Here is a 72,089-nt window from a genome sequence, read left to right on the forward strand (position 1 = left end):
AATGAAGAACTCCTCAGTGAGGAACACGCGAGCTAGGACGCTTCCCAGTCAGAATGCCTGTAGGGTTAAGGCAGATGGCATGAGTCCAAGTTATCGACGAAGATTTCCGCTGCAATGTTATACTCAAGACTTGACCATAATGGTCCTACTTGTGTGAAACAGTATGTATGGATGTAAGACTCTTGGTATTCAGCTTCTGTGTGTTCGGTGAGCATTGATCTCTGGGATCACTGTACACGTGCATTCGGTGATCATGACTTATGAGTCGGGGTCCCCACATTATAGAGCAAAGAGTCGGTTCGGGAGGCACCCGAGGTGGGCCCAACCCACCAGCGCGCGCCAGGGCCTCCAGGCGCGCCCTAGTGGGTTGTGCTCCCCTCGGAGCACCCCCGAGGCTCTTGTCCGGCCCATTGGATGTCTTGTGGTCCCAAAAAATCCACAAAAGATTTGCTGCATTTGGACTCTGTTTGATATTGATTTCCTGCGATGTAAAAAACATGCAGAAAACAACAACTGGCACTTGGCACTATGTCAATAGGTTAGTACCAAAAAATGATATAAAATGACTATAAAATGATTATAAAACATCGAAGAATGATAATATAACAGCATGGAACAATCAAAAATTATAGATACATTGGAGGCGTATCAGTGAACATCACATGGCGCTGCTCTGGCTCGCCGCCCGAGGCCAAAGTCCGACTATTTAAGCCGGACGGTGTCCCCCATCCCTAGCCACATCCTCTTCCCCCCTCTTCCCACCGCCAGCCCGATAGCCATCCATATCTCTCTGTCTCCCTCTCCCCTCGCCGTCCGCCTCTTCCATGGCTCGACAAATGAATACCATGTATGCTATGCTAACCCTAGAGTGTTTGTTCCAAATTTAGGAGGAGATCCGGGCGAGGTAATGAAGGAAATATGCCCTAGAGGAAATAATAAAGTTATTATTTATTTCCTTATTTCATGATAAATGTTTATTATTCATGCTAGAATTGTATTAACCGTAAACATAATACATGTCTGAATACATAGACAAACATAGTGTCACTAGTATGCCTCTACTTGACCAGCTCATTGATCAAAGATGGTTAAGTTTCCTAGCCATAGACATCAGTTGTTATTTGATCAATGGGATCACATCATTAGGAGAATGATGTGATTGAATTGACCCATTTCGTTAGCTTAGCACTTGATCGTTTAAGTTTACTGCTATTGCTTTCTTCATGACTTATATATGTTCCTATGACTATGAGATTATGCAACTCCCGAATAACAGAGCAACACATTGTGTGCTACCAAACTGTGTGATTATAAAGGTGCTCTACAGGTGTCTCCGATGGTGTTCGTGGAGTTAGCATAGATCAAGAATAGGATTTGTCACTCCGATTGTTGAAGAGGTATCTCTGGGCCCTCTCGGTAATGCACATAACTACAAGCCTTGCAAGCAATGTGACTAATGAGTTAGTTGCGGGATGTTGCATTACGGAACGAGTAAAGAGACTTACTGGTAACGAGATTGAGCTAGGTATTAGGATACCGACATCGAATCCCGGGCAAGTAACATACTGATGACAAAGGGAACAACGTATATTATTATGCATTTTGACCAATAAAGGTCTTCACAGAATATGTAGGAACCAATATGAGCATCCATGTTCCGCTATTGGTTATTGACTGGAGACATGTCTCAGTCATGTCTACATAGTTATCGAACCCATAGGGTCAGCACGCTTAAAGTTATGTGACGATCGGTATTATGATTTATATGTTTTGATGTACCTAAGGTAGTTCAGAGTCCTAGATATGATCATGGACATGACGAGGAGTCTCGAAATGGTCGAGACATAAAGATTGAAATATTGGAAGCCTACATTTGGACATCGGAAGAGTTCCGGGTGAAATCGGGATTTTACCGGAGTGCCGGAGGGGTTACCGGAACCCCCCGGGGGTTAATGGGCCTTGTTGGGCCCTAGTGGACAGAGAGGGGCTGGCCAGGGCAAGCCGCGCGCCCCCTCCCCCTCTGGTCCGAATTGGACTAGGAGAGGGGGGCAGCGCCCCCCCTTTCCTTCTCCTTCTCCCCTTCCTTTCCCCCTCCTAGTAGGAGTAGGAAAGAGGGGAATCCTACTCCCACTAGGAGGAGGATTCCTCCTCCTGACGTGCCCTCTAGGGCCGGCAGGCCTCCCCCCTTGCTCCTTTATATACGGGGGCAGGGGGCACCTCTAGACACAAGTTGATCATTGATCTCTCCCAGCTGTGTGCGGTGCCCCCCCTCCACCATAATCCACCTCAGTCATACTATAGCGGTGCTTAGGCGAAGCCCTGCAACGGCAGCTTCATCAACATCGTCACCATGCCATCATGCTCCCGAAACTCTTCCCCGAGCTCTACTGGATCGTGAGTTCGTGGGACGTCACCGAGCTGAACATGTGCTGAACGCGGAGGTGACATACGTTTGGTACTGAGGATCGGTCGATCATGAAGTCGTACGACTACATCAACCGCGTTTTCATAATGCTTCCGCTTAATGGTCTACGAGGGTACATGGACGACACTCTCCCCTCTCGTTGCTATGCATCACCATGATCTTGCGTGTGCATAGGATTTTTTTTTGAAATTACTGCGTTCCCCTACAGTGGCATCCGAGCAAGGTTATTGCGTAGATGTTATATGCACGAGCAGAACACAAGTGAGTTGTGGGCGATACAAGTCATATTGCTTACCATCATGTCATACTTTGGTTTGGCGGTATTGTTGGATGAAGCGGCCCAGACCGACATTACGCGTACACTTACGCGAGACTGGTTCTACCGATGTGCTTTGCACATAGGTGGCTAGCGGGTGTCAGTTTCTCCAACTTTAGTTGAACCGAATGTGGCTACGCCCGGTCCTTGAGAAGGTTAAAACAACACTAACTTGACGAACTATCATTGTGGTTTTGATGTGTAGGTAAGAATGGTTCTTGCTCAGCCCGTAGCAGCCACATAAAACTTGCAACAACAAAGTAGAGGACATCTAACTTGTTTTTGTAGGGCATGTTGTGATGTGATATGGTCAATACATGATGCTATATTTATTGTATGTGATGATCATATTTTGTAACAGAGTTATCAGCAACTGGCTAGAGCCATATGGTTGTTGCTTTATTGTATGCAATGCAATCGCCCTGTAATTGCTTTACTTTATCACTAAGCGGTAGCGATAGTCGTAGAAGCAATAGTTGGCGAGATGACAACGGTGCTACGATGGATATCAAGGTGTCACGCCGGTGATGATGGTGATCATGACGGTGCTTTGGAGATGGAGATCAAAGGCACAAGATGATGATGGCCATATCATATCACTTATATTGATTGCATGTGATGTTTATCCTTTATGCATCTTATTCTGCTTTGTTTGACGGTAGCATTATAAGATGATCTCTCACTAAATTTCAAGGTAAAAGTGTTCTCCCTGAGTATGCACCGTTACCAAAGTTCATCGTGCCAAGACACCACGTGATGATCGGGTGTGATAAGCTCAACGTTCATCTACAACGGGTGTAAGACAGTTTTACACACGCAGAATACTCGGGTTAAACTAGACGAGCCTAGCATATGCAGATATGGCCTCGGAACACTGAGACCGAAAGGTCGAGCGTGAATCATATAGTAGATATGATCAACATAGTGATGTTCACCATTGAAAACTACTCCATTTCACGTGATGATCAGTTATGGTTAGTTGATATGGATCACGTGATCACTTAGATGATTAGAGGGATGTCTATCTAAGTGGGATTTCTTAAGTAATATGATTAAGTGAACTTAAATTTATCATGAACTTAGTACCTGATAGTATTTTGCTTGTCTATGTTATTATAGATAGATGGACCGTGTTGTTGTTCCGTTGAATTTTAATGCGTTCCTTGAGAAAGCAAAGTTGAAAGATGATGGTAGCAATTACACGGACCGGGTCCGTAACTTGAGGATTATCCTCATTGCTATAGAGCAGCGCTGGGTGCCAAACCCGCTGCAGAGCAATGCCAGATGTTATGAACGTCTGGCAGAGTAAAGCTGATGACTACTCAATAGTTCAGTGTGCCATGCTTTATGGCTTAGAACCGGGACTTCAACGACGTTTTGAACGTCATGGAGCATATGAGATGTTCCAGGAGTTGAAGTTAATATTTCAAGCAAATGCCCAGATTGAGAGATATGAAGTCTCCAATAAGTTCTACAGCTGCAAGATGGAGGAGAATAGTTCTGTCTGTGAACATATACTCAGAATGTGTGGGTACCATAATCACTTGACTCAGCTGGGAGTTAATCTTCCGGTTGATAGTGTCATTGACAGAGTTCTTCAATCACTGCCACCAAGCTACAAGAGCTTCGTGATGAACTATAATATGCAAGGGATGGATAAGAAGATTCTCGAGCTCGTCGCAATGCTAAAGGTTGCGGAGGTAGAAATCAAGAAGGAGCATCAAGTGTTGATGGTCAACAAGACCACCAGTTTCAAGAAAAAGGGTAAAGGGAAGAAGAAAGGGAACTTCAAGAAGAAGAACAAACAAGTTGTTGCTCAAGAGAAGAAACCCAAGTCTGGACCTAAGCGTGAGACTGAGTGCTTCTACTACAACGGGAACGGTCACTGGAAGCGGAACTGCCCCAAGTATTTGGCAGATAAGAAGGATGGCAAGGTGAACAAAGGTATATGTGATATACATGTTATTGATGTGTACCTTACTAGAGCTTGCAGTAGCACCTGGGTATTTGATACTGGTTCTGTTGCTAATATTTGCAACTCGAAACAAGGGACTACGGATTAAGCGAAGACTAGCTAAGGACGAGGTGACGATGCACGTGGGAAATGGTTCCAAAGTCGATGTGATTGCCGTCGGCGCGCTACCTCTACATCTACCTTCGGGGTTAGTTTTAGACCTGAATAATTGTTATTTGGTGCCAGCGTTAAGCATGAACATTATATCTGGATCTTGTTTGATGCGAGACGGTTATTCATTTAAATCTGAGAATAATGGTTGTTCTATTTATATGAGTAATATCTTTTATGGTCATGCACCCTTGAAGAGTGGTCTATTTGTGTTGAATCTCGATAGTAGTGATACACATATTCATAATGTTGAAGTCAAAAGATGCAGAGTTGATAATGATAGTGCAACTTATTTGTGGCACTGTTGTTTGGGTCATATTGGTGTAAAGCGCATGAAGAAACTCCATACTGATGGACTTTTGGAATCACTTGATTATGAATCACTTGGTACTTGCGAACCATGCCTCATGGGCAAGATGACTAAAACGCCGTTCTCCGGAACAATGGAGCGAGCAACAGATTTGTTCGAAATCATACATACTGATGTAGGTGGTCCGATGAATGTTGAGGCTCGCGGCGGGTATCGTTATTTTCTCACCTTCACAGATGATTTGAGCAGATATGGGTATATCTACTTAATGAAACATAAGTCTGAAACATTTGAAAAGTTCAAAGAATTTCAGAGTGAAGTGGAAAATCATCGTAACAACAAAATAAAGTTTCTACGATCCGATCGTGGAGGAGAATATTTGAGTTACGATTTTGGTTTACATTTGAAACAATGTGGAATATTTTCGCAACTCGCGCCACCCGGAACACCATAGCGTAATGGTGTGTCCGAATGTCCTAATCGTACTTTACTAGATATGGTGCGATCTAAGATGTCTCTTACTGATTTACCGCTATCGTTTTGGGTTTATGCTTTAGAGACAGCTGCATTCACGTTAAATAGGGCAACCTCGAAATCCGTTGAGACGACGCCTTATGAACTGTGGTTTGGCAAGAAACCAAAGTTGTCGTTTCTTAAAGTTTGGGGTTGCGATGCTTATGTGAAAAAGCTTCAACCTGGTAAGCTCAAACTCAAATCGGAGAAATGTGTCTTCATAGGATACCCAAAGGAAACTGTTGGGTACACCTTCTATCACAGATCCGAAGGCAAGACATTATTTGTTGCTAAGAATGGATCCTTTCTAGAGAAGGAGTTTCTCTCGAAAGAAGTGAGTGGGAGGAAAGTAGAACTTGATGAGGTAACTGTACCTGCTCCCTTATTGGAGAGTAGTTCATCACAGGAACTGATACGTCTCCAACGTATCTATAATTTTTGATTGCTCCATGCTATATTATCTACTGTTTTCGACATTATTGGGCTTTATTATCCACTTTTATAATATTTTTGGGACTAACCTATTAACCGGAGGCCCAGCCCAGAATTGTTGTTTTTTGCCTATTTTAGGGTTTCGAAGAAAAGGAATATCAAACGGAGTCCAATCGGAATGAAACCTTCGGGAACGTGATTTTTGGAACGAACAAGACCCACGAGACTTGGACCCTACGTCAAGCAACCAATAGGGAGGCCACGAGGTAGGGGGCGCGCCTACCCCCCCCCCCAGGCGCGCCCCCCCACCGTCGTGGGCCCCCTATTGCTCCACCAACGTACTCCTTCCTCCTATATATACCTACGTACCCCCAAATGATCAGATACGGAGCCAAAAACCTAATTCCACTGCCGCAACCTTCTCTATCCACGAGATCCCATCTTGGGGCCTGTTCTGGAGCTCCACCGTAGGGGGAATCCATCACGGAGGGCTTCTACATCAACACCATAGCCTCTCTGATGAAGTGTGAGTAGTCTACCTCAGACCTTCGGGTCCATATAGTTATTAGCTAGATGGCTTCTTCTCTATTTTTGGATCTCAATACAATGTTCTCCCCCTCTCTTGTGGAGATCTATTCGATGTAATCTTCTTTTTGCGGTGTGTTTGTTGAGACCGATGAATTGTGGGTTTATGGTCAAGATTATCTATGAACAATATTTGAATCTTCTCTGAATTCTTTTATGTATAATTGGTTATCTTTGCAAGTATCTTCGAATTATCAGTTTGGTTGGCCTACTAGATTGATCTTTCTTGCAATGGGAGAAGTGCTTAGCTTTGGGTTCAATCTTGCGGTGTCCTTTCCTAGTGACAGTAGGGGCAGCAAGGCACGTATTGTATTGTTGCCATCGAGGATAACAAGATAGGGTTTTTATCATATTGCATGAATTTATCCCTTTACATCATGTCATCTTGCTTAAGGAGTTACTCTGTTTTCATGAACTTTATACTCTAGATGCATGCTGGATAGCGGTCGATGAGTGGAGTAATAGTAGTAGATGCTGGCAGGAGTCGGTCTACTTGTCTCGGACGTGATGCCTATACACATGATCATACCTAGATATTCTCATAACTATGCTCAATTCTGAAAATTGCTCAACAATAATTCATTCACCCATCGTAAAATACTTATGCTCTTGAGAGAAGCCACTAGTGAAACCTATGGCCCCCGGGTCTATCTTCATCATATTAATCTTCCAATACTTAGTTATTTCCTTTGATTTTTACTTTTCTTTTATTTTACTTTGCATCTTTATCACAAAAATACCAAAAATATTATCTTATCATATCTATCAGATCTCACTCTCGTAAGTCGCCGTGAAGGGATTGACAACCCCGTATCGCATTGGTTGCAAGGAGTTATTTGTTTTGTGCAGGTACGAGGGACTCGTGTGTAGCCTCCTACTGGATTGATACCTTGGTTCTCAAAAACTGAGGGAAATACTTACACTACTTTGCTGCATCATCCTTTCCTCTTCAAGGAAATCCAACGCAGTGCTCAAGAGGTAGCAAGAAGATTTCTGGCGCCGTTGCCGGGGAGGTCTACGCAAAAGTCAACATACCAAGTACCCATCACAAACCCTTATCTCCCGCATTACATTATTTGCCATTTGCCTCTTGTTTTCCTCTCCCCCACTTCACCCTTGCCGTTTTATTCGCCCTCCCTCTCTCTATCCTGCCTCTTTTTGCCCGTTCCTCGTTTTCTTGTGTGTTGGATTGCTTGCTTGTCACGATGGCTCTTCCCCGATTCGGTGATCTTAACCTTAAAAAGTTAGAAGCAATCAAGAGCAACGTCAGAAGTTTTATGGTTTTGCAATTTGAGCATAATAATTTCTTCAGAAATGAGATTAAGGAACAAAAAAGTTTTATGAGTTATATGAATAAAGAGCCCGATGATATGTCTAAAGAATTTGATGGTTTAAGATCCCAAATTGCTCGTCTTGAGAAGTTGACAGCTGAAATATCGGATAAGCAGGCTACCTTAGTTAATAAGATGGCCGCTAAACCGGAGAACTTTGAAAATAAAGATGAAGATGTAAAAGTTATTGATGTGTCCCCTATTAAATCTTTGTTTTGCAATATGAATCTTGATAATGATGGGACTGAATATGATCCACCTTTACCTAGACGGCATTCCAAAAATTCAGAGTCTTTAGATCTCGATGTTAAAATTGTTAAAAGTGAGATTGAAGAAGTCAAAACTTTAAATAGTAATGAACCAACTATTTTGTATTTCAAGGAATTTAATTATGATAATTGCTCTTTGGTAGATTGTATTTCCTTGTTGCAATCTGTGCTAAATTCTCCTCATGCTTATAGTCAAAATAAAGCTTTTACCAAACATATCGTTGATTCTTTGATGCAATCTTATGAAGAAAAACTTGAGTTGGAAGTTTCTATCCCTGGAAAACTTTATGATGAGTGGGAATGTACTATTAAAATTAAAATTAAAGATCATGAATGCTATGCTTTATGTGATTTGGGTGCTAGTGTTTCCACTATTCCCAAAACTTTGTGCGATTTGCTAGGTTTCCGTGATTTTGATGATTGCTCTCTAAACTTGCACCTTGCGGATTCCACTATTAAGAAACCTATGGGAAGAATTAATGATGTTCTTATTGTTGCAAATAGGAATTATGTGCCCGTAGATTTTATCGTTCTTGATATAGATTGCAATCCTTCATGCCCTATTTTTCTTGGTAGACCTTTCCTTAGAACGATTGGTGCAATTGTTGATATGAAGGAAGGAAATATTAGATTCCAATTTCCGTTAAGGAAAGGCATAGAACACTTTCCTAGAAAGAAAATAAAATTACCTTATGAATCTATTATGAGAGCAACTTATGGATTGCCTACCAAAGATGGCAATACCTAGATCTATCCTTGCTTTTTATGCCTAGCTAGGGGCGTTAAACAATAGCGCTTGTTGGGAGGCAACCCAATTTTATTTTTATTCCTTGCTTTTTGCTCCTTTTTAGTAATAAATAATTTATTTAGCCTCTGTTTTTGTTGTGTTTTTTGTGTTTAATTAGTGTTTGTGCCAAGTAGAACCGTTGGGAAGACTTGGGGAAAGTCTTGTTAATCTTGCTGTAAAAAACATAAACTTTAGCACTCACGAGAACTGCTGCCATTTTTATTTGGAAAGTGCTATGTAGTTAATTCTTTTTGAAGATGATTAATAGATAAATTCCTCACGTCCAGCAATTTATTTTAGAATTTTTGGGGTTGCAGATCTTGCGCTAGCTACAGATTGCTACAGACTATTCTGTTTTTGACAGATTCTATTTTTCGTGTGTTGTTTGCTTATTTTGATGAATCTATGGCTAGTAAAATAGTTTATAAACCATAGAGAAGTTGGAATGCATTAGGTTTAACACCAATATAAATAAAGAATGAGTTCATTACAGTACCTTGAAGTGGTGTTTTGTTTTCTTTCGCTAACGGAGCTCACGAGATTTTCTACTTTAAGTTTTGTGTTGTGAAGTTTTCAAGTTTTGGGTAAAGTTTGATGGATTATGGAACAAGGATTGGCAAGAGCCTAAGATTGGGGATCCACATGGCACCCCCAAGATAATCTAAGGACACCTAAAAGCCAAAGCTTGGGGATGCCCCGGAAGGCATCCCCTCTTTCGTCTACTTCTATCGGTAACTTTACTTGGAGCTATATTTTTATTTACAACACGATATGTGTTTTGCTTGGAGCGTCTTGTATGATTTGAGTCTTTGCGTTTTAGTTTAACACAATCATCTTTGCTGTAAACACCTTTTGAGAGAGACACACATGATTCAGAAATTATTAGAATATTCTATGTGCTTCACTTATATCTTTTGAGGTATATAGTTTTGCTCTAGTACTTCACTTATATCTTTTAGAGCGTGGTGGTGGATTTATTTTATAGAAACTATTGATCTCTCATGCTTCACTTAGATTATTTTGAGAGTCTTAAATAGCATGGCAATTTGCTTAAATAATCCTAATATGCTTGGTATTCAAAAATAGTAAAAACTTTCTTATGAGTGTGTTGAATGCTATGAGAAGTTTGATGCTTGATGATTGTTTTGAGATATAAAGATGGTGATATTAGAGTCATGCTAGTTGAGTAGTTGTGAATTTGAGAGATACTTGTGTTAAAGTTTGTGATTCCCGTAGCATGCACATATGGTTAACCGTTATGTGATGAAGTCGGAGCATAATTTATTTATTGATTGTCTTCCTTATGAGTGGCGGTCGGGGACGAGCGATGGTCTTTTCCTACCAATCTATCCCCCTAGGAGCATGCGCGTAATACTTTGCTTTTATAACTTGTAGATTTTTGCAATAAGTATATGAGTTCTTTATGACTAATGTTGAGTCCATGGATTATACGCACTTTTCTTCCTTCCACCATCGCTAGCCTCTCTAATACCGCGCACTTTTCGCCGGTATCATACACCCACCATATACCTTCCTCAAAACAGCCACCATACCTACCTATCATGGCATTCCCATAGCCATTCCAAGATATATTGCCATGCAACTTACCACCGTTCCGATTATTATGACACGCTCCATCATTGTCATATTGCTTTGCATGATCATGTAGTTGACGTCGTATTTGTGGCAAAGCCACCGTTCATAATTATTTCATACATGTCACTCTTGATTCATTGCATATCCCGGTACACCGCCGGAAGCATTCACATAGAATCATATTTTGTTCTAAGTATTGAGTTGTAATTGTTGAGTTGTAAGTAAATAAAAGTGTGATGATCATCATTATTAGAGCATTGTCCCAAGTGAGGAAAGGATGATGGAGACTATGATTCCCCCACAAGTCGGGATGAGACTCCGGACTAAAAAGGGAAAGAAAAGAGGCCATAAAAAAGAGAAAAGGCCCAAATAAAAAATGAGAGAAAAAGAGAGAAGGGACAATGTTACTATCCTTTACCACACTTGTGCTTCAAAGTAGCACCATGATATTCATGATAGAGAGTCTCTCATTTCGTCACTTTCATATACTAGTGGGAATTTTTCATTATAAAACTTGGCTTGTATATTCCAATGATGGGCTTCCTCAAAATGCCCTAAGTCTTCATGAGCAAGCAAGTTGGATGCACACCCACTTAGTTTCTTTTGTTGAGCTTTCATATACTTATAGCTCTAGTGCATCTGTTGCATGGCAATCCCTACTCACTCACATTGATATCTATTGATGGGCATCTCCATAGCCCGTTGATACGCCTAGTTTATGTGAGACTATCTTCTCCCTTTTTGTCTTCTCCACAACTACCATTCTATTCCACATATAGTGCTATATCCATGGCTCACACTCATGTATTGCGTGAAGATTGAAAAAGTTTGAGAATGTCAAAAGTATAAAACAATTGCTTGGCTTGTCATCGGGGTTGTGCATGATTTAAATACTTTGTATGGTGAAGATAGAGCATAGCCAGACTATATGATTTTGTAGGGATAACTTTCTTTGGCCATGTTATTTTGAGAAGACATGATTGCTTTGTTAGTATGCTTGAAGTATTATTATTTTTATGTCAATATTAAGCTTTTATCTTGGATCTTCCGGATCTGAATATTCATACCACAATTAAGAAGAATTACATTAAAATTATGCCAACTAGCACTTCGCATCAAAAATTATCTTTTTTATCATTTACCTACTCGAGGACGAGCAGGAATTAAGCTTGGGGATGCTTGATACGTCTCCAACGTATATATAATTTTTGATTGCTCCATGCTATATTATCTACTGTTTTGGACATTATTGGGCTTTATTATCCAATTTTATATTATTTTTGGGACTAACCTATTAACCGGAGGCCCAGCCCAGAATTGCTATTTTTTTGCCTATTTTAGGGTTTAGAAGAAAAGGAATATCAAACGGAGTCCAAACTAAATGAAACCTTCGGGAACGTGATTTTTGGAACGAACAAGACCCAGGAGACTTGGACCCTACGACAAGCAACCAACAGGGAGGCCACGAGGTAGGGGCGCGCCTACCCCCCCCCCCAGGCGCACCCTCCACCCTCATGGGCCCCCTGTTACTCCACCAACGTACTTCTTCCTCCTATATATACCTACGTACCACCAAACGATCAGATACGGAGCCAAAAACCTAATTCCACCGCCGCAACCTTATGTATCCATGAGATCCCATCTTGGGCCCTGTTCTGGAGCTCCGTCGGAGGGGGCATCCATCACAGAGGGCTTCTACATCAACACCATAGCCTCTCCGATGAAGTGTGAGTAGTTTACCTCAGACCTTCGGGTCCATATTTATTAGCTAGATGACTTCTTCTCTCTTTTTGGATCTCAATACAATGTTCTCCCCCTCTCTTGTGGAGATCTATTCGATGTAATCTTCTTTTTCCGGTGTGTTTGTTGAGACCGATGAATTGTGGGTTTATGATCAAGATTATCTATGAACAATATTTGAATCTTCTCTGAATTCTTTTATGTATGATTGGTTATCTTTGCAAGTCTCTTCGAATTATCAGTTTGGTTTGGCCTACTAGATTGATCTTTCTTGCAATGGGAGAAGTGCTTAGCTTTGGGTTCAATCTTGCGGTGTCCTTTCCCGGTGACAGTAGGGGCAACAAGGCACGTATTGTATTGTTGCCATTGAGGATAACAAGATGTTTTTTTATCATATTGCATGAATTTATCCCTCTACATCATGTCATCTTGCTTAAGGCGTTACTCTGTTTTCATGAACTTAATACTCTAGATGCATGCTGGATAGCGGTCGATGAGTGGAGTAATAGTAGTAGATGCAGGCAGGAGTCGGTTGATACGTCTCCATTGTATCTACTTTTCCAAACACTTTTGCCCTTGTTTTAGACTCTAACTTGCATGATTTGAATGGAACTAACCCAGACTGACGCTTTTTTCAGCAGAATTACCGTGGTGTTATTTATGTGCAGAAACAAAAGTTCTCGGAATGACCTGAAACTTCACGGAACATCTATTCGGAAATAATAAAAAATCCTTGCAAAAGATGAAGGCCAGGGGGCCACCACCTGTCCACGAGGGTGGGGGCGCGCCTGCCCCCCTAGGGTGCGCCCCCCTACCTCGTGGGCCCCTGGAGCTCCTCCGACCTCAACTCCAACTCTATATATTTGGTTTCGGGGAGAAAAAAAATCAGAGAGAGGATTCATCTCGTTTTACGATACGAAGCCGCCGCCAAGCCCTAAAACCTCTCGAGAGGGCTGATCTGGAGTCCGTTCGGGGCTCCGGAGAGGGGAATCCGTCGCCATCGTCATCATCAACCATCCTCCATCACCAATTTCCTTATGCTCACCGCCGTGCGTGAGTAATTCCATCGTAGGCTTGCTGGACGGTGATGGGTTGGATGAGATTTATCATTTAATCGAGTTAGTTTTGTTAGGGTTTGATCCCTAGTATCCACTATGTTCTGAGATTGATGTTGCTATGACTTTGCTATGCTTAATGCTTGTCACTAGGGCCCGAGTGCCATGATTTCAGATCTGAACCTATTATGTTTTCATCAATATATGAGTGTTCTTGATCCTATCTTGCAAGTCTATAGTCACCTATTATGTGTTATGATCCGTTAACCCCGAAGTGACAATAATCGGGATACTTGTCGGTGATGACCATAGTTTGAGGAGTTCATGTATTCACTATGTGTTAATGCTTTGTTCCAGTACTCTATTAAAAGGAGGCCTTAATATCCCTTAGTTTCCATTAGGACCCCGCTACCACGGGAGGGTAGGACAAAAGATGTCATGCAAGTTCTTTTCCATAAGCACGTATGACTATATCCGTAATACATGCCTACATTACATTGATGAACTAGAGCTAGTTCTGTGTCGCCCTAGGTTATGACTGTTACATGATGAACCGCATCCGACATAATTCTCCATCACCGATCCATTGCCTACGAGCTTTCCATATATTGTTCTTCGCTTATTTACTTTTCCGTTGCTATTGCTATCATCACTACAAAATACCAAAAACATTACTTTTACTACTGTTACCTTTTGTTACCGTTATCACTACTATCATATTACTTTGCTACTAAACACTTTGCTACAGATATTAAGTTTCCAGGTGTGGTTGAATATACAACTCAGCTGCTAATACTTGAGAATATTCTTTGGCTCCCCTTGTGTGGAATCAATAAATTTGGGTTGAATACTCTACCCTTGAAAACTATTGTGATCCCCTATACTTGTGGGTTATCAGTATTCACTATGTGCTAATGCTTTGTTCCAGTACTCTATTAAAAGGAGGACTTAATATCCCTTAGTTTCCATTAGGACCCCGCTGCCACGGGAGGGTAGGACAAAAGATGTCATGCAAGTTCTTTTCCATAAGCATGTATGACTATATTCGGAATACATGCCTACATTACATTGATGAATTGGAGCTAGTTCTGTGTCACCCTAGGTTATGACTGTTACATGATGAACCGCATCCGGCATAATTCTCCATCGCCGATCCATTGCCTACGAGCTTTCCATATATTGTTCTTTGCCTATTTACTTTTCCGTTGCTATTGCTATCATCACTACAAAATACTAAAAACACTATGTTTACTACTGTTACCTTTTGCTACCGTTACCACTACTATCATATTACTTTGCTACTAAATACTTTGCTGCAGATATTAAGTTTCCAGGTGTGGTTGAATTGACAACTCGGCTGCTAATACTTGAGAATATTCTTTGGCTCCCCTTGTGTCGAATCAATAAATTTGGGTTGAATACTCTACCCATGAAAACTGTTGTGATCCCCTATACTTGTGGGTTATCATCGGTCTACTTGTCTCGGACATGATGCCTATACACATGATCATACCTAGATATTCTCATAACTATGCTCAATTCTGTCAATTGCTCAACAGTAATTCGTTCACCCACCGTAAAATACTTATGCTCTTGAGAAAAGCCACTAGTGAAACCTATGGCCCCCGGGTCTATCTTCATCATATTAATCTTCCAATACTTAGTTATTTCCTTTGCTTTTTACTTTGATTTTATTTTACTTTGCATCTTTATCACAAAAATACCAAAACTATTATCTTATCATATCTATCAGATCTCACTCTCGTAAGTGACCGTGAAGGGATTGACAACCCCTTATCGCGTTGGTTGCGAGGAGTTATTTGTTTTGTGCAGGTATGAGGGACTCGCGCTTAGCCTCCTACTGGATTGATACCTTGGTTCTCAAAAACTAAGGGAAATACTTACGCTACTTTGCTGCATCATCCTTTCCTCTTCAAGGAAATCCAACGCAGTGCTCAAGAGGTAGCAGAAACCAGTTCCTATGACACCAACACCAATTAGTGAGGAAGATAATGATGATGATCATGAAACTTCAGATCAAGTTACTACTGAGCCTTGTAGGTCAACCAGAGTAAGATCCACACCAGAGTGGTACGGTAATCCTGTTCTGGAGGTCATATTACTTGACCATGACGAACCTACGAACTACGAGGACGCGATGATGAGCCCAGATTCCACAAAATGGCATGAAGCCATGAAATCTGAGATGGGATCCATGTATGAGAACATAGTGTGGACTTTGGGTGACTTGCCCGATGATCGGCAAGCCATCGGGAATAAATGGATCTTCAAGAAGAAGACTGACGCAGATGGTAATGTTACTGTCTACAAAGCTCTACTTGTTGCAAAAGGTTTTCGACAAGTTCAAGGAGTTGACTACGTTGAGACCTTCTCACCCGTAGCGATGATTAAGTCCGTCCGAATCATGTTAGCAATTGCCGCATTTTATGATTATGAAATTTGGCAAATGGATGTAAAAACTGCATTCTTGAATGGATTTCTGGAAGAAGAGTTGTATATGATGCAACCTTAAGGTTTTATCGATCCAAAGGGTACCAACAAAGTGTGCAAGCTCCAGCGATCCATTTATGGACTGGTGCAAGCCTCTCGGAGTTGGAATAAACGTTTTGATAGTGTGATCAAAGCATATGATACAGACTTTTGGAGAAGCCTGTATTTACAAGAAAGTGAGTGGGAGCTCTGTAGCATTTCTAATATTATATGTGGATGACATATTATTGATTGGAAATGATATAGAATTTCTGGATAGCATAAAAGGATACTTGAATAAGAGTTTTTCAATGAAAGACCTCGGTGAAGCTGCTTATATATTAGGCATCAAGATTTATAGAGATAGATCAAGACGCTTAATTGGACTTTCACAAAGCACATACCTTGATAAAGTTTTGAAGAAGTTCAAAATGGATCAAGCTAAGAAAGGGTTCTTGCTTGTGTTACAAGGTGTGAAGTTGAGTAAGACTCAATGCCTGACCACTGCAGAAGATAGAGAGAAAATGAAAAGTGTTCCCTATGCTTCAGCCATAGGCTCTATCATGTATGCAATGCTATGTACCAGACCTGATGTGTGCCTTGCTATTAGTTTAGCATGGAGGTACCAAAGTAATCCAGGAGTGGATCACTGGACAGCGGTCAAGAACATCCTGAAATACCTGAAAAGGACTACGGATATGTTTCTCGTTTATGGAGGTGACAAAGAGCTCGTCGTAAATGGTTACGTCGATGCAAGCTTTGACACTGATTCAGACGATTCTAAATTGCAAACCGGATACATGTTTATATTGAATGATGGAGCTGTCAGTTGGAGCAGTTCTAAAGAAAGCATCATGGCGGGATCTACGTGTGAAGCGGAGTACATAGCTGCTTCGGAAGCAGCAAATGAAGGAGTCTGGATGAAGGAGTTCATATCCGATCTAGGTGTCATACCTAGTGCATCGGGTCTAATGAAAATCTTTTGGGACAATACTGGTGCAATTGCCTTGGCAAAGGAATCCAGATTTCACAAGAGAACCAAGCACATCAAGATACGCTTCAATTCCATCTGGAATCAAGTCCAGGTGGAGATATAGAGATATGCAAGATACATACGAATCTCAATGTTGCAGACCCGCTGACTAAGCCTCTTCCACGAGCAAAACATGATCAGCACCAAGACTCCATGGGTGTTAGAATCATTACTGTGTGATCTAGATTATTGACTCTAGTGCAAGTGCGAGACTAAAGGAAATATGCCCTACAGGCAATAATAAAGTTATTGTTTACTTCCTTATTTCATGATAAATGTTTATTATTCATGCTAGAATTGTATTAACCGGAAACATAATACATGTGTGAATACATAGACAAACATAGTGTCACTAGTATGCCTCTACTTGACTAGCTCATTGATCAAAGATGGTTAAGTTTCCTAGCCATAGACATGAGTTGTCATTCGATCAACATGATCACATCATTAGGAGAATGATGTGATTGACTTGACCCATTTCGTTAGCTTAGCACTTGATCATTTAAGTTTACTGCTATTGCTTTCTTCATGACTTATATATGTTCCTATGACTGTGAGATTATGCAACTCCCGAATACCGGAGGAACACTTTGTGTGCTACCAAACATCACAACGTAACTGGGTGATTATAAAGGTGCTCTACAGGTGTCTCCGATGGTGTTCGTGGAGTTGGCATAGTTCAAGAATAGGATTTGTCACTCTGATTGTCGGAGAGGTATCTCTGGGCCCTCTCGGTAATGCACATCACTATAAGCCTTGCAAGCATTGTGACTAATGAGTTAGTTGCGGGATGTTGCATTACGAAACAAGTAAAGAGACTTACCGGTAACGAGATTGAGCTAGGTATTGGGATGCCAACGATTGAATCTCGGGCAAGTAACATACCGATGACAAAGGGAACAACGTATATCGTTATGTGGTTTGACCGATAAAGATCTTCGTACCAATATGAGCATCTAGGTTACGCTATTGGTTATTGACCAGAGACATGTCTCGGTCATGTCTACATAGTTCTCGAACCCGTAGTGTCCGCACGCTTAAAGTTTTGTGACGATCGGTATTATGAGTTTATATGTTTTGATGTACCAAATGTAGTTAGGAGTCCCGGATATGATCATGGACATGACGAGGAGTCTCGAAATGGTCGAGACATAAAGATTGATATATTGGAAGCCTACATTTGGACATCGGAAGAGTTCCGGGTGAAATCGGGATTTTACCGGAGTGCCGGAGGGGTTACCGGAAACCCCGGGGGGTTAATGGGCCTTGTTGAGCCCTAGTGGAGAGAGAGAGGGGCCGGCAAGGGAAGGCTGCGCGCCCCCTCCCCCTCTGGTCCGAATTGGACTAGGAGAGGGGGGGCCTTTCCTTCTCCTTCTCCCCCTTCCTTTTGTTGGGGAACGTTGCAGAAAACAAAAAATTTCCTACGGTTTCACCAAGATCCATCTATGAGTTCATCTAGCAACGAGTGATCGGATTGCATCTACATACCTTTGTAGATCACACGCGGAAGCGTTCAAAGAACGGGGATGAGGGAGTCGTACTCGACGTGATCCAAATCACCGGAGATCCTAGCGCCGAACGGACGGCACCTCCGTGTTCAACACACGTATGGTCAGCGTGACGTCTCCTCCTTCTTGATCCAGCAAGGGGGGAGGAGAGGTTGATGAAGATCCAGCAGCACGACGGCGTGGTGGTGGATGCAGGAGTCACCGCAGCAGGGCTTCGCCGTTCTACTACGAGAGGGAGAGGTGTAGCAGGGGAGAGGGAGGCGCCAAGAGTCAAGGGTGCGGCTGCCACTCCCTCCCCCCCCCCTTTATATAGGCTCCCCAAGGGGGGGCGCCGGCCCTAGGAGATGGGATCTCCTAGGGGGCGGCGGCCAAGGGTGGAGTGGCCCCCAAGGCAAGTGGGGCGCCCCCACCCTAGGGTTTCCAACCCTAGGCGTAGGGGGTGGGCCAAGGGGGCGCACCAGCCCACTATGGGATGGTTCCCCTCCCCACTTCAGCCCATGGGGCCCTCCGGGATGGGTGGTCCCACCCGGTGGACCCCCGGGACCCATCCGGTGGTCCCGGTACAATACCGGTGACCCCCGAAACTCTCCCGATGGCCGAAACTGCACTTCCTATATATAATTCTTCACCTCCGGACCATTCCGGAACTCCTCGTGACGTTCGGGATCTCATCCGGGACTCCGAACAACTTTCGGGTTACTGCATATTCATATCTCTACAACCATAGCGTCACCAAACCTTAAGTGTGTAGACCCTACGGGTTCGGGAGACATGTAGACATGACCGAGATGGCTCTCCGGTCAATAACCAACAGCGGGATCTGGATACCCATGTTGGCTCCCACATGCTCCTCGATGATCTCATCGGATGAACCACGATGTCGAGGATTCAAGCAACCCCGTATACAATTCCCTTTGTCAATCGGTACGTTACTTGCCCGAGATTCGATCGTCGGTATCCCAATACCTCGTTCAATCTCGTTACCGGCAAGTCACTTTACTCGTACCGTAATACACGATCCCGTTACCAGACACTTGGTTACTTTGAGCTCATTATGATGATGCATTACCGAGTGGGCCCAGAGATACCTCTCCGTCATACGGAGTGACAAATCCCAGTCTTGATCCGCGTCAACCCAACAGACACTTTCGGAGATACCCGTAGTATAACTTTATAGTCACCCAATTATGTTGTGACATTTGGTATAACCAAAGCACTCCTACGGTATCCGGGAGTTACATGATCTCATGGTCTAAGGAAAAGATACTTGACATTGGGAAAACTCTAGCAAACGAACTATACGATCTTGTGCTATGTTTAGGATTGGGTCTTGTCCATCACATCATTCTCCTAATGATGTGATGTTGTTATCAATGACATCCAATGTCCATAGTCAGGAAACCATGACTATCATTGATCAATGAGCTAGTCAACTAGAGGCTTACTAGGGACATGTTGGTGTCTATGTATTCACACATGTATTACGATTTCCGGATAACACAATTATAGCATGAATAAAAGACAATTATCATGAACAAGGAAATATAATAATAATCCTTTTATTATTGCCTCTAGGGCATATTTCCAACACCTTTCCCCCTCCTAGTAGGAGTAGGAAAGAGGGGAATCCTACTCCTACTAGGAGGAGGATTCCTCCTCCTGGCGCGCCCTCTAGGGTCGGCCGGCCTCCCCCCTTGCTCCTTTATATACGGGGGCAGGGGGGCACCTCTAGACACAAGTTGATCATTGATCTCTCCCAGCCGTGTGCGGTGCCCCCCTCCATCATAATCCACCTCGGTCATACTGTAGCGGTGCTTAGGCGAAGCCCTACAATGGTAGCTTCATCAACATCGTCACCACGCCGTCGTGCTGACGAAACTCTTCCCCGAGCTCTACTGGATCGTGAGTTCGCGGGACATCACCGAGCTGAACGTGTACTGAACGTGGAGGTGCCGTACGTTCGGTACTGAGGATCGGTCGATCGTGAAGACGTATGACTACATCAACCGTGTTGTCATAACGCTTCCGCTTAAGGATCTATGAGGGTACGTGGACGACACTCTCCCCTCTCGTTGCTATGCATCACCATGATCTTGCGTGTGCGTACGAATTTTTTTGAAATTACTACGTTCCCCTACAGGTGCGCCGCCCGAATCGCAGCTGGCATGCATCCGGTCTAGCCGAAGCTGGAAAAGGAGGAGGTGGAAGAGGAAGAGGGGTATCAGCAGCCGAAGCCCATGGAGGGGGCATATTCGAAGGAGGGAGAGGAGGAGTCGGTGCCGGTTGCGGGCTTCGTCATGGCACAATTCGAGGTCGTCCAAGCGGCAGAGATGGCGGAGCAGACTGCCATCCTCAACTCCATCTAAGATGAGGCATATGTAAAATCCAACCGACGCTTCATCCGACAACAACGGGTGAAGACCGACATGCTTTTTGATGGGGTGAGATGGAGGCGGAGGCCGCCACGGAGCCATCTGCTGCCATGTACCTGGAGACCGGAACAGGGATAGGGGACATCTTCGATGACAACGAGTAGTTTAGTGTAGATTTAGTTGATCTACGTACTATGTAGATATTTACTTTGCACGCAGCCTCGAGTCGGGTTTACGCAGCCTTCTGTAAACGTGGTTTACGTAGATATCTGCGTGCGTAGTGTGCTACCTCGAGTCGGGTCGCGTGAGGAGTGTGGTAGAGTACTTTCTTCGTCCCATAATGTAAGACGGTTTTTTGACTCTAATATAATGTAAAAAAAATGTCTTACATTAGGACGTAGGGAGTAGCATGCAGACGAGCTAGCTACCTACACATCAACATGCAGTCGAGCTAATTACTGGCAACAGCATGACTACATGCAGCGCCTAATATAATTAGACTAGCGCATTTCACCGGCATGCAGACCCTACCGCAGAATACTAAACGGTAGGGTATAACTACCCATCGCCAGAGACTATTGCGATAGGGTCTTCTTCACATCAAACAGGCGTGACGGTCTCGGTAACTCCTACCGTGAGAGCCCTTGGCGGTAGGTTGTGTAACCCTACCACCAAAAGCAATGACGATAGAAAAAGGATCAAATCCTGAAATTTTTACGAACCAAAGTCAGATTCAGGTAAACTTTTGCAAAAGGGTCAAAACACGAAAATTGTCCGCGATGGTCCGAACCCATGCTCAACACGAGCACGACGATCACGGCGTCGACCAGTCACCAACCCCAACAAGCACGTCGCGCCGTACGTGCACAGGCCACTCGCCAGAAGGAAGCAAACCGAAACCACACACACTCCTCGACGCGACCCGACTCGAGGCGGCACACTACGCACGCAGCGCGACCCCACGCGCACGCGCGGACGTGCACATCAGGGGACGGAGAGCCGAGCCGGGAGCGCACGTAGCTAGCGATCGACGCGCGTCTGACCAATCTCCTCGCGTGCGCGTGCGCGTGCGGCGACCGGCGGCCAGTGCCACCACTCGCCAAAACTCTTGTCTTGCTCCAGTACCCCCGTCCACCAAGACCAACGAGGCCGCGTGGGCCCGCCGGTCGCCGTCGCGGGCCACGGCCCTTGTCTCCCGCTAGACCACAGCCCTATAATACATTTTTCCTCCGCTTTTTTATCTTTATTTCCCTCTCTCCCTTTTACTTTTCATCAGGTGTAAAACGCTTGGACGCAGATAGGGAGAGGAGGTGGGAGGTAGGAGAAGGCAAAGCGCGACCGGATCCCACTGGGAGAGACGTGCGATTAAAGATAGCCAGCGTCTTTTGACCGGCGTGGCCATGGCGCCATGGAGGCAGCGCTTATCTTTTCTCACGCTGTGGCACTAGTCCCTTTTCTTTTCTTTTCTTTTTGTTTCCACCGGTCAACAGGGGCTGGAAAAACAAGAAGCATGTTTGTTTTGCTCTGCTTTAGCAGACGCGCGAGGTGACGAAACGAAGCTGGGTGTGTGTGTGTGTACGATCGACGCGTCCCACCACACGGATGACCGACCAGGTAGGTTTCCCCCTCTCGCCGTCTCGCGTGTGGTGGTCGTGACCAAGTTCAGTCTGGTGTTGTTGTCAGTACTGCCGACAGAATTAATTGATCCGGCCATTCCCTGTTGATTGATTCTGCCCAAGACTCAAGAGCCATTTTCTCAAGGGTCGCTATGGTGTAAATTACGCAAAAAATATGGAGTAGAACGCATGCTGGTTTCATTTTCTTCAACGTAAATGCATGCACATACAACTCTCAAGTAGCCACCTTGATGTAATGTTGTACTCAAAAATGCCGGATATGGCGGGCGAGATGCAGAGGTGATCTCTACATGCCGATGGCGTGGATGCCGTGTAGAGGTGTGCCGGCCGGTGGAGGTGCGGGTCGCCATGGGCCGGCTGCGTGTGGGTGGTTGTCAAGATGCTTTGAGGAAAAGCCTGCTTGGCGATGCCGGGGCTGCGGGCGTCGTTCTCCTCTTTAAAGGCATTGCCGCACAGTTTTTTGACTGTTTCATCATTGGATCTGGTTCTCTGGAGAAAGCCTAAGACCTAATTGGGAAGGACGACGACGTCATCCCTGTGACGCTTCCCTCTTTGGAGCGTTGCCTTCAAGACTAATGATTATATTCGCACTTTCGAGGGGTTGGACGCACATGATATTTGTGGTTGGCCCCTGCCCGACCAACAACGTGGATGTAGATATCAAGGAGGTTGTCCCGTATCTGGTGGCTTTGCGACTTATGTGACAATGATGACAGTGGCGAGAGGAGCGGGGTCATAACATGCCTCTGTCATCGACCATCTGGCGAGTCTTGGGTTTGTTCTAGCATCCTCGTGTGTTGTAGTGTGAAGTCGAAGTTGTAGCGTCGTGGGCGATGCGGCGGTATGATACCATGCGAAGGGTTGGTCCGGTGTCCAGCAATCTCCAGTGCCCACGTCGGGCTCGGTCAGCACAAGTCATGTTGTTTTATCCCGTGACTCAAAGCTGAGCTAGCAAGTCCTCGACATGTTCGACCAATTGTATGGCATAGATCGTCATATATCTCCTGCTACGTCCGAAGTGAGAGCTCTTGGTTGATCATCAGTGATGAAGATAGAGTCACTTGCTTGGGATGGAGTGAATACGATGACAATTTGGAGATAATCTCGACGGCATTTCCCTCTTTAGCGGTGTGTGGGGATTGGTGGACAGCCAGGTCGATGGGGTTCCCTATTTTGTAGGCGTGATGTAATCGGTTTTTGGCTACTTCATCGAATAATTCTCTTCTTCCTAATTAATAAATAGAGCCAAAGAGCTGCGATTTCAGAAGAAAAATAATTAAGTATTAGATTCGAAGTCAAAGCCCAAAGGTTGAGTAAAAACAACTATGTAAAGAGCCGGAGGAAGCATTAGGGCATCTTCAATGCCAACCCTCAAACAGCCCGTAATTGACTGGACCGCATTGTCAGGACGTGTTTTGTCATCCAACTTGGTCCTGCATTCGTCCGCGGGCCGGTTCGGACATCCTTTTCCTCGCAAACCAGAGGGGGGAGGGGGGGCAACTCCGCGTCGGCCGCGTCCCGGCGGCAAGACAACGAAGCGGGCACGCCTGCGGCCGCTGTGGACAGTGAGGAAAATACACCATGGGAGGCCACCGCCACCGCCTCGCCGAGTTACATAGCCAATGACTTTCCCGCTTCGCGGGGGCGTAGGCCATGGCAACCGTCTTCCTCGCCCAAAAACCAACTCTGATATGTGCTTCGCGACAGCAGAGGAAGGCTACTCTTCCTTGTCGCTGAAGCATGTCTCTATATCCCTCTATAGCTTACGGCAATCCGATGAATGGGCTGCCGGGTATAGAAAGATATGTCCGGAGAATGAAGATCCGCCGCGGCCGGCTATTAACTAGTTTTGGCTAGTCCGCTATAGTTTATTTAAAATATCTCTGAATTGCAAATATCGTCTGGTTTATACAAAAATCATCTGATTTGCATTAGTTTCGTATCGTTTGTTTAAATCCGGTTCAAATTATATGTAGATATCTGTGGATAGCTGGCTCCCGCATCATGTCCTTGGACTGGTCTCTCGGTCCGTGGACGGATGCGTGTCCGGCTTAGAGGTCGACGTTGTAGATGCCCTTACTTTCCATACAATGAGAGCAAGAAAACATGAATATGTCCTTAAACCATACCGAAAAAGTGATATCACTCTCATTTGCGTTGAGGAATCAAATCATGTCGGCTTTCACTGTGACCTTGTTGTCCTTGGCAAATTCTACTATGGCCGCTACAGTTCCAACACCAAAAATCCTTTACCCTAAAAAAACACACACACCAAAAATTCCTCTCCACTAGGCAGGAAAAGGAAAAGTATCCGAAAGGAACCTGAAATGAAAACAAAAACATTCTTTTTTCTACGGACGCGCCAATAAAACAGTAGCACCTGGCACCACCACCTCTTGCGACAAGGCTGACATTTCCACCTCGCTTCGTCGACCTCGGGTCTCCCCTGCTCTTCATATCTCCTCTCTCCACCCCCACCCTCCTCCCCGAGCACCAACACCGCCAAGAACGCGAACGCCGACGTGAGCATCTATCGAGACACAGCAACGCGAGGGCGCACCCCGATCGACCGAGCTGATTAAGAAGATCGAGTGATGCGGAGGTCGGACTGGGAGGACCGGTGCCGGCGGCACCCGGAGCACCGGCTGTCCAAGGGCGTGTGCCCGAGCTGCCTCCGCGACCGCCTCGCCCACCTCTCCGCCAACTCCTCCGCCACCACCACCCTTACGCGCGCCTCCAACTCGGCCAGCACCTCCCCCTACTCCTCCACCGACTCCCCGCCGCTCCACCGCGCGGCCCTCTCCGCCGACGCCACCTCCGTCCACGTCGTCGGCTCCGGGGCCGGCTCCTCCTTCGTCAACGTCTCCGCCTTCTCGCAGCCGCTCATGCCGACGGCCTCAAAGAAACCAGCAGAAGCCAAGGGAAAGGAGGGCGAGGCGAAGAAGAAGAAGAAGAGCAGCAGCAAGAAGAAGATCGGGCGGTTCCTGTCGAGGCTGGTCGGGACGGAGAAGCGGCGGAAAACAGGGGAAGCAGGCGACGGCGGCGAGCTCTTCCATTCCAGCACCATGAAGGAGAAGTCGTCGACCAAGTGGGTCTTCTTTTGATCAGACCGGCCGGCGCCGCCCACCAACCATTATACCAACAAACATGCTTGGCCTTTCTCGGTTCTCGATCGATCGGGTATTGATGATTTTTCTTTATTTCCTCTATTATTTTTCACAAGTATTCTTCTTGAGCTTGATTTGATATTTTCCTCAAGCGCCGTGTATATACACGAGATCAAGTAGCTGACCGTAAGGAGAAGCACACATATATGGTGAAAATCGCATATGGTTATTGATTTTTTTTAAATTAGGACAGAGTGTATAGATGTAAATTAACTTGTATTTGTATCTAGCATAGTATGCACTACTACTACGTGAATGCTCCTGGGATTCACGAATTATACCATAGCTTTGCTTGAATTTCTTTCTCAGTATCTTGTGTACTTGGCCTGCATACCTTTGGTCTTGCTACTTGCTACTTGCTACTATTGCTACTATACGGGGGCGATTGAACATATGGAGTATGCAAAATCAGGAGGAACAGAAAGGAATGCTTGCATCATACTCACTTCGTTTCAAATTATTCGTCGTGGTTTTAGTTCAAATTTGTACTAAAACCAGGACAAGTAATTTGGAACGGAGGGAGTATACACGCAGTTGGTCACACAGACGCACTGATAGAAGAGTTAATTCCTTCTATGATTGCTTCTTTGCTACTCCACTCTTGTCACTTTAGCTTTCTTGTCATGCTTGAATCATCTTTCCATTTTCTCGGCTGCTTTTCATCTTTTAGCTGGTGATGATCCGTTTGGACGTGAAACTGGTTGTCTCGATCCGGACTTGTTTCCGTCTCGGCCAAAGCCCAAAGCCCGTCGGCCCGCCCTGCTTGGATGGGTAAGGCAGCTCGATATCGCGACACGTGCGCCGACACAACCGAATAGCCGCCATGAAAAACAGCATGCACCTCTAGGTGCACACAAGCACGTCGGTCGAACTCTCTCTGCACATATAGACCAAAGTAGCCGTGCTCCGGTGAGCGGGAACGGTACGTGGCTCATGTTGGCAAACCTGCGCCCACGGCGGCGACGGAGGCAACGAGGAACGTGCGTGCAGCCGTGTACGACCGGCGCAGGAGCAAGAAAAGGTCAGAGGAACCAAAAACAAATGAGATTTTTAGCATTGCCGAATACGAACAGCTGATAGAAAACTCCGTTGACCGTACCCTGCAGCTGTGTCGCAGACCGGATTAAGTGGTTGCATCCGATTGGGTCAGATATATATATATATATGGCCGGAATATATATAGATCCTCGTTCCGAATCAAGATTAGAATATGTCTCCTCGAATCGTGCCGTCCACGGTCGATCGCGCGCGCACGGCGGCGGCCGGTGGATACCATGGTGACTGGTGCACCCGCCCGCCTCCAACCGTGTGGAAGTTGCACCGGGCACCCCTGCCCTGACCCAGGGCCTAGCCATGACCGGGAGTCGATGGGGACCTGGCAGCGACCCGAACGACTCCTCCCGCCGACGTGGAAATGACAAATGAAGCCTTCGACCCACCCAAGGCCACCCGGCCGGTGAAACTTGGTCAGAACATGGCGTGTGCGGGGAGAGATGAGGGGGGCGGTGCCGCGCGGCGAGAGCCGGAGCCGGAGGACGGTCGTCGTGTCGCCGTGCCGGAAGCGGGCGGCGGCCGTGGCTGTCGCGGCTCTGCGACCATGCGGCGCACCCACCGACAACACCGACTAATTTGATGGGCCAGGCCACAATAATGAAGTAGTTTTATCGGCAGCGTTTTTTTTTTAGGGAATCGGCAGCGTTTTGTTATTAGTTCCGGTGTTTCATTCTTAGATTTTGATTTTTGTAAGATTAACCATGAATTTAGGAGCTCAAATTATGAAGCTCACAACTTAGCGAAGCATGCTTTAACTCTTGGGGTTGGACGGCGTGTGTGGCTGGGCCACCCCGGAGATCTTCCCCCCGTCCCTGTAAACATTGTGCCGACTTAATAAAAGCTTTGTGAGGTTGTCTCAAAAAAAAAAAGTTCCAGTGTTTCTTTTGATTTTTGCGGGAACAGGTTTTCCGCTTGAAGTATCTTCCTCAGTTTATTTTATTTTTTGTTCATTTTTATTCCTCCCCAGTTTTCAGATTATCTTCTTTGATTTTCGAGACCACGTGAACAATTTCTAAAATGTTTCTAAAATGAATGAACAATTTTAAAGTTACACAAACATTCTTTGAAATTATACAAAATAAATAAATATAAATGAGCATATTCGAGACCACATGAATATATTTTTCTAAATATGTCAACACTAATTTCATGAACATTTGAAGGGAACAAGGAGCTCTTTGTAAAATTAGAAGTACATATTTTGCAAATGTGTGAACACTTTCTAAAATTTCACGAAATTTTTTAAAATATGCACACACTTTTAAAATTTACACATCCTGATGTATCTTTTCTTTATTATAAACTAATTTCGAAATTATTAGAAAGTACTCACTCTGTAAATTAGCATAAGATCTTTTAGATCACTAAAGTGGTGTACAGTGGTGATCTAAAAGATCTTATATTTGTTTAAAGAGGGAGTATATAAATTATGTGATTTACCAAAAAAAAGTTGGACCTGTTTTGAAAATACGCAAACGCTTTTGTAAAATTTATTGAACAACTTAAAAATGCACAAACACTTTTTAAAATTACCAGAAATAATATATCAACCAATTAGCGAAATTATTAGAAAGTACATTATTATGAGATTTAACATAAGAATGTTGGACCTGTTAACGGGTCATGCTAGTAATTGGCCGATTACTGTTCTGTTCACTTAATCGGGCCCCCCCGCTCAATAAAAAAAAGCAGCACCAATAATGGAAAGCAACGTGAAAAATAACGAGACATGGAGTTTCTTATCGCGAGCTCAAATGTTCCCCCAAGAACGGTTTAATAAAAAAAATCTGATTTTTTTTCAAACAAAACATTGCCGAACTGTCTACATAAGTCTTATGAAATTTTGCACATATGTAGAGAATTCATCCATGTTTGTTGCCAAGAAAATTTAATTTTCTTTCAAAAAAGAAAATTTAATTTTTATTTGCTTTACTAGTTTCTTTGATTTTACATTTCATCGCGGGTGCATTTGAGCTTGCGACAGAATAACACTTTCGCCAATAATATCAATTTTTCCGAGATGTGAGCCCATATTATCAGTTTGGCCATTCGCACTAGAACAGGCAAGGGGGCCGAAATAATTTGCAGTTGCCTATTTGATCAGAAGCTAGAATGATTTTTTAACAATGGGTAGGGACTCGAACGTCTTCTTAGCAAAAAGTTTACAACATTGTAAGAAGAACCCTAGGAGAATGCAAAATGACAAGCATGCCCTTCCTTTTGACTGAAAGGGTCTAGCTATAATAATGAGAGTGCAATTGGGTTCCAGCATACATAGCGACCTCATGGAAGACGCTTCGGCCACCATCTTCGACGCAATAAATGCTAGCAACAAGCAAGGGAAGAAGGGCCTGTGTGTGGAGGTTGAACAAGGCGAATCGAAACCGATTCTTTCTTTGATCATCAGCCTCCCAAGCCGACGCTAGTGTAGTGTCTAGACGAAGACAATGGTACCTTATGCCAGCTTCAACATCTCACGGAACGCTAGATCTGGAAAAGGCGTTATGCGGATATGTCCCCATCTCACATTCTATTTCCATGATGACCGAGGAGGATAGGATGGACAACCACACTAGCTCACTCTTGCCAAGCACTAAACTTACTACATGAGCTTCCATCGAATCAACCTCTAGGTGTGCGACTAGCATACGTGTCTTGCAAGTGCTAGGGCACAACTTTGACACGACATCAAGTCAATCGCCCTAAGGCAATCCTAGACCTAGATCTAATCATACACCTACTTAGAGCGACAACCCGAATGTGTCTCACATCCCTACTCCTTTCAGTGAGATCGCGGGAGGAGAAGAGGAAAGGAGCCAAGGAAGTTATGGCGACTCTCAAGAGGGAGGAATGAGAGCATCCTTTCCATGCCTACAAGCTAGACCCATTTTTGTTTGAAGTTATGTTGTTCTTTGAAGAATTCAAGTAAATTTTAATAGAAATATTAAAATGATAAGAAATATTGGCAAAGTCCATAACAGTTGTGGCCAATGTCCCATTGGGACAAAATATATCTAAACTACAAACTTATTTGTGTCATCACCCACCTACTGATTTAACCCTAGCATGAATCGAGGCCCCAACGGGATCACACCAATGTATGAAAGAACACTTTCACGCCGACATAGCCTGGAATGATCCCTGATAAACTTTTCGCCCATGCCCTCAAAATAGTTTTCGGGATGATCCTTGGTATATGAGAATGATCCTTGAAATTGAATCATGTAGGTTAATTTTGGGGAGTCGGCCCGACACTCGGTAACATGAGTACCGTACTCAAGCACACACCCATCTTATTTTCTGCCTATGTGGACAACTATTTGGTTGATCTTAGAGTGGCTTCACGCATACGTTGTTAGGACTTGGGTGGGCTTCATTGGCTGTCGCCGATGATGAAATCGGAGTCGGTTGCTTGTGGAGGAGTGACGACAATAACCTCTGCCGTTTATTTATCTTGTGGGGTTGTGTGTGGTGTATTTGTTGTAAGATAGTTTGGTCGAGAGTGTGCCTTGGAGAATTTCATGTTCCATGCTGTCTAGTGTGGGCATGCGTGAATGAGACAGGGTACAACGTTTGCCTCCGTTACAAACAAAAATACTCACCTCGGGCTTGACATGTCACCTTGAGAAGGCCGGCGCTGTAAAATAGCATTTCCAAGCAGCATTCAGGTGATCACATATACACACTTGGTCACTTACAAGAGCAATTTTTATCACTAGGCTCACGAAATATCCCGCCCACCGGAACAAAGACGCCAATTACCCAACAAAAAACTACTAGCAATAGTGCAATACCAAGGACATTGTACAACATATACACGGCACACGGCTCCCACCGTGAGCATCACAAAGTTGCTACTTGTTGTTGAAACTCTTCCACCGGAACAAGCTGCCGACCTTGCGCATGACCACGCGCCGCCGGCCAGGCATCGTCGGCATCCTCGTAAACACGCCCACCTCGGCCTTGGGCTCCTCCACCGTCCCGAAGATGTCGTACACAGACCCCTCGAAGCTCTCCGACATCTGCCGCGGCAGCGTGAACCCGTCCGGCGGCGGCTTCATCCTCGCGTCCGACAGCCGGCCCTCGCCCTCGGGCGGCAGCTGATCCGTCGGCGTCCGCGGCGACGGCGACGACGGGTCGACCTCCAGGTCGAACGACCTCCCCGCCCCCGCCGCCGCGGACGGCGTGGGGGTGGGGCTCACCGACGTGGCCACCAGCAGGCTCTGCAGCTCCTTGACGCTGTCGCGCGCCGCGGCCTCGCTCACCCGGAGGCACTCCAGCTCCTCCTTGCTGCACTTGACGGCGGTGTCCTTGCTCCCGACCATCTCCTTGAGCACGGCGTTCTCGCTCCTCGCCTCCTCCAGCGCCTCCTTGACGAACTTGGTGTCCTTGACGGCCTGCTTCAGGATGTCCCGCAGCTTGGCCACCTCGTGCCGCCCGGACCGCTGCGACTCGAGGAGCCGCGCGTTCTCGCGCCGGGACGCCGCGAGCTCCGCCTCCGACGACTTCATGCACGCCGTGAACCCGGCCTCCTTGCCCCGGAACGTGGCGAACGCCTCCTCGGCGTCGGAGCGGAGGCGGGCCACCTCGTCGGACAGCGCGCGGACCTTGTCGTCCTTGCGCTTCAGGGACACGTGCAGCCGGTCCGACTCGAGCCGCGCCGTCTCCGACTCGTGCTGCGCGCGCGCCAGCTGCTGCCGCGTGGTGTGCAGCTCCGCGTTCACCTCCTTGAGCGCCAGCACCAGCTCCTCCATGGCCCGCTTGTTCTTCTCCTCGGCGGCCAGCGCCACCCGCAGCTCGCCGCTGACCCGCTGCAGCTCGCGGTCGTACCGGCCCCGCGGCTTGGCGGCGGCGACGGCGACGGCGCTGGCCTCGAGCCGCTGCACCGTGTCCCGCAGCGACGCCACGTCGATCCGGGCCTCCTCCAGCGCCATCTTGGTGATCTCCAGCTGCTTGGTCTGCAGCGAGAGCGACTCGAGCATGCGGGACTCGGACTCCCGCGACGCGTCCAGCCGCGCCTCCAGCGTCTCGATGGTGGTGCGGTCGTTGGCCGAGTCGAGCGCCTTCCACTCCGTCACCTCCAGGACGCGGTGGGCGCGGTCGCGCTCCTCCCGCACCTTGCGCAGCTCGCCGCGGAGCTCGGCGACCTGCTGCTCCATGTCCGGCCGGACCGCCTGCATCCGGCTGTTGAAATGCTGCACGGCGATCGGGGCGAGAGCTCTCAGGCCATAACGGTGCCGCGGTTGGCAATGCGCTAAACTTTTAGGCATGTGGGGGAAGAGGAGGATAAAAGAGGGAGGTGCATCCCGCGTGCGTTCCTAGGGTTTGGTAAATATGTGGCTGGGAATTGGGAGCCTAAATTTGGGCGTGATGACAAGTTGAGACGGTTGCTTAGCTTTGGTTTAGGAACATGTGAAAGTTCTGGTTTTTCATCAACAAAAGATCACGGCCGAGACTTCTCTGAATCACTGAAGAAACAAGTCAATGAATTGCACTAACGGAGACAGACAGATAACTGTTACAGTTAACACAACTGGTGGCACTGATGAACAATGAAGTATAGCACGGAGGGATGAAGTTCCTTTGGCACATTAAGTCAACACATGCACGGCACAAAGAGGACTACACGCGGCAGCAATGAAACCAAATTTATTTTGTACTGGAATGAGCAGCAAGCAAACTCGAGCGAACAGCCTGTGTGCATGGTTTTCAGGTTCAGGTTGCATTGTCACTTGTCCATCCATATGGTGCACCTGAGGCTCTTCCCCTGCAGCAGCAGGTCGAAGGCCGTGTTGATGTCCTCGAGGCCGACCTCGTGGGTTATGAACTTGTCCAGCTCCAGCTCCTGTCATGTCCAAATAGACCACAACACATGTAAAAATCTCTGAATCAAAACCTCTCGAACATCGACAGTCTGATGAGTGTCACCTTGTTCAGGTACTTGTCGGCGAGGATCGGGATGTCCTGCTTGGGCTTCACGCCTCCGAAGAGCGACCCCATGACGCACTTCCCGTGGAGGATCTCCAGCGAAGATATGGTGAGAGGGGCGCCGTGCATCTCCACCCCGAGGATGATCGTCTTGCCCCATCCCTGCGTCGGCAGAGCCATGTCAGGAAGTGAAATCCATCTTTGCATGACAGAGGGACGAATGTGTGTGTGTGTGTGTGTGTGTGTGTGTGTGTGTGTGTGTGTGTGTGTGTGTGTGCATACCGGCCGGGAGCTCTGGAAGGCATCGTTCATGAGCGCCGCCAGGCCGATGCACTCGAAGCAGTAGTCGGCGCCGCCGTCGGTCATCTCGATGATCACCTGTTTATCATGGAAAAAACAGGTGTCTAAGCGCACGATTTCGACGCAAGCATTGACCAGATCACGAGGCCTGCCACCGGTGAAACAGTCAAACAACACAGACAGAAGGTCACCTGGCTCACAGTTTTCTCCCCAAGTTCTTTCGGGTTGATGTAATGTGTCACGCCGAACTTCTTTCCTGAAACACGAAGCAGTGGTTCAGACGTGTCAGACAACAGAACGGCTTAAGTATTCAGAGCAGTTTTCGGAGCAATTTCATGGCGTGAAACGGAAGAAGGCCTTGCCGAGCTCTTGTTTATCGGGGTTCAAGTCCACGCCGATGATCTTCGACGCCCCGCAAATCCTGGCGCCTTCAGCCACCTGACAACGAGATGTTGGCCAGTAAATTTCCGCAATGGAGTACTACAGCACTACAGTAGCAGGAATAAGATTACCGCCAATCCCACGGCGCCGAGGCCGAAGATAGCAACCGAAGATCCCGGCTCGACCTTGGCCAGCTTCCATGCCGCTCCGACCCCTGCCAGACATGAGACATTTCAGGCGACTCTACTACTAAGCAGTTCCAGCGAGAAGTGGAGGAGTATGGTGGGTGTGCTGACCGGTGGTGGCGCCGCAGCTGAGGAGGCAGGCGGTGGCCGGCGGCACGGCGGGGGCGACCTTGACGACCTGGGTCACGTCCACCACGGTGTACTCGCTGAAGCTGGACACGCCGAACAGGTGGTGGATGGGGTTCCCATCGCCGTCGTGGAAGCGGGTGGTGTCGTCGCGGGGCATCCCCGGGCGCACCGCGAACCGGTACTTGGAGCACACGTTGCTCCGCGGCGACCTGCAGTCCGCGCACTCGCTGCACTGCGCCAGGAACGTCGGCACCACCGCGTCCCCCGCCGCGAAGCCCTCCACGTGCTCGCCCACGCTCTCCACCACCCTGCACTCACGGATCGACGGTCACCAAAAACATAAATTTGCGTGACTTCACATCAGTCCGAGGAATACAAAAACAGTCTTGCTAAATCTCGGTCGACGCTATCCGTGAGATCTTACATTGAGATTTATGCAAAAAAAATATTCAGTTTTTTCGTTTCTCTCATACATGTTTGTCACTTAGCCACACCCATACAAAAACTGTCAAAAGTTACAAACGGCCAAGCAAAGTGTGCGAAAAAGTTTCGAGAATACTCACGTAAAAACCACAGATTTGTGTGACCTCACATCTGCCCGAGAAATAGAAAAACTGTCAAAAGTTTCAAACGGCCCAGAAAAATGTGAGAAAAAAATTCCAAGAATACTCTGGGAAGGATTGATTGAATTATCCAAAAAGAAAAAAAAACAATTTTTTTGGGCGATCTCATTTGCCAGCTCAAGCATGCCGTAGTCAATGACATGCAGGCCCCGTTTATCATAGTTCACTTTAACCTACTAGCCAACCCAATCATGGCTATTCAGTTAAAGAATCCGAGTCTTCATCCATTACTAAATATAAGGTGTATTATTATTTTTTTTAAAGTCAAACTTCTGTACCTTTTACCAAGTTTATTGACAAAAGTATCAATATCCACAATACCAAACCGTTGTCACTAGATTCACCGTGAAATATATTTTATATACTACATAGTTAGTATTGTAAATCTTTATATATTTTGCTATAAATTGGTCAAACAAAAAAAATGCTTGACTTTAATTTGTTTTTGAATAGCCAAATAATGTGATAACAATATTATTTTCTAAATACCATAATAACATGCTAATACCAGATAATGTGATAATATTACAACATATGTGAGTGTCGGGTCTCTATCAAAACCATGCCCATGTAGACAGGAAAGCACCTCAAACGGTCTGAAGAACTAAACTTACCTCGTTTTGAAAGTTGAGACACTACGGCTTCATGGGTTTGAAGTTGAGGGGCAAATTATTTCAATAAAGATGAGGGACGAAAAGTATGATTTTCTCTTCATCTATCGGTTGCATAGCGAAGCTCCATTACAACTATGATGGCAAAGCCCTACAAGGCGGTGGTGTACTGTGTCCATCGTGAGACTTAGTAGTACACAGAAAAATTGAGGGAACGCGAACAGTTACTTAAGGGAATTTATTGTTTTTTCAACTTTACTGTTCACCAACTTTTCTAATTTTGTTTTCAAGTCATAGTAAGGGTTGGCCATAAAAAGATCACATTATTTTTTACTAAAGTTACCCCGGGCCTCTGCATTAAGCGATGCACACAACCATTACATGTTCTATATTTATACTACAAAAAACTTACTAAAGTTTACCCCGGCCTCTGCATCAAATTTACAAAGTTCGCCCACTTTTCTAAAGTTTTCTTTAGCATTACTGAAGACTTAGAATAGTTTTTTTTTCTAAGTCTTTATAAGGACGCACTTGATATTTCTTGGTGGAGGTGCACTTTCCTATTAATTAGTTTGTTGACAATTATGTACTGTAGATGATATTCACACGTTCTTACAATGAAAGAAGATATGCAGTACACTGTAAGCAGCAACTTTCTCGTCTGTTCCTGTCAAACAAACAGTGCCGGGCAATGTACATGGCAAGAAAAAGGAGGACGGTGAGAGGTGTGTACATGTGCCGATTTGGGTCGAAACCCATGATGCGCCGTGCAGGCTTGACTTGCAAGATCAACGCCGGAGACTAACGCGCGGAATTTTCAAAGAGAAGAACGCGCGGCACTACAGTTGTACGGGCGGGCAGACAGGGATGGGGAACGGAGGAGCGCTCACCCGAACGCTTCGTGGCCAAAAATCCTCGGGAAGACGCCGGGGAAGTCCTGCAAACGCACGGGCAGTAGCAGACACGCGTCATAAATGGCGCTCCCACGTGTGTCGCCAACTCGCGTCGGCGGTGGTCCTGCCTCTGCGGCCGCGTGAGCTGCCGTGCGGCTCCACGGCGCGGCAATGGCGGACGCACGCGCGCGGCAGAGCGGAGATGATGGATGGATGGATGGATGGAGCGCGTACCTTCATGCGCCAGAAGGTGACGTCGCTGTGGCAGAGCGAGGTGCAGACGATCTTGAGCCGGAGCTCGTGCGCCTTGGGCGGGTCCACGACCACCTCCTCCACGGCCAGCGGCTCGCCGGCGGCCCTGCACACGGCCGCTGCTCGCCGCCGTGGCAGCACGGTTAGCCATACGCCCATGCATGAGCATGGCGCGCACGTACGCGGGAAAAGACGGAGCGGAATCACTACTAGGGGTCGGGCTGGTTGGTGCGGAAAAGCCTGGGGAATTACCTCTGCAGCGGATGGGCTTGGGGCGCTTGTCCTCCATCGGCGACGGCGAGAGAAGACGAAGTTGCGGATGGGGCGTTTCGTTGGAGCGTTCGAAGGGAGCTCGGGGTGGAGGGAGGCCTGCAGGATAGCTAGCGCCCTGTTTATATATGGACGGATGGACGTTTCTGCACCCGAGTCCATACGCACCCTCGTGAACAGTAAGGTCTCTTTTGGTTCATATGATAGGATTATCGTAGGAATATGAATCTTGTAGGAAATAAGATGACATGTATCTCAAATCCTATGAGTATGAATAGGAATCAAGATGACATTTGGTTGACACCAAAGAAATTTTTTCATTGCGTCTAGGTTCATTTTTATTTTCCTATGAAATGTGAAGGATAGGAACCGATTCCATGTAGAAATAGGAATCCATTCCTATAAACCAAAGGCTCTAAAGGAAAAAATCCTATAAAAATCATATCCTCTAGAATTCCTATGAAATTCCTACAAACCAAACGAGGCCTAAAATCGAAAAGGATAGTAATTTTTTTTAATCTGATTTTTTTAGACAAACTTTGGCGAATTTTGAATATGCATGTGAAATTTCATGGAAAATCAACATTCCAAAAATGCTGCTGTAAAAAAACAAAATTGATGCTCTGTGAAGGAGACTTTTTGGATCGTCATTTTGTTATTTTTACGCAGCATTTTTGGCACGTTGTTTCTTCATGAAATTTTGCATGTGTGTTCAGAATTTGTCAAAGTTTGTCTCCAAAAAATGTTCATACTTTTTTCTAAAAAATACTAATTTTTATTTACGGGTGTGCGTGTGAGCTCAGGTGCAGAAGGGTACTTTTGCGAATGGACCTGCATTCATCTTCGAAAGCGCCACAAAGGCCCAAGGGTATCTGCACCAGAATACCAAATAGATGTCGATTTTTTACCCTTGGGACCGGAGAACCATATCTTGACCACACAATTCGCCTTCATATTGTGTAGCTGGCTACGAAAGTAGCAATAAAACGGACGAGATATGATGAGAAAAATCATTCGAGGAGCAACACATACGCTCTACAGCCCCTAGCCCCGTGTCGCCCACCCCCCCCCCCCCCCCCGCGACCCGGGCGCCCAACCCTAGCCGCCGCCGAACCCAACCCCCACCTCCTTCCTCTCCTCCCGTCGCCGGGCAAAGCCCGCGCGGTGCCGCCGGCGGCGGGATCTCGTTTGACCTCGCCTGAAACAGGGGCCGCGGGGGGCTGCTTCTTCGGGCGCGGAGGCGGAGCTCGGCGGCCGGTGCGTTGGGTGGCGCACGCTGGTGGTCGGTGCGGGGCGGCGCGGCCTGCTGCCCGGTGGCGGCATGCCACAGTGGAGCGCGCGGGCCGGTGGCGGCGCAGTGTTCTTCGTGGCGGTGCTTGTTCTGGTCAGATCCGTGTCGGCTGATCTGAGGCGGCGGCCTCGCTGGGGCGGACGGCGCTCCTCCGGCGGCAGGGAGTGCTCGTCGGTGAGATAGACCGGATCTCCTCGGCTGCGCGGGCAGCGAGGTCCCGGTGGGTGCTGGTCATGGCGCGGGGAGGCCCCGGGCTTCCCTCGTCAGATCGGAGGCGATCTGGTCCACTCGTGTTGCATGACCTCCGGCCAGCCTGGATCTCCGGCGTGCACGCGCCTGCTGATGTTGTGTCTGGTTCGAAGGTGGTAGCAGGGTGCTTGGCCGGGGGAAACCCTTGGCCGCCGGTGGCGGTCACGGCGTCGATGGCGTCCCGGACGCCATTCCCTCTTTGGTGGCGGCGCCGAGGCTAAACCTCCCCTGCCTCTCCCCTTCCCCTGTGCCCGGGTGAAAACCCTAGCCCCGGTGGCTAAGCGGCGGCGGCGCCACAACGTCATCACCTTCTTGAAGGCGTCGACTTGGGCATGGGGATGCTGGGTGTGCATGGCGACCTTATCTGGTTCCTGGTGGCGGCCTGTCTGATCTACCGCGTCGCTGTTCCGGGCATGTCTCGTGACTGCGATGAAATCTATGAAAGCTTACTCTCCCCCTTCCGGTTTAGGGGCGTTCTCAATTTTATTTTATTTTTGTATGACCATATTTATTTTGCACGTCATTATTTGTTTAGACCTTGAGGTGCATTAAATCGCTGCATCAATGATTAAAAGAAAACTAACCAATGTACTCCGCAATGGAGGGAGTATTTAAAAAATTCTTAGTCATTAGTGGTAAGGCATGCATGAGTCGCAAGGAACGCATTGGTAAATATTTTTTTAGAAAAATGAGTGCACTAATTAATTACTTTGGCAAAGTGCGCAAATTATTTTACCACTCACCATCTCTCTAGGCCGGCACTCTAAACCGGAACGGAGGAAGTAGAATTAAAGATCTTCTAAAAGTGTTAAAAGTTGCCTAAGTTTTACGAATGATGATAATATATTTTAGAGAATTTGCCAAAATTTGAGGCTTTGACATGTAGTGTACTTTCACAACCAAATTGCAACCCTAAGGGCAACGTCAACGCGGATCACCAAACGGACAACACAAATGTTCGCAGATGGGGAGCGGGGCGCCGGCCATCCAAGAGTCCCCAAATAAAAGTGGACCGATTTTTATTGAGTTTTTGAAATAACTTTTGCATAACAAAAGTACCTAAAAAATAACTAAATCATATGCTATCTCTCCCTGTCTGAGGTGAGGCGACAGGCATGGAACAGTTCATCCTCGTCGCCCTTGGCGGCCGGCGTGAACGAGACGAAGTGACGACGGATACCTCTTTGACGCGAACAACTAGCAAAGTGACGCGAAGAGCATCATTATCGTGCTGCTCTCACGCGCCATCATCCTCCGCCACGAGCCCCTCGAAGAGCCGGTTGCGCTCCGCCTCACAGCATGTACAATGATGGCATATTAATACATATGCCCATGACAAAAAATAATTTAAGGCACGTTTATTTTTTTCTCCCCAATGTAAGCTATCATTAGTGGGCATCATTAAAAAAAAATAAAAAATAAAGACTCTAGTACACATGCATCTCTACTTTTTACTCCAACATTTTCAGCCAGACGTCTAAAATGTGTACAGATTCTAAAATGTACAGATTCTAAAATGTACGAATGTGTTTCTGCCAGACGTCTCTACATTTGTGCTTTCGCTTTGAAAAGTGTGGGTTCCTATTATAGATAACCAATCAAAAAATTCTGTTAGTGGTTTTGTCAGGCCTCAATGCAGGTTTCATGCTTCAAGGTGTTTGTGTAGAGTTGGGCTTAACCTTAGTTTTCAGTGAAACTCGTATGCCCAGCCCAAGGATTATCAGGTCGCGTGAAGAAGAGAAGAACCTGCTCCGACGAACGCGATTGGCCAGCGCAAAGCTTGATCCCGATTGGCTGCCCCGAATAGTGTGCCTGTGATGATGTGTCCATCGCCAGGGATCGCCCCTTGCGCGACTCGTAATGGGTTTGATTTTTCTTCGTCGTAAAATGGATCAAGGTGTACAATGCAAGCTAATTTCTATTTAGGCGCACTAACACCGTGGGGCTCACAAATTAGCATCAAATCTCTTTGTTTTTTGCTACATTGCACTTCTGATAGACAATCAAATTGTATTATGTTCAATTATTATGAGACAAATCTCATCAGATGCCATTACTAAAGGGAATATATGCCATCTGATTAATATGATAAGAACTTTTTCACTGGGCTTAGGCTAATGTTTTTTCCCTTTGAAATTGAAGGGTTTGTTATTATGTTTTTTTCGCAGTAGTTTCGTTAATATACTACATAGGAATAGGAATATGAATATATTCCTACAAATCAAAGAGCCACATAGGAATTTCTCCTACAAAATCCCTATCCTCTAGAATCTCTATAAAATTCTTGTAAATCAAAAGGACGCCTAGGACAGAGATGCCAAATTTACAAAGATAAAAACAGAGAGAGACCCCGGCATTGGTGTTTCCCCGCTTAAATCTTCCTCTTGGCAACCAAACAATGGCACCCATGCCCAGACAAGCACACGATTATTCATGATGGCAGGTTTTGAAAGAACAGGATGCCACGATGGCACAGCGTCCGGTCACAATAGCCATCGTAAGCTTTGATGTTCTAGCAGCACCGGTGAATAACAATAATGCTAGACCTAGGTACGTCTACGAACAGTTTTACGTAAACTACCTAATTAAACCCTTCCCTCCGGAAAAAAAATTATATGAGACCAGGTCTTACGGTTAGCAGATGAGACCCGTCCTGATAGATGACACGTGTCATTCACAAATCACAAAGCATCTAATCTTCCCTCCCCCCTTCCGATTTTCAGTGGAGGATGGGGGATGCTTTGTGATTTGTGAATGCCACGTGCCATCCATCAGAATGGGTCTCGTGTGAGACCTGGTCTCATAGAATCCCCCCCCCATTTTCAGGGGTGTGGGCCCTAGCCTCCCCCAATCTCCAATCAAAACTCCCCAAGTTGATGACGTAATAGTCATTACGTAGATGTAGCATTACTCGGTGAATAAACACAAGCAGCAATTTTATTTAGGAAACAAGCAACAGTTTTATTCTCCATCAGCCAGCCCTGGACCAACATTTTCACCCATGTTTCTTCACACCTCCAGCTTGTCCATCCAGATGATGCACCTGAGGCTCTTCCCCTGCAGGAGCAGGTCGAAGGCCGTGTTGATCTCCTGCAGGCCCACTTCGTGCGTGATCAGCTTCTCCAGCTCCAGCTCCTGCATCCACCCACGCAAAACACATTTTTCAGCTCCCAAACTCGTGGAAACAATGGGCATCAGCTCAGACCCACGAGATATCATATCATATGACCTTGTTCATGCATTTCTCGGCGAGGATCGGGATGTCGGTCTTGGGCTTCATCCCCCCGAAGAGCGACCCCATGACGCACTTGCCGAAGAGGAACTCGATGGACGGCAGGCTGATCGGCTTCCCGTCCTTCTCCAACCCCAGGATCACCGTCTTGCCATTCCCCTGCTTAGCGCTTCTGAACGCCTCGGTCATGACGGACGCGGCGCCGATGCACTCGAAGCAGTAGTCGGCTCCGCCGCCGGTCATCTCGATGATCACCTGAACTTTGTCAAGAAGCGAAATGAGAACGACTGAAACAAGCATCCGTTGAGCTCAGATGTGTATTGGTAGTACTACCATTGTTCCGTTTTGTACTGCCCTCGTAGTACCAAATTCTTACCTGGCTGAGTGGGCTCTCGCCGAGTTTTGACGGGTTCACGAAATCTGTCACGCCGAATTTTTTCCCTGCAACAGGAGCAGATACCATTTTGAAATCAACCAAATGTGTTTTGAATCGGTGTTCCGTTCCTCTGGAGGAAAAAAAGACGACTTGCCGAGTTCTTCTTTGTCAGGGTTCAAATCAACACCGATGATCTTGGCTGCTCCGCACATCTTTGCGCCTTGTGCCACCTTGCCACCCAAAAGTTGTTTACATCAGGTTTCAGCACCAACCAACTGAAATCTACTAACCGCTTATATTTATCAGAAGACGACGAAGAAAAAGAAGCAGCAGCCTGCGTCACGGCACCAGCTTACCGACAATCCCACCGCTCCGAGCCCGAAGATGACCACCGACGATCCAGGCTGCACCTTGGCCAACCTCCACGCAGCCCCGACCCCTGCATCGGCAATGCAACGTGAGAGTTCATCTTCTTTACTCCATCAATCTTACAGTGCTAGCTAGATATTCTCTGTGAGGCGGGCTCACCGGTGCCGGCGCCGCAGCCGAGGAGGCAGGCGAGCTTGGGCGGCACGGCGGGGTCGACCTTGACGACCTGGTTGACGTCGACGACGGTGTACTGGCTGAAGCTGGAGACGGCGAGGAAGTCGTGCAGCGGCTCCCCCTGGCTGTCCCTGAAGCGGGTGGTGCCGTCGCGGCGCATCCCGGGGCCGACGACGAACGGCAGCGCGGAGCACATGTTGCTCCCCGCCGACGCGCAGCCGCCGCACGAGTCGCACTGCCCCAGGAACGTCGGCACCACCGTGTCCCCCGCCGCGAACCCCTCCACGCGCTCCCCCACGCTCTCCACCACCCTGCAACGCAACGCAGCACCGTCCAATCTTATAACACGTTCAACGTCGTCGTCCCCGGCCGCCTTCAGCACCAGGATCTGAGGAGCTTACCCGTACGCCTCGTGGCCTAAGATCCTTGGGAACACGGGCGGGAGCGGGAAGTCCTCCTGCCAGATCGGAAGTACGTGTCTGAGTTAGCAAGTGTGCACTGCTTCTAACTGAATCTTTGGACGTGAGCGTGTAGGAGGTACCTTGCCGCGCCAGAAGGTGATGTCGGTGTGGCAGAGGGAGGTGCAGAGGACCTTCATGCGGATCTCGTACGCCTTGGGTGGATCCACGACGATGTCCTCGATGACGAGAGGTGCGCCCTTGGCTCTGCTCACCGCCGCTGTTTGCAACACGGATAAGCTCTTCCTTGCTTGAAGTAAAGAAAAAGATGGCAGCTGGAGCATGCATGAGGAGTCTCAGAATTACTACCTTTGCAACGGATAGGGGCTGCGAGGCTCTGATCCGCCATTGAGACTGGAGGCCGGAGAAGATGGCTGGCCAGAGGAGCACTTGGACAAGTACCACGGACGGAGCAAGGTCTGAGAGTGACGAGCCGCAGTGTATCCCCCTAGCTAGCTGGTAGCAGCACTACTTATACGCAGGCACACCGGCGGAGAGTGCGGTGGCTCAAAATGGATAGCCGTCGAATTCAGTTATTATTACTCGTTTTAGTCCCACCCATGCTTGGTAGCAGTACTAGAGCATGCTTGATACATTTTAGTCCCATGACTAAAAGTAGTGGGACTAAAACTTGCTAGTCTCACCCATGCTTGGATCCAAGTACTAAAGAGACTAAAATCTAGTTATTGAGCATTTATTATCCTCCAAATCCTCCAATCCAGAACTAAGGAGAGGAATTAAATGAGGAGAGAGAGAGCTAATACATATTTTAGTATGTTTTCCATGACTAAAAATTTTTAGCCTCAAGACTAGTCCTAGCCTCTCTTTAATCAGGGGTGATTGGAACTTTAGCCTCTAAAAGAGACTATTTTTAGTCAGACTAAAAATAGTCTCTTGTATCCAAGCACCCTCTTGGAAAAGTTTTTGCCTCTCTGGTGCGTGAGTGGGTGGGAGGAGGATGGTTGGAGAAGATGAACTCGGCGGCAGAGGCAGAAATTGCGTGAGATGACTAGTCCCCCCGGATAGAATTGATGTGTGGTGGGCCCTCACGCAACTTTTTGCACGTCGAGACGTGACGAAAACAGTGAGATGGCAGCTGTTCCATCCGGCCCATCACGAATCTGGGCATCCACGGACCTAACCAACAAACTACACGGTCTAGCTGCTAAAAACAAATTACGTGTCTAATTACCGAGGCACAAAAACATGGTGGGAAAACATGTCCAAAACGGTGCCATAATTGTGATTAAGTACGATAGCTCGCGGGATATTGTCATTTTCCAACCGAGAACTCATTTGATTTACTACAACATAGAGTCGTTGACAATCCACAGCCGGTGCTCTTTGATTTGATTTGGTCCATCTCACGCTAATATGCTGTTAATGAAGGATTATCTATACAAAACTGAAGCATGACAGTGACGGGGGTCACGTGCAAGGGCGAAATACTGTCCACATGGGCGACTCACTTTTTGCTGCATGCGCATGCTCGACTGTACCTGGTACATCAACACAGAGCTAGATTCTGTCGCTACAACACCCTCGCTAACAACCAGAATACGTGGGCGGGAATGGTCTACGGGGGGACAGCTCCCGCAAATACTGTGATGAAGCTGGCCATTGTGTAAAACAGACGGACTGGATAAAGTCCTCATAGTGCTCGTCCACCGTTCGGCATTTTCGGCTTTTACGGGCCCTTCCTTTCAACTAAACTCCCTCCGCCCCCCCCCCTGCCCCCCTTCCCTGATTTTCAGGGTGATGGGGCCCCGCCCTCTCCCTTTGTCCAATCACACCCTGCCAACTCAAATTCTTCCTGTAAAATGCCCGTAAGAGACCGTTGATGTAGCATTGCTGGAGTATCAACTATAACTATTAGAGCAACTCTAATGGACCGACTCATTTCGTCCGTCCGCGTCCGTTTGAGTCGGCGCGGATAAAAATGGCGGTTGCCTATCCAAACGAACGCGCGTCCGTTTTTGTCCGCGGGTGATCCATTCCCGGCCTAATTTTGAGATTTGCGTCGGCGCGGACACGAGATGAACGCGCGCGCGCCTACTCCTCTCCCCGGGCCCGCGTGTCGATGGGAGCCACCATCATTTTCCCACATTTTCTCCCAAAAACACTCCCGCCCGCGCACGCTCCCGTCCTCAACCAGCCATGGACGACGCCATCGACCTCGCCGCCGGCGGCGGCCTCGCCTTCCTCGCCTCGTCCAGCGCCGCCGCCCCCTCCGGAAAATACAAGCCTCGTGCCCCGCGCAAGACCGCCACCACGACCAAGCCGAAGAAGACGCTAAAGCCCGAACAGCGGGCAAGGGAGTCGGCCAAAAGGAAGGGCCGGAGGCATGCCACAGATGCGAGGGATGAGGCCGCCGCATAGGCCGCCGTCGTCGCCGCCGCGCAGTAGGAGTTCACTAACGCCCGCGTCGCGGCGGCAACGAGGGAGTCGCTTTACATGCTAGAGGTAAAATCCTAGCCAACACAGCCTCGTCCAAGCCGCCGTCGCCGCGGCCAGCACCGGCTCGTCGGCCCTTCCTCGGATGGTGCTGCCCGACTCACCTCGCGCGTCGGCTTGCAGCCCGATCCCCGGCTTCCACGTCTACCCGTAGGCCTCCTGCCTCTTCGGGGAGTGCTCGCCCGACGTGAGCGTGGTCGCGCCTTCCACGCCCGCGCGCGCGCCCATCGACCTCAACGCAACCCCGGTGGTCGGTGGCTCGTCATCCGGCGGCACGAGGAAACGCACGCGACAGACGCTGGCCGGCGGGCTCCCGGACGCCCGTAATCTGTTCGAGGAAATGTCGTCCGCCGTCGAGGAGGACTACTTGCAGAACCTCATCTTCGAGGGTGGTGCGCCGGGTGCTGGCTACAATCCCGACGAGACACAAAGCCAGGACGGCCGCGGGACGTTCACGCCGGCCGCTGGCTATGATCCCGATCAGGCGGCCTTCATGCGTGATCAGGTCGGCATCGACCTGGATGGCTTCCCCCTCGACCACGAGTTCCCGGACGACTACGGGCTAGAGGAAGAGGACGAGTGCGACATCGAAGTGCAGCCTTTGTTCGAGGACGAGCTCGCCAACCAAGCTGCCGGTCCTAAGCTGAAGCGCAAGAGCAAGCGCACGAAGACGTACACAGCTGCCGAGGACAAGCTTCTTTACGAGTGTTGGCGAGACATTGGACAAGACCCCAAGACGGGCGCCGAGCAAAAGCATTCAACCTTTTGGACTCGTGTCCACCGAGAGTTTCATGAGCGCAAGAAGTTTCCAACTTACCAATTTGTGAGCACGCGCGGGTGGGTCTCCATTTTCAAGCGGTGGAGGGTGATCCAACAAGAGTGCAACAAGTTTGCGCCACCCTTGAGGGCGTCAAGGCCTGCCCCGTGAGCGGCATCGGCATGCAAGACATGGTATGATAGCAAGCAAACCGCCCTTTTTGTGTCATCAAGATCATTCTTTGCGTGTTCATTTGCATATCACTTGCCCATATGCTTGCATGAAAATATTTTGTAGGCATTTTAAGCTTTGGAGGCATTCAAGGTTCAACACAATGACAAATGCTTCAACCTCTTCCATTGTTATCGAGTCATCAAGGACGAGGAGAAATTCACAGGGGACAGGGGTGGAGACGGGGGGTGAGCAGGGGCTAGACCCCTGCCAATCGCCCCCCCCCCCCCCCCCCCCCCCCCCCGCGACTAACGATTTCTAGCAGGTAGTAGTAAGGTAGTATACTGTAGATGTGCTAATTGGCCGGAGATAATCACATCATTAGCCCATATAAGATTATTTTTCTAGGAAAATTAGCCCATATAAGTACTAATATAATAACTATCCTAGACCGAAGCCCAATAGCCCATGTCATTGTCATGTGTTTGTGGCCTTTTGTTGTTTGCCCCATGCGATCGATTCTTTGATCTGTCCTTGCACTAGGGTCTAGGGCGTTGTTTGCAGCTGTCGCCCAGCCGCCGGCTGCCCGGCTGCCGCAGACGCTCCTGCTCAGGTAAGGCGCTTACCACGTCGTCGCCCCTACCCTATTGGCTGCATTGATCTGTTGTCTTTGTCCGTTGTTTGTCCAGTGTCTAAGGACTAAGGCAGGAGGAGGAGGCTTTATTAGATCAGAGTTTTACCGGAAGAAACGGAGATTAGATAGAGGAAGGTACTAGCTCGTACTTGTAACTATCAATTATTATGAATTAAAATCCTACTGTTCTAGTATGGTGTGTTAGTGTTGACTATAAAATAGTGAATTATCTATTAATCACAGTGGTTGCATTAGGATATTGGATCTACACAATTTAGCAACTGTACAAACGATCAAAGAAATTGGCTCTGCCATACATCCTTGCTACTTCACGCTCTTCCAGCAAATTTTGGCGATCAATTCCGGATTAGATCAGAGGCGACGTCGGCGTGATCATGAGCTCGTTAATTCTCCGGCCAACTAGCCAAGGTTAGCACAACTAACAACTGCTTGCTCATCTTGATCGGTTCCCACCTTATACCTATCAAATTTGTACATCAAATTTCAATTCTTTTAATTATGTGACTTGCAATGTCATTTTTAAGATTTATATTTATCAAGAGAAAAGGGTCGCCAAACACCAGAAATATTATTTCAGCTTAATTGTGAGGGCATGTTTTCAAAGTAAAATGAGAGACGACTTGCTCGAGCATTGCATGAAAACTTGCTTCGAAAGGAATTTAGAACTGAATTCTCTTCTAATGAAATTGTTAACATACTTTATGTTATTAAAAATCACCGAGATTATACAACTAATTCAAATATAGCTACGACATGTCTATACTCTATAGCAATGAAGCGGAATTTTTTTCCAACTTTGCTTCGCGCCCGCTATGTTCAAATCCTGACTCCGCCTCTGGAAGTTCAAGGCGCAATATGCCGCATTCAAGGCACGTGGGGGGAAGAAAGCCATAGAGGATGTTGGGGAGGGCGAGCCGGCACGGCCGCGGGGGAAGACCAACTACAAGAAGGAGGACAAGCGAGATGCGGCCACCAACGCCTTGATCGCAAGTGTATACGACATGATGAATAAGAAGGACTCAAGGGAGGAGGAACGCCGGCGTTTCAAGGCGGAGCAAATGGATGCTTTCATGGAGATCCAAAGGAGGAGGCTTGATCTGGACGCCGAGAAGCAAGTCAAGATGTTCGAGCTCGAGGCGGAGAAGCAAGCCAAGATGCTAGAGATTAAGGTCGCCAACGCCAAGACCAAGGCGAAAGAAGTGGCTCTCGCGAGCATGATGACCGGGGTGGAGACCATGAAGGTGGACCTCAAAACCGTCGCCAAGGAAGATGTCGTGGTTCGAGAAGATGCAGGCCGACATGCTCAAATTCGACGACGAGTGATCTATGGCGGCGAGGGTCATCTTTTTTGTATGGCAACAGGTGTGCCGGCATGACCACGGGAGCCGCGATGGCGTGGTCGAGCTCAAGTCCCACCCTTTTTTGTGTGCTGGCATGTGTGCCGGTCGGCTGGCGAGTGCGCAAGCATAACTGTGGTGATATTTTCTGAAGCCGGCATTGTATGCCGGCGCTGGCATGGTGCCGGCATGAGACATGGCCGCTGACATGGTTGGCCGCGGGCTTTTTTTTATTTAAAAGTTGAATGCACATGAAATAGATCGACGCGTTGGACGCACTGCCGACCCAAATGTAAAATTAGGCAGACGCCGGACGGGCGATCGATCCAAACGGACAAAAAACCTCAAATACGCCGTCCGCTTGGGTCGGCAAGTTGCTCTTAGCGCGAGCATATGTATGTCCTCATCAAGATGCTAATCTGAATGTAAGTGTATACCGTACGTTATTTACTGTCGAACGTACTACACGTTTTTGCCCGAGTCTTGAAGATAAGAGACACAAGAGAGTGGAGTGGAACAAGCAGTACTGATCCCCCACGGCCAGCACACGCGGACAGCGACGGTTCGTACGTGTGTGTTTGTGTGCGCCCTTCAGCGGCTCATGCATGTGTAAAGCGAGCGTAGTTAGTAGGAGTAGATCTGGATCTGGGGGAAGCACGCGTCGTGTCATGTCACACGTGGCTACGCCCTTCTTCTCTTCCAGCAGAGCTCTGCTGCCGCCTGCCGCCTGCCGCCTGCCACCTGCCTCCTGCCACCTGCCGCTGCCTTCGTCTACGCGGCGACAAAACAAAATGGCCGTCGGCCTGGAGCCAGACGTGGTGCCATGAATGCGGTGCAACTGTGGTCTATATTGTCTCCGATGCCGCCGCCAGCGGTGGCGGCTACGCCCGTCCACGCTCACGCTGGTGCGGTGCTATTCACGGGCTGACCGCTGCTATCACGGCTGCTGTGCCGTCGTTGCCACGCTTGTGCCCAGCTCAGCAAGGAAGGCCGCATGTTCATAAAGCACAAAACAGGTCTACACTGGATTTGTTCTTTTAATTTCTTTTAGAACTAGTAGCAAACACATAAGTAATTTATTACTCACTGCCAACGAAGTGGCCGTTGGGGCTATTTTTCCAAGACATGAAGGAAGACTGCATGTGAATAATATAGGAGTACAAGGAAAGCAATGGGGTACAGTACATGATCTGGCAGATTACAAGATAGGATCATGACAACGACCTAGAAATTGCAAGGAACAGCACTACAACTTACAAAGTCTGTACCAAAAACGACCAATGCCGCAGCAGTCTAAACGCGCCTCACAAACTACTAACAGAAACAAGGCAGTAACCAGAGGCTCGCGCGAACGAGGACCAGAACTACGGATGCAGAGCTATTCATAGTGCTTCCTCGTCACACTCCTTGGGAACATCGTGCATCAAATCATATTAATCCAACGATCTAGATTGTTTTAATGTTAAGCGCTTTAGCGTGTAGTTAATTTCATGTCAAATATAGTACGAATCACATAATAACAAGTAAATAATATTGTATTTCCTCTCTCTCAGTTTCCAGGGCGTGCCATACTTTTAGGTCGTCAATTTGACCAACCTAACACAAGTCATATATTACAAAAAATATATCAATATAAACTTCAGATGTTCTATTTTCAAATGATATATTTTTTGTGTTATATAATCTCTACTCCTAATGGAGCAGTTGGTAGGATTGCGTCCACGGTTTATTTTCGTCTGGTTATATTTCGTCTGGTTTATTTTCGTCCGGTTTAATTTCGTCCCATATCCCACCACCATATCTCCTCACATTGATTTTTTTACCCTCACAATAAAAACTTTCCTAACTTTTCCAAAGTTTCCTAACTAGACACGTTATAAACGGGCATGTACTGATAGCACGTTATCAATTAATAAACAATCAATTCCAAATCCTAATCTCTACTCTTAATGTCTGAGTTGGTGAATAGTATCCACGGTTTATTTTCGTTGGTCTTTTTTCATCCTCCCTCCCACCATCTCTCCTATACATAGATTTTTTCACCCTGCCACTAAAACCAAAGTAATTGCCTTTAATACCCTGCCTGGTTTATATCAGGTAATAATTCTCGCGCTTCTTTCTTTGGTAGGTGCTAATTTTCTTACCTTCTTACGTGAGATCACCTTCCCATCAAAAACCGAATTGGTTTCTTATTTGGCTTTTATATTCATAATATTTTAATACCAAATTACGGATTAAACAATTGCATTAAAAAAATTCGATCACCTTCCTAAAATCGTCCACGACTCGCTCGAAAGAGGGAGGGAGGCCCCTCGATCGTCTCGCTACGAGTAAACCGTCGTTTCGTTTCTTAACCTATCGATCGAACGAAATCCCCAGGCCCACCCCACGTCTTTGATTTCGTTCCATACCCCCACCACCGAAGATCCTCCCCATCCCCGTCCTATTCTTTCCTTCCAAAAATCTTAACTTTCCTTGCCTAGCTAGGGACCTAGGCCCACAAATTCTCAATCACAAAACACTCTACAATCTTTCCTTTGGTCTCATCCAGATTGTGATCCTCTCTACCAACGATCTCATCCTCGTCCTCACGGCGGCCAGGACTAGCACGTGGATGTAGCTGCGTATCGGAAATCCTAGGGATGACAGAGGATCCGGTCGCTATAGTGAGGCTGGTCGCTGGTGGCGGTCGGATTTTCACCATGGACAAAGCGGTAAGCGAAGTGGTGGCATGGGTGAGCGGCAGCAAGGACAACTTCTTCAACATGATGTGATGTCTCGACTACATTCAAAAGGCAACACAATCCATCCATCCTGCCGCACCTCATTACGTCTGTTAGGTTTAATCTTGATTTCATATCTGCATGTGTTTTTTGCTTTTGTACTGCATGTAGTTCATCAGGTGTGTCGTGGGTAGGAGTCTTGGAGCAGCAAGTGTGCAAGGCGAGATGCCAGATCGTGTGAAGCGATGTAGATGGTGAGATGTGGTGTCGTGTGAATCGGCACGCCGTCGTGTGAAACGGTAAGCTGAAGCCAAGGCCCTGAGGAGTAGACGGGTGAGTTTGTTAGTATTGCATGCCAGGTCCAGGAAGAAGATTAGCCGCATGGGATAGTTGGTTAGTGGTGCGTTGGTGCGTGGGTTAGTGCCACAAAAATCAGGGCGGCTTTGCCCGGCTGTGTGCGTGCGTGTGTGTTTTATTTAAGAGTTGTACGTATGTTTGCTTTGAGAAGGAGAAATACAGAGAGAAAAGGTCGTGGCTGTGTGAAGCAGCACGACGCCAAAAAACTTCTGTGTTCCATTGTTCCTGTGCGAACTTGTGAGAAGCTGAGAGGAAGAAGGAGCTGGGGATCAGCTCCAACAACGTCCACCCTGTTTCTCAACTATGAAAACCGTAGTTTTAGTTCTATAATTATGTGTGCTTGGCTGCTTGCTTGATGATGATGTGTGTGTGTGTGTCGCTGCATTCCTCACCTGCTCCCGCCAGTCAGCAGCGGCCGGCCGGTGCGCTCTCTCGCACGCTGCCAGTCGAAGGGGTGAGCTGGAGCTATGGATGCTAGCAACTAACAAGGTTTTGCAGAACACAGGTGAGGGGTCGCATCGCCATACCCATTCCCAATTGTTGGTGTTTTTTTCCTTTCAAATGGAAATAGCAAGGTGACTATCCTAACTATAAAAGTTGTACTAGCAGGATCATCAAAACACCAATGCTTGAATTTTTAGACTATGTTCAGTTTCTGTGCCAAGCTCGAAATTTGAATATATAACATGCTCTCTTTATTTGAGCGTGTATGAATGTTCAATTGTTCATGCATGAAACTACATAACCAAGTATTGCTAGATTTAGTGATGCTTTCATCAGAGTTCTTGTACATCAGACTCCACTGTTATCACATGCTTGATATTTATCATGTCATCATTGGAAGTTCTGAGCGTTTTAGCCTATGATTGATGTGCCATGGATGTAGGCGCCATCGATGGAAAACATGGTGTATGCGACTTCAAGTATGTTCTAATTTTGTTCAGTGCTTTGTGGACCGGTTTATGTGGTTTCTGATTTTTTTTATGTGGTCTTGAGGTGCAGGAAGCCGGAGGGGAGAGGCAGTCGGTCAAGTCTTGCTCGAGAGGGAGGTGGACATGGAACTTGCGGCATTCTTGCACGGGTGTGGGGAAAGGAAAAGATGGAGCTTCTACTGTACACTTGAAGATTGTTGAATCATCCTCCGAGAAATAAATTAAGGAGTTGCAGGCATGTTAGAAGGTGACATGTTCATAGTATATCTTCAATGTTATGGACACAACACATTATTGTCAGCCTTGAAAAAAATTGTTTTACATACTCCCTCCGGCATTTTTACTCCGCGTATTAGATTTGTGTCAAGTTAAATTTTGCAATGTTTGACCAAATTTATATTAAAAAATATGAACATCTACAATATCAAATATATGAATTATGAAGCTACATTTCATAACGAATCTAATAATATTGATTTGTCATTGTGCATGTTGATATTTTTTTCTATAAGTTTGGTCAAAATAGAGATACTTTGACTTCAGACAAAACTTATATGTAGACTAAAAAGGACCGGAGGGAGTATATTACTCGTAAGACAAGCTAGGACTGAACATACTTTCTCGTGGTACGCAAACTACGTCATTTATGGTTGTAGACGAGTATTTTAACTGCTTCATTTCTTGCATGCTATTGGTAAGGTGCTTCCAGAACTCGTTAGAAAATTGATTGGAATGGCCTTCCATGTTCCCACTGTCGATTTTTCTGTTGTTTATTTCACCCTTAGATTTAAGGGAGCAACATATGAGCAGATTATTACGGCTCCTATCAAGTGAGTAATGCTAATAACTAAGATCAGTACACTTTATTGGGCTGAATTTTGGTTTCTGGTGTTTATGCAACATAAATATCTTTCTTTGGATGGGTAATAACACTTTTAAAAATGTCGTTGTGACTCCTGAAGTACTCCCTCCGTCCCAAAATAAGTGTCTCAAGAAATGAAGCAGTTAAAATACCCGTCTACAACTATAAAGTTGAGGTACTTATTTTGGGATGATGGAGGGAGTATCTATTTACTAACATCTATTGTAGGTCCACATGTGAGAATACAGTTGTGCCCAACATTTTCTCAAATTTTTATTTCTTTGTTGGTTCCTCCCATGTATAAAAAGTCGATATTCCTCTACAACATATGCCCTTATACATGTCTCCTTGCACCCATATTGTTTGTGAAAAAAATGTTTTCTATACATGTGATTTGATTTTCAAACTTGAATAAGCAGTTTGAGCTAGAAAAGTTTTCCAAATAAAATTTTGAAATCGCATTTTTGTGATGCCTCACATACCCATGTCTCATTCATTCGCTGTCGCCCCCAACAACAAGAATGACGACCAGCTCACAAGACGGCTACTAGACCGCTAGAGCCCTCTTCAGAAGGCAACACATTCGAGATTAAGAGAGTGAGTGAGAGAGAGGGGAGAGAGGGGCGATAGATCGAGGGAGGGAGGGAGGAAGGGGAAGAAAGATCTTGTAGGCACACAATTGTAGGACAACCATGTTCTGAAATATAAATGAGATTTGTTGGTAAGTCACCATTTTTTTTGTTCTCAATCTACCGGACATCAGAACCTTAATGTTGAATCTGATGTACATATGCTCTTCGATAAATATGTTTTTACCTCTTGATATGTTGGTTTGGTTGTAAATTTATGAGTTCACATATCACTGTGAGAAACATTTTAGTTAAGGGAAGACAAAGGGAACAAATGAAGAGCACTTTAAAAGCCCGTTGCAACGCACGGGCATTCTACTAGTTTATATTAGGGTGATAAAATTGGCAACTTAGGTATACGCGTAGGATTTGTAAACTGAAACGGAGGAAGTACTTAATATCCGCATGCACTTAATATACTTCTAAATTAACGTGCATTACACGTACACATTGACTAGTCACCGCAAAAACATTTAAACAGCACCCTTGTTAGATTGTTTTGCAACCGCGCCATATGAGTTTAGCTTTGATTCTCCACTGGGCCCTCGTCCGCACCCGAACCAGAGGCCTGCACGGCATACTGGCCATATGATCACACACCTCCAGTTTTTCATGATATCGATGGATGAAAAATAATGTGTCGGTACATGACTCTGAAATTATTGCTCATGGATAGCTTGACGCTGTGCCCACTAGGTTGCCCATAACTACTAGGATCCCCACAAATCGACGATTACTTGTGTTGCATAAACTGAACAGCCAAAGCTCGACATTTGAGGTTTTATCGCCAATCACCGGTAGCGCAACGTCATCATCATGAAGAGCCCAAATGCCCTTCGCTTCGTCCAAGTGTACAAGATATAATCCTTCGTAAACAAAAGATGATGTATATTTGGCGCACTTGGCGCAATCCGGATACCCCTAGATCTGGTCCGGTGCACCTGCATGTTTCAGGAGACACAATAATTTTTCACATGCTAGCAAAAGTTGTTATGTTTCATATTTTTGATTGTCCTTACTTGATGCGTCTGACGGTTTTGTTTGTGGGAGCTCCTAACCGGCGCCTTCACCGCCGGTTTCGCGTTCTGGCGCTCGAAGCGTCGCGCTACTGGGCCGGCCCAGGTGAGCTTCGACCACGACGCGAAAAAGGTAAACATGAAGAAAATGTGCAAAAGCTATGTATCGAACTCAAGACCACAGGTATTATTCTCCACTAACACGACAACCAACAGACCAACCACGTTCTGCTGTTCTTTAACTAGGAAAACGTTCTACTTAACCCTTTTTAGTGAAACATTAACGTAAATTTGAAAATTAGTTGAAAAGTTCATTGATTTTGAAAACGAGTTCAGCATTTTTTTAAAGTTCACAAAATTTTAAAAATTCATCATTTTGAAAAAAGCTTCATCGGTTTTGAAAAAAAGTTCGTCAATTTTATAAAAATCATGGAAATCGAAAAAAAAGTTCATCAAAAATGAAAAAAGTTCAGCAGATTTGAAAAAAGGTTCATTATTTTGAAAAAATAGTTCATCGAATTTGAAAAAAGTTCATCAAATTTGGAAAAAGTTCATCGAAAATGAAAAAGTTAATCGATTTAAAAAATAGTTCATCCAATTTGAAAACAGTTCATCGAAAATGGAAAAAGTCCATTGGATTTGAAAAAAGTTCATCGATTTGAAAAAAAAGTTCATTGCATTTGAAAAAAGTTCATCGATTTGAAAAAAAGTTCATCAAATTTGAAAAAAGTTCATTGATTTTGATTAAAGTTCATTGAATTCGAAAAAAGATCACGAATTTGATAAAAAGTTTGCGCGTTTAAGGAAAGAAAGAAAAGGAAATGAGAAAAAAAAGGAAAATGGAACAAGAAAAAAAACGTCCAGAAACTGACCAGCGAACAACATAGATAAAAATTAAAAGAAAGGAAAGAAGTTTACTAGCACAAGTGTCTCGTTATCCTGGTGGTCAGTGCGCTGCACTCTACGGTAATTTTTTGCTTCGATCATATTGTTGGGCCGGCCCAGGGCAGCGAGGGGGTGCGGCGGGGGGTGTGCGTCCGTTTGCACCGATGCCTGGAACGGGCGCAACGGGCGCCGTTTAGGAAATGCCTTTGTTTAGGGGGATGTGACTTTAGTGGCCCAGAACTTGGGCGAACTTATGATATATGTTGGGCTGGGCTAATTCTGTTTTCCAATTAAACTGTAATTAGTGTTGGGCTGGGTCAGGTCCATTTCGAGCGTAAGGAGCCTGGACTGTGCAGGCCTGGAGATGTCATGGCAGTTTGAGAGCTCCTAGTCAGCGCTCGCTGCGCTAGCTAGCGGAAGCAACGCTCTCACGCCACCTTGCATGTATCGGCCTAGCTACACGAGTGAGCAACTCTCGCTTCTTCAGGATTTTTGACTAAAAGAAGATTTGTTTAAAAAAGACTTAAAAAAATTTATGTAAAAAAAGACTAAAAAAAGCTTCTTCATGGTTGACTTGGGTGACCAGTTGACCATAGACCTGTTTGACTGTTGACCGTTGATTTTGAAAGAAAAAGTGGGTTCATTTGTCTAGAAAATATTAGTTGATTTGAATCTTTTTCAATGATTTTAAAAAAAGTTCACCGACTTGAAAAATGTACACAGATTGATTTTTTTACAGATTTGAAAATTTTTCACGGATTTAATTTCTTCCGACGGATTTGAAAAACATTTGCCGAATTGAAAAACGTTCGCGGATTGAAGAAAGTTTGCAGATTTGGAAAATGTCATAAATTGGAAATAGTTTAATCAGCGCCTGAAGCACTGAGTAGGATTCGCGTGGCAGTTTAGCCCACTCCTCTCCCTCCAATTGAACCTGAGGTAACGCATGGGCCTAGAAGGCTGTATTGTTTTGGGCCATAGATTAGAGTCCCATCGTGGGGAGCACTGCGGACGACCTTCTGAATTTCTCATCGTTTTTTCCGTTTAGTTACGACGAGACGATCTGCTAAAAAAAAGTTACGACGATACGAGACTCGCACAACATCTCTCTCAATCTGAACGCGTCCGTCGTCCAAGTCGTGCGCGCCAACTCATCTCGCTCTTTGTCAATTGCACGTCAGCCCAAAAGGTCAAATCATACTCGTTTTTTTGCGCAAAATCTTACGGACGCAACGGCTTCTCCCCTCTTCTTTTCCGCAAATATTACAGACGTAAGTACGTGCGTAACTGAGAAGGCCGCGTTTGCAGTCTCTGGCTGTTCGCCACAAGGATAAGGATCAGCCGTTGCTGTCAGAGAAATAGTGCGCTCATGGCACGAAATATCTCACGCTGAACGAACCCAAATTGCCGCGACGATTAAACACCAGCGGGAGGATGCGCATGCGCCGCCATTCTTTGCGTGCGCGTCGTTTTCGTTTCCGTTTAAAACTCCACTGATAAATTCGAGTGGACGCCCCTGCCCTTGCCCCGGTCAAAGACCAGCCTTGGGTCAAGGCAGCAGCTTCCCGTGCGTGCTGTCGTCGCCCTGAATTTTGTAAAGCCCGGAAAGCAACTGGAGTTTATTTTAAAGGAAAGCAAAAGAGACACCCGATTACGTCTCCACATGGCCCGTAAGCCGTAACCCTCTCTCCTCCGCGTCGTGTGTAATCTCTCGGGGTGGGGGGTTCGTCTTTAGGCCCGCGCCCCGCTTTCGCACGACACATCTTTTCAGTTACGTGTATTTTCTTGCATTTGCAAGGGAGGATGTAGGCCGATGATACGATACGGGATCGCTTGATGTTCCCTTCTTCTTCGACTGCCATTTTCTGGGTTCCCGTTGCGGTCTGTGGTCCGGCGTGTGTGGCAGATTGTGTGGTCGTACGGTTTCTTCCTAATGGACGCCGTGGTTGCTTTGCTTCTCACCGGGGCCGTGGAGCTATTACAGGCGGTGTGCTGCTTGCTTTAATATTTCCATTGTGGATTTGAAATTTTGTCCCATTTCGATACAAATGAAATCTGTGATACTACAAAGTTTAGAGTATCTACAGCTGGACTTGATAAATCCGGACATCCCCTTATTTAGGCTGCCGCACGTTCACAACTCAAATGTGGATCCTCAAATCCATGCAACCCATGCACGCCGATTGTACGATACAAATCGTCACAATTCAACAGTTCAAAATAAATAGGACAAAGCAAAATAAGGCATAGTTGAACAATATGGGTATGCCAAAATGAAATCAATATCCGAGCGAGACGGGTCACTCGCTACCTGGCCAGATCACTTGCCGGATGTCATCCATGCCGCCTGCTCCGAGGCCATTCTTGCGTCCTGTATCCGGGCCGCATGCTCTGTTGCTACCGTAGCCGTCCTCATCGCCTCGTACTCTTTACGGCCATTGATCTCATTCTTCTTCTCCGCAAGACACTTCTTTGCATGCTCATCCAAGAGGTTTTTGTCCGTCAACATGATATTCGTATCCTCCACGTCCCGTGCGAGTTTCAATCTCTCCTTCTCGAGCTCAATCTCTCTAAATGTCTTGGCCTTCTCGAGCTCCCATTTGATCGCTGCCTCTTGCGTCTCCAACTGGATCTTCTCCCTCTCTATTTCCAACTTCTTCTCCGCCCTCTTCCAGTCCCAACCCATTCTCTAATGTTTGCGCATCCAACATGATCTTGTACCTCTCCTCTTTCTTGTTCTCCCGTGGTGAAAAAATGTCCATTCATGTAGAGAACATTTTTGTAGTTGCGGCGTCACAGGAGGCTCTTCCTTCTCCCACTTGTTTCCCATGACTTGACGGTTATCCTTTCGCACGGTGGCTTTTCTATTCTTCACTACAACATCTTCATCTTCTTCGTCCTACCCACATGATTGGTGGGAGCTTGAGCCATCATTCCTCTTATTGCCGGCCTTGAGATCGACCACAAGTTGTGTCCACTTTGGTCAGTCATTTAAGATCACCAAACAATATAATGGCTAAAACCAAATGGCTTCTTCTCCGTTTCGTGATACACAAGAACGCTACCGTCATCTAGCAAACAAAATATATATGAGCATGAGAATGCAACAAAAACAAGCATATGCAAATGATGAAAATATGAAGTAATTGAGCTTAGGTGAGTTGCCACTCCCATCCCACTTTGAGGTCGGCCAATCACTTGTGTTAGAAATTTGCGTACTTGTTCACTTCCCCATGAAGGCCCCCCAATCGATGTTGGAGAGATGCCACTCCACTTATTGCTTTTGTTCATGACATTCCTTCAAAATCCTCTCCTGTACTTGTTTCCCTTTTGCTCTATGTCGCATATTGGGTCCATTGTTGTGGACAACCAACCTTTGACGAACAAGATATCCTCAAAAGTAGAGAATGCCGGACCTCTTGCCTTTGTTGCCGTTGCCTTCTTCTTCTTGCTCGGATTGGGATTTGATGTTGTCCTAACTTGAAATGAAGGGCAATTTGGATCCCCCAATTCATAGTCCATTTGGGTCGGATCTTGATTATCATTTATCATGTCTGACATGATTAACTCCTAAATGATCATGGTTTCCAAGCATTCATCATGTACGAAATGAACCAACGAACATTGAACATGTCATATGCAAAATTGATCGGGCAGGAGCCTGGGTTGCCCACGACCTGTTCGATGGAATGACACAACAAGTATCCACTATGTTCTGAGATTGATGTTGCTATGACTTTGTTACGCTTAATGCTTGTCACTAGGGCCCGAGTGCCATGATTTCAGATCTGAACCTATTATGTTTTCATGAATATATGTGAGTTCTTGATCCTATCTTGCAAATCTATAGTCACCTACTATGTGTTATGATCCGGCAACTCCGAAATGACAATAATCGGGACCACTCCCGGTGATGACCATAGTTTGAGGAGTTCATGTATTCACCGTGTGTTAATGCTTTGGTCCGGTACTCTATTAAAAGGAGGCCTTAATATCCCTTAGTTTCTGCTAGGACCCCGCTACCACGGGAGAGTAGGACAAAAGATGGCATGCAAGTTCTTTTCCGTAAGCATGTATGACTATATTTGGAATACATGCCTACATTACATTGATGAATTGAAGCTAGTTCTGTGTCACCCTATGTTATGAATGTTACATGACGAACCACATCCGTCATAATTCTCCATCGCCGATCCAATGCCTACGAGCTTTCCATATATTATTCTTCGCTTATTTACTTTTCCGTTGCTATTGTTACGATCACTATAAAACACCAAAGAAATTACTTTTCCTACCGTTACCTTTTACCACCATTGACACTACTATAAGATTACTTTGCTACTAAACACTTTGCTGCAGATACTAAATTTCCAGGTGTGGTTGAATTGACAACTCAGCTGCTAATACTTGAGAATATTCTTTGGCTCCCCTTGTGTCGAATCAATAAATTTGGGTTGAATACTCTACCCTCGAAAACTGTTGCGATCCCCTATACTTGTGGGTTATCAAGACTATTTTCTGGCGCCGTTGCCGGGGAGCATGGCTCTATTCTTTGAGTCACTTGGGATTTATATCTGCTGGTCACTATGAAGAACCTGAAAGACGCGAAAACAAAATTTTATCCCTCAACTACGAGGGGAGGTAAGGAACTATCATCTAGCTCTGCACTTGATTCACCTTCTGTTTTGAGTAAGCTTGCGACACCTAAACCTACTTCTGCTATTAATTCTGATATGTCGCATATTATTGATGATGCCACTTCTGTTATGCATGATATTTATGATGAAACTACTTCTATTCTTGATACTACTGTGCCACTTGGTGAATTTCTTGATGAACAACTTGCTAGGGCTAGAGAGAATGAAATTATTGAAACTGATAATATTGATGAAAGTGATGATGAAGGCTCTCCTAATAAATATGAATTGCCTGTTGTGCCTGAGGGCTATGTTATGGATGAAGAAACTAAAAGAGACTTTCTTGCATGCAATGATAGAAGTAATCTTAAGAAATTATTAGCTAAGCTTAAACAAAAAAACTCTGAATGCTAGAATGAAATATGATCCTGCTTATGCTACTTCACCTATCTTTGTTACTGATAAGGATTATGAATTCTCTATTGATCCTGATATAATTACTTTGGTTGAATCTGAACCTTTTTATGGCTATGAATCTGAAACTGTTGTGGCACATCTTACTAAATTAAATGATATAGCCACCCTGTTCACTAATGATGAGAGAACTCGCTACTTTTATATCCTTAAAATATTCCCATTCTCATTAAAGGGTGATGCTAAGATATGGTTTAATTCTCTTGATCCTGGTTGTGTGCGTAGTCCCCAGGATATGATTTATAACTTCTCTGCTAAATATTTTCCTGCTCATAAGAAACAAGCTGCCTTAAGGGATATATATAATTTTGTGCAAATTGAAGAAGAGAGTCTCCCACAAGCTTGGGGGAGGCTTCTCCAATTACTTAATGCTTTGCATGATCATCCTCTTAAGAAAAATTAAATACTTGATATATTTTATAATGGACTAACCGATACTTCCAGAGACCAACTAGATAGTTGTGCTGGTTCTATTTTCAGGGAAAGAACACCGGATGAAGCTGAAATTCTATTGAATAATATGTTGACAAATGAAAATAATTGGACACTTCCTGGGCCGGATCCTGAGGCAACTCCTGAGACTATTACCCTGCCTGCTCCTTCCTTGTTTGATTTATCTGCAGGAAAGTGATGTCTACTACACAACCTTCTTCTTGTAGACATTGTTGGGCCTCCAAGTGCAGAGGTTTGTAGGACAGTAGCAAATTTCCCTCAAGTGGATGACCTAAGGTTTATCAATCCGTAGGAGGCATAGGATGAAGATGGTCTCTCTCAAGCAACCCTGCAACCAAATAACAAAGAGTCTCTTGTGTCCCCAACACACCCAATACAATGGTAAATTGTATAGGTGCACTAGTTCGGCGAAGAGATGGTGATACAAGTGGTATATGGATAGTAGGTAAAGGTATTTGTAATCTGAAATTATAAAAACAGCAAGGTAACTAATGATAAAAGTGGGCGTAAACGGTATTGCAATGTGTTGAAACAAGGCCTAGGGTTCATACTTTCACTAGTGCAAGTCCTCTCAACAATAATAACATAATTAGATCATATAACTATCCCTCAACATGCAACAAAGAGTCACTCTAAAGTCACTAATAGCGGAGAATAAACCAAGAGATTATGGTAGGGTACGAAACCACCTCAAAGTTATTCTTTCCAATCAATCCGTTGGGTTATTCCTATAAGTGTCACAAACAGCCCTGGAGTTCGTACTAGAATAACACCTTAAGACACAAATCAACCAAAACCCTAATGTCACCTAGATACTCCAATGTCACCTCAAGTATCCATGGGTATGATTATACGGTATGCATCACACAATCTCAGATTCATCTATTCAACCAACACATAGGACCTCAAAGAGTGCCCCAAAGTTCTACCGGAGAATCACGACGAAAACATGTGCCAACCCCTATGCATAGGTTCATGGGCGGAACCCGCAAGTTGATCACCAAAACATACATCAAGTGAATCACGTGGTATCCCATTGTCACCACAGATACACACGGCAAGACATACATCAAGTGTTCTCAAATCTTTAAAGACTCAATCCAATAAGATAACTCCAAAGGGGAAACTCAATTCATTACAAGAGAGTAGAGGGGGAGGAGAAACATGAGATCCAACTATAATAGCAAAGCTCGCGATACATGAAGATCGTGTCACCTCAAGATCACGAGAGAGAGAGAGAGAGAGAGAGAGAGAGATCAAACACATAGCTACTGGTACATACCCTCAGCCCTGAGGGAGAACTACTCCCTCCTCGTCATGGAGAGCACCGGGATGATGAAGATGGCCACCGGAGAGGGATTCCCCCTCCGGTAGGGTGCCAGAACGGGTCTAGATTGGCTTTCGGTGGCTACGAAGGCTTCTGGCGGCGGAACTCCCGATCTATTGTGCTCCTAGATGTTTTTAGGGTATATGGAGATATATAGGCGGAATAAGTATGTCAGGGGGCACGGGTTGGGGAACGTAGTAATTTCAAAAAAAATTCCTACGCACATGCAAGATCATGGTGATGCATAGCAACGAGAGGGGAGAGTGTGATCTACGTACCCTTGTAGACCGACAGCGTAAGCGTTAGCACAACGCGGTTGATGTAGTCGTACGTCTTCACGGCCCGACCGATCAAGCACCGAAACTACGGCACCTCCGAGTTTTAGCACACGTTCAGCTCGATGACGATCCCCGGACTCCGATCCAGCAAAGTGTCGGGGAAGAGTTCCGTCAGCACGACGGCGTGGTGACGATCTTGATGTTCTACCGTCGCAGGGCTTCGCCTAAGCACCGCTACAATATTATCGAGGATTATGGTGGAAGGGGGCACCGCACACGGCTAAGAATATGATCACGTGGATCAACTTGTGTCTAGAGGTGCCCCCTTGCCCCCGTATATAAAGGAGCAAGGGAGGAGGAGGCCGGCCCTAGGAGGGGGCGCGCCAAGTGTGGAGTCCTACTAGGACTCCCTAGTCCTAGTAGGATTCCACCTCCCATATGAAATAGGAAAAGAGGAAGGGAAAAGGAGAAGGAAGGAAGGGGGTGCCCCCCTTCCCTAGTCCAATTCGGACTAGACCAAGGGGAGGGGTGCGGCCACCCTTGAGGCCCTTTTTCTTCTTTCCCGTATGGCCCAATAAGGCCCAATACGTATTCCCGTAACTCTCCGGTACTTCAAAAAATACCCGAATCACTCGGAACCTTTCCGATGTCCGAATATAGTCGTCCAATATATCGATCTTTACGTCTCGACCATTTCGAGACTCCTCGTCATGTCCCCGATCTCATCCGGGACTCCGAACTCCTTCGGTACATCAAAACTCATAAACTCATAATATAACTATCATTGAAACCTTAAGCGTGCGGACCCTACGGGTTCGAGAACAATGTAGACATGACCGAGACACGTCTCCAGTCAATAACCAATAGCGGAACCTGGATGCTCATATTGGCTCCCACATATTCTACGAAGATCTTTATCGGTCAGACCGCATAACAACATATGTTCTTCCCTTTGTCATCGGTATGTTACTTGCCCGAGATTCGATCGTCGGTATCTTAATACCTAGTTCAATCTCGTTACCGGCAAGTCTCTTTACTCGTTCCTTAATACATCATCTCATAACTAACTCATTAGTTGCAATGCTTGCAAGGCTTATGTGATGTGCATTACCGAGAGGGCCCAGAGATACCTCTCTGACAATCGGAGTGACAAATCCTAATCTCAAAATACGCCAACCCAACATGTACCTTTGGAGACACCTGTAGAGCTCCTTTATAATCACCCAGTTACATTGTGACGTTTGGTAGCACACAAAGTGTTCCTCCGGCAAACGGGAGTTGCATAATCTCATAGTCATAGGAACATGTATAAGTCATGAAGAAAGCAATAGCAACATACTAAACGATCGGGTGCTAAGCTAATGGAATGGGTCATGTCAATCACATCATTCTCCTAATGATGTGATCCTGTTAATCAAATAACAACTCTTTTGTTTATGGTTAGGAAACATAACCATCTTCGATTAACGAGCTAGTCAAGTAGAGGCATACTAGTGACACTTTGTTTGTCTATGTATTCACACAAGTATTATGTTTCCGGTTAATACAATTCTAGCATGAATAATAAACATTTATCATGATATAAGGAAATAAATAATAACTTTATTATTGCCTCTAGGGCATATTTCCTTCAGTCTCCCACTTGCACTAGTGTCAATAATCTAGTTCACATCGCCATGTGATTTAACAACAATAGTTCACATCACCATGTGATTAACACCCATAGTTCACATCGATATGTGATCAACACCCAAAGGGTTTACTAAAGTCAGTAATCTAGTTCACATTGCTATGTGATTAACACCCAAAGAGTACTAAGGTGTGATCATGTTTTGCTTGTGAGATAATTTTAGTCAACGGGTCTGTCACATTCAGATCCGTAAGTATTTTGCGAATTTCTATGTCAACAATGCTCTGCACGGAGCTACTCTAGCTTATTGCTCCCACTTTCAATATGTATCTAGATCGAGACTTAGAGTCATCCAGATCTGTGTCAAAATTTGCATCGACGTAACTTTTTACGACGAACCTTTTTGTCACCTCCATAATTGAGAAATATTTTCTTATTCCACTAAGGATAATTTTGACCGCTGTCCAGTGATCTACTCTTAGATCACTATTGTACTCCCTTGCTTAACACAGTGTAGGGTATACAATAGATCTGGTACACAGCATGGCATACTTTATAGAACCTATGGCTGAGGCATAGGGAATGACTTTCATTCTATTTCTATCTTCTGCCGTGGTCGGGCTTTGAGTCTTACTCAATTTCACACCTTGCAACACAGGCAAGAACTCTTTCTTTGACTGTTCCATTTTGAACTACTTCAAAATCTTGTTAAGGTATGTACTCATTGAAAAAACTTATCAAGCGTCTTGATCTATCTCTATAGATCTTGATGCTCAATATGTAAGCAGCTTTACCGAGGTCTTTCTTTGAAAAACTCCTTTCAAATATCCTTTATGCTTTCTAGAAAATTATACATTATTTCCGATCAACAATATGTTGTTCACATATACTTATCAGAAATGTTGTAGTGCTCCCACTCACTTTCTTGTAAATACAGGCTTCACCGTAAGTCTGTATAAAACTATATGCTTTGATCAACTTATCAAAGCGTATATTCCAACTCCGAGATGCTTGCACCAGTCCATAGATGGATCATTGGAGCTTGCATATTTTGTTAACACCTTTAGGATTGACAAAACCTTCTGGTTGCATCATATACAACTCTTCTTTAAGAAATCCATTAAGGAATGCAGTTTTGTTTATCCATTTGCCAGATTTCATAAAATGCGGCAATTGCTAACATGATTCGGACAGACTTAAGCATATGTACGAGTGAGAAAATCTCATCGTAGTCAACACCTTGAACTTGTCGAAAACCTTTTGCGACAATTCTAGCTTTGTAGATAGTAACACTACTATCAGTGTCCGTCTTCCTCTTGAAGATCCATTTATTTTCTATGGCTTGCCGATCATCGGGCAAATCCGTCAAAGTCCATACTTTGTTCTCATACATGGATCATATCTCAGATTTTATGGCCTCAAACCATTTCACGGAATCTGGGCTCATCATCGCTTCCTCATAGTTCGCAAGTTCATCATGGTCTAGTAACATGACTTCCAGAACAGGATTACTGTACCACTCTGGTGCGGATCTCACTCTGGTTTACCTACGAGATTCGGTAGTAACTTGATCTGAAGTTACATGATCATCATCATTAGCTTCCTCACTAATTGGTGTAGTAGTCACAGGAACAGATTTCTGTGATGAACTACTTTCCAATAAGGGAGCAGGTACAGTTACCTCATCAAGTTCTACTTTCCTCCCACTCACTTCTTTCGAGAGAAACTCCTTCTCTAGAAAAACTCTGAATTTAGCAACAAAAGTCTTGCCTTCGGATTTGTGACAGAAGGTGTACCCAACAGTCTCCTTTGGGTATCCTATGAAGACATATTTCTCCGATTTGGGTTTGAGCTTATCAGGATGAAACTTTTTCATATAAGCATCACAATCCCAAACTTTACGAAACGACAACTTTGGTTTCTTGCCAAACCACAGTTCAGATTGTGTCGTCTCAACGGACTTAGATGGTGCCCTTTTAAACGTGAATGCAGCTGTCTTTAATGCATAACCCCAAAACGATAGTGGTAGATCGATAAGAGACATCATAGATCGCACCATATCTAATAAATACGGTTATAATGTTCGGACACACCATTATGCTGTGGTGTTCCAGGTGGCGTGAGTAGTAAAACTATTTCACATTGTTTTAACTGAAGGCCAAACTCGTAACACAAATATTTTACCTCTGCGATCATATCGTAGAAACTTTTATTTTCTTGTTACGATGATTCTCCACTTCACTCTGAAATTCTTTGAAATTTTCAAATATTTCAGACTTGTGTTTCATTAAGTAGATATACCCATATCTGCTCAAATCATCTGTGAAGGTCAGAAAATAATGATACCCGCCGCGAGCCTTAACACTCATCGGATCTCATACATCAGTATGTATTATTTCCAATAAGTCAGTTGCTCGCTCCATAGTTCCGGAGAACGGCGTTTTAGTCATCTTGCCCATGAGGCATGGTTCACAAGCATCAACTGATTCATAATCAAGTGATTCCAAAAACCCATTAGCATGGAGTTTCTTCATGCGCTTTACACCAATATGACCTAAACGGCAGTGCCACAAATAAGTTGCACTATCATTATTAACTTTGCATCTTTTGGTTTCAATATTATGATTATGTGTATCACTACGATCGAGATCCAACGAACTATTTTCATTGGGTGTGTAACCATATAAGGTTTTATTCATGTAAACATAACAACAATTTATTCTCTTACTTAAATGAATAGCCGTATTACAATAAACATGATCAAATCATATTCATGCTCAACGCAAACACCAAATAACACTTATTCAGGTTCAACACTAATCCTGAAAGTATAGGGAGTGTGTGATGATGATCATATCAATCTTGGAACCACTTCCAACACACATCGTCACTTCACCCTTAACTAGTCTCTGTTTATTCTGCAACTCCCGTTTCGAGTTACTAATCTTAGCAACTGAACTAGTATCAAATACTGAGGGGTTGCTATAAACACTAGTAAAGTACACATCAATAACATGTATATCAAATATACTTATGTTCACTTTGCCATCCTTCTTATCTGCCAATCACTTGGGGTAGTTCCGCTTCCAGTGACCAGTCCCTTTGCAGTAGAAACACTTAGTCTCAAGCTTAGGACCAGACTTGGGCTTCTTCACTTGAGCAGCAACTTGCTTGCTGTTCTTCTTGAAGTTCCCCTTCTTCCCTCTGCCCTTTTCTTGAAACTAGTGGTCTTGTCTACCATCAACACTTGATGTTTTTCTCGATTTCTACCTTCGTCAATTTCCGCATTACGAAGAGCTTGGGAATCGTTTCCGTTATCCCTTGCATATCATAGTTCATCACGAAGTTCTACTAACTTGGTGATGGTGACTAGAGAATTCTGTCAATCACTATCTTATCTGGAAGATTAACTCCCACTTGATTCAAGCGATTCTAGTACTCAGACAATCTGAGCACATGCTCACTAGTTGAGCGATTCTCCTCCATCTTTTAGCTATAGAACTTGTTGGAGACTTCATATCTCTCAACTCGGGTATTTGCTTGAAATATTAACTTCAACTCCTGGAACATCTCATATGCTCCATGACGTTCAAAACGTCGTTGAAGTCCCGATTCTAAGCCATTAAGCATGGTGCACTAAACTATCAAGTAGTCATCATATTGAGCTAGCCAAATGTTCATAACATCCGCATCTGCTCCTGCAATAGGTCCGTCACCTAGCGGTGCATCAAGGACATAATTCTTCTGTGCAGCAATGAGGATAAACCTCAGATCATGGATCCAATCCACATCATTGCTACTAACATCTTTCAACACAATTTTCTCTAGGAACATATCAAAATAAACATAGGGAAGCAACAACGCGAGCTATTCGTGCAAAGAATCTACGCAATAGACCTAGCTCATGATGCCACTGTTGGGGAACGTAGCAGAAATTCAAAATTTTCCTACGCGTCACCAAGATCTATCTATGGAGAAACCAGCTACGAGTAGAAGGAGAGTGCATCTACATACCCTTGTAGATCGCTAAGCGGAGCGTTCAAGTGAACGGGGTTGATGGAGTCGTACTCGTCGTGATTCAAATCACCGATGATCAAGTGCCGAACGCACGGCACCTCCGCGTTCAACACACGTACAGCCCGATGACGTCTCCCACGCCTTGATCCAGCAAGGAGAGAGGGAGAGGTTGAGGAAGACTCCATCCAACAGCAGCACAACGGCGTGGTGGTGGTGGAGGAGCGTGGCAATCCAGCACGGCTTCGCCAAGCACCATGGGAGAGGAGGAGTAGGGAGAGAGGTAGGGCTGTGCTAGAACTTCGTGTATAGCTCCCATGCGCCTCCCCACCATATATAGGGGTGGAGGGGCTGGTTTCTTGCCCTCCAAGTCCATTGGGGCGTTGGCCAAGGTGGGAGGAAAGAAATCTCATTATTTCCTTCCCCACCGATTGTTATCCCCCCTTTTTAGGGATCTTGATCTTATCCCTTCGGGATATGATCTTATTCCTTCTAAGGGGGGATCTTGGTGCGCCTTGACCAGGGGTGTGGGGCCTTGCCCCCACTACCCACGTCCATGTGGGTCCCCCCATGCAGGTGGGCCCCACTCCGGAACCTTCTAGAACCTTCCCGGTACAATACCGAAAAATCCCGAACATTTTCCGGTGGCCAAAATAGGACTTCCCATATATAAATCTTTACCTCCGGACCATTTCGGAACTCCTCGTGACGTCCGGGATCTCATCCGGGACTCCGAACAACATTCGGTAACCACATACAAACTTCCTTTATAACCCTAGCGTCATCGAACCTTAAGTGTGTAGACCCTACGGGTTCGGGAGACATGCAGACATGACCGAGACGTTCTCCGGTCAATAACCAACAGCGGGATCTGGATACCCATGATGGCTCCCACATGTTCCACGATGATCTCATCGGATGAACCACGATGTCAAGGACTTAATCAATCCCGTATTCAATTCCCTTTGTCTATCGGTATGTTACTTGCCGAGATTCGATCGTCGGTATCCAATACCTTGTTCAATCTCGTTACCGGCAAGTCACTTTACTCGTTCCGTAACACATCATCCCGTGATCAACTCCTTGGTCACATTGCGCATATGATGATGTCCTACCGAGTGGGCCCAGAGATACCTCTCCGTTTACACGGAGTGACAAATCCCAGTCTCGATCCGCATAAAACAATAGATACTTTCGGAGATACCTGTAGTGCACCTTTATAGTCACCCAGTTACGTTGTGACGTTTGATACACCCAAAGCACTCCTACGGTATCCAGGAGTTACACGCTCTCATGGTCGAAGGAAGAGATACTTGACATTGGCAAAGCTCTAGCAAATGAACTACACGATCTTTTGTGCTAGTCTTAGGATTGGGTCTTGTCCATCACATCATTCTCCTAATGATGTGATCCCGTTATCAACGACATCCAATGTCCATAGCCAGGAAACCATGACTATTTGTTGATCACAACGAGCTAGTCAACTAGAGGCTCACTAGGGACATATTGTGGTCTATGTATTCACACGTGTATTACGATTTCCGGATAATACAGTTATAGCATGAATAAAAGACAATTATCATGAACAAGGAAATATAATAATAATACTTTTATTATTGCCTCTAGGGCATATTTCCAACAGTCTCCCACTTGCACTAGAGTCAATAATCTAGTTCACATCGCCATGTGATTAACACTCACAGGTCACATCGCCATGTGACTAACACCCAAGAGTTTACTAGAATCAGTAGTCTAGTTCACATCACTATGTGATTAACACTCAATGAGTTTAGGTTTGATCATGTTGCTTGTGAGAGAGGTTTTAGTCAACGGGTCCGAACCTTTCAGATCCGTGTGTGCTTTACAAATCTCTATGTCATCTCCTAGATGTAGCTACCACGCTCTATTTGGAGCTAATTCCAAATAACTGTTCTACTTGGAGCTATTCTAAATTGTTGCTCCATTATACGTATCCGGTATCTCTACTCAGAGCTATCCGGATAGGTGTCAAGCTTGCATCGACGTAACCCTTTACGACGAACTCTTTTACCACCTCCATAATCGAGAAAAATTCCTTAGTCCACTAATTTCTAAGGATAACTTTGACCGATGTCCTGTGATCCATTCTTGGATCACTCTTGTACCCCTTGACTGACTCATGGCAAGGCACACTTCAGGTGCGGTACTCAGCATGGCATACTGTAGAGCCTACGTCTAAAGTATAGGGGACGACCTTCGTCCTTTCTCTCTTTTCTGCCGTGGTCGAGCTTTAAGTCCTAACTTCGTACCTTACAACTCAGGCAAGAACTCCTTCTTTGACTGGTCCATCTTGAACACCTTCAAGATCATGTCAAGGTATGTGCTCATTTGAAAGTATTATTAAGCATTTTGATCTATCCTTATAGATCTTGATGCTCAATGTTCAAGTAGCTTAATCCAGGCTTTCCATTGAAAAACACTTTCAAAATAACCCTATATGCTTTCCTGAAATTCTACGTCATTTCTGATCAACAATATGTCAACAACATATACTCATCAGAAATTCTATAGTGCTCCCACTCACTTCTTTGGAAATACAAGTTTCTCGTAAACTTTGTACAAACCCAAAATCTTTGATCATCATCAAAGCACACATTCCAACTCCGAGATGCTCACTCCAGTCCTTAGAAGGATTGCTGGAGCTTTGCATACTTATTAGCATCTTTTGGGATTGACAAAACCTTCCGGTTGTATCACATACAACCTTTCCTCAAGTATAACGTCGAGGAAACAATGTTTTGACATCCTATCTGCAAGATTTCATCAATCATGCAGTAACTGCTAATCCAATTCCAACAGACTCTTAGCATCGCTACGAGTGAGAAAACCTCACCGTAATCAACTCCTTGAACTTGTCGGAAAATATCTTAACGACAAGTCGAGCTTTCTTAATGGTAATTCTTACCATCATTGTCTGTCTTCCTTTTAAAATCCATCCGTACCCAATGGCCTTACGACCATCAAGTATTTCTTCCAAAGTCATGGATCCGTTCTCGGATTTTATGGCCTCGAGCCATTTATCGGAATCCGGGCCCACCATTGCTTCTCCATAGCTCGAAGGTTCATTGTTGTCTAGCAACATGACTTCCAAGACAGGATTACGTACCACTCTGATGTAGTACGTATCCTTGTCATCCCACGAGGTTTGGTAGTGACTTGATCCGAAGTTTCATGATCAACATCACAAGCTTCCACTTCAATTGGTGTAGGTGCCACAGGAACAACTTCCTGTGCCCTGCCACACACTAGTTGAAGAGACGGTTCAATAACCTCATCAAGTTTCCACCATCCTCCCACTCAATTCTTTCGAGAGAAACTTTTCCTCGAGAAAGGACCCGATTCAAGAAACAATCCATATTGCTTTCGGATCTGAATTAGGAGGTATACCCAACTGTTTTGGGTTTCCTATGAAGATGCATTTTATCCGCTTTGGGTTCGAGCTTATCAACCTGAAACTTTTTCATATAAGCGTCGCAGCCCCAAACTTTTAAGAAACGACAACTTAGGTTTCTCTAAACCATAATTCATACGGTGTCATCTCAACGGAATTACGTGGTGCCCTATTTAAAGTGAATGTGGTTGTCTCTAATGCCTAACCCATGGACAATAGTGGTAATTCGATAAGAGACATCATGGTACGCACCATATCCAATAGGGTGCAACTATGATGTTCGGACACACCATCACACTATGGTGTTCCAGGCGGTATTAATTGCGAAACAATTTCCACAATGTCTTAATTGTGTGCCAAAACTCGTAACTCAGATATTCATCTCTATGATCATATCATAGACATTTTATCCTCTTGTCACAATGATCTTCTACTTCACTCTGAAATTACTTGAACCATTCAATAATTCAGACTTGTGTTTCATCAAGTAAATATTCTCAACATCTACTCGAATCATCTGTGAAGTAAGATCATAACGATATTCACTGCATGCCTCAGCACTCATTGGATTGCACACATCAAAATGTGTTACTTCCAACAAGT

General features: G+C 45.6%; 4 protein-coding genes across 4 annotated transcripts; 1 reads left to right on the forward strand and 3 right to left on the reverse strand.

The window, feature by feature from the left end:
* Window positions 1–24,928: 24,928 nt before the first annotated feature.
* On the forward strand, window positions 24,929–25,999 carry LOC123088093 (uncharacterized). Its single transcript, XM_044510250.1, has one exon. The coding sequence runs from the start codon at window positions 25,119–25,121 to the stop codon at window positions 25,626–25,628; it is 510 nt and encodes a 169-aa protein (XP_044366185.1). The 5' UTR covers window positions 24,929–25,118; the 3' UTR covers window positions 25,629–25,999.
* Window positions 26,000–30,397: 4,398 nt separating this feature from the next.
* On the reverse strand, window positions 30,398–32,014 carry LOC123088095 (stress response protein NST1). Its single transcript, XM_044510251.1, has one exon. It carries the CDS (start codon window positions 32,012–32,014, stop codon window positions 30,599–30,601), a length of 1,416 nt encoding a protein of 471 aa, XP_044366186.1. The 3' UTR covers window positions 30,398–30,598.
* A 199-nt stretch (window positions 32,015–32,213) lies between these two features.
* LOC123088096 (alcohol dehydrogenase-like 7) lies at window positions 32,214–36,401 on the reverse strand. Its single transcript, XM_044510252.1, has 10 exons — window positions 36,299–36,401; window positions 36,029–36,165; window positions 35,792–35,838; window positions 33,650–33,975; window positions 33,485–33,567; window positions 33,335–33,410; window positions 33,164–33,228; window positions 32,955–33,050; window positions 32,673–32,834; window positions 32,214–32,589 (listed from the first exon to the last, which is right to left on the reverse strand). The coding sequence occupies exons 1-10, from the start codon at window positions 36,333–36,335 to the stop codon at window positions 32,473–32,475; spliced, it is 1,146 nt and encodes a 381-aa protein (XP_044366187.1). The 5' UTR covers window positions 36,336–36,401; the 3' UTR covers window positions 32,214–32,472.
* Window positions 36,402–40,729: 4,328 nt separating this feature from the next.
* Window positions 40,730–43,017, reverse strand: LOC123088097 (alcohol dehydrogenase-like 2). Its single transcript, XM_044510253.1, has 9 exons — window positions 42,775–43,017; window positions 42,549–42,685; window positions 42,409–42,464; window positions 41,993–42,318; window positions 41,821–41,903; window positions 41,619–41,694; window positions 41,465–41,529; window positions 41,086–41,343; window positions 40,730–40,991 (listed from the first exon to the last, which is right to left on the reverse strand). Exons 1-9 carry the CDS (start codon window positions 42,812–42,814, stop codon window positions 40,866–40,868), a joined length of 1,167 nt encoding a protein of 388 aa, XP_044366188.1. The 5' UTR covers window positions 42,815–43,017; the 3' UTR covers window positions 40,730–40,865.
* Between the last annotated feature and the right edge of the window lie 29,072 nt (window positions 43,018–72,089).

Source organism: Triticum aestivum, chromosome 4A, assembly GCF_018294505.1.
Source record: "Triticum aestivum cultivar Chinese Spring chromosome 4A, IWGSC CS RefSeq v2.1, whole genome shotgun sequence".
In the NCBI taxonomy this organism is placed as follows: domain Eukaryota; kingdom Viridiplantae; phylum Streptophyta; class Magnoliopsida; order Poales; family Poaceae; genus Triticum; species Triticum aestivum.

What these genes read in the sequence shown, in the direction of transcription:
- LOC123088095 (XM_044510251.1), bottom strand. Translation starts at nt 32,014, where the DNA reads ATGCCTAAAAGTTTAGCGCATTGCCAACCGCGGCACCGTTATGGCCTG.
- LOC123088097 (XM_044510253.1), bottom strand. Translation starts at nt 42,814, where the DNA reads ATGGCGGATCAGAGCCTCGCAGCCCCTATCCGTTGCAAAG. An exon ending in TTAGGCCACGAGGCGTACGG is followed by an intron (nt 42,319 to 42,408) that starts GTAAGCTCCTCA and finishes GTTGCGTTGCAG; the next exon opens with GGTGGTGGAGAGCGTGGGGG. An exon ending in CCCTGACAAAGAAGAACTCG is followed by an intron (nt 41,530 to 41,618) that starts GCAAGTCGTCTT and finishes CTCCTGTTGCAG; the next exon opens with GGAAAAAATTCGGCGTGACA.
- LOC123088096 (XM_044510252.1), bottom strand. Translation starts at nt 36,335, where the DNA reads ATGGAGGACAAGCGCCCCAAGCCCATCCGCTGCAGAG. An exon ending in TCGGCGCCGTGGGATTGGCG is followed by an intron (nt 33,411 to 33,484) that starts GTAATCTTATTC and finishes TCTCGTTGTCAG; the next exon opens with GTGGCTGAAGGCGCCAGGAT. An exon ending in CCTTCCAGAGCTCCCGGCCG is followed by an intron (nt 32,835 to 32,954) that starts GTATGCACACAC and finishes CTGCCGACGCAG; the next exon opens with GGATGGGGCAAGACGATCAT.
- LOC123088093 (XM_044510250.1), top strand. Translation starts at nt 25,119, where the DNA reads ATGCGGAGGTCGGACTGGGAGGACCGGTGCCGGCGGCACCCGGAGCAC.